The sequence below is a fragment of the Hemitrygon akajei genome, chromosome 31, assembly GCF_048418815.1.
Source record: "Hemitrygon akajei chromosome 31, sHemAka1.3, whole genome shotgun sequence".
Taxonomy (NCBI): domain Eukaryota; kingdom Metazoa; phylum Chordata; class Chondrichthyes; order Myliobatiformes; family Dasyatidae; genus Hemitrygon; species Hemitrygon akajei.
In genome coordinates this window covers 29,847,184-29,919,272 of record NC_133154.1, presented here as the reverse complement: position 1 = coordinate 29,919,272, position 72,089 = coordinate 29,847,184, and the positions used below count along the sequence as shown (strand labels likewise).

Here is a 72,089-nt window from a genome sequence, read left to right as displayed (position 1 = left end):
GACTGAGTCGACTAATTATGATGCTGTGAAGGAGGCTGTGCTTAAGGTCTATGAAATGGTGCCAGAAGCATATGGCAGAAGTTTCAGGGTTTGAGGAAGTCTGGGAACCAGACATATATAGAGTTTGCCCGTTAAAAGGAGAGGTACTTTGATTGGTGGTGTACCTCGAAAGAGGTAGACGGGGACTACAACAGAGTGAGACAGCTGATGCTGATCGAGGAATTTAAAGAGTGTGTCCCTAGTGAGATACGAACATACTTAGAAGAGAAAGAGGTTGAGACTCTTTCCGCAGCCACTAGGTTAGCGGATGAGATTTCCCTGACTCACAAGATTGTTTTTTCCCGAGCAAGGGTTATCAGAAGAGTTACCGGGATAATCAGCCGAGTAACACAGGAAACAAGGCAGGAGCTAGTGACAGAGGTAAAGAGGAGGGGAAACCGACCAAAGGTAAGTTTTCCAGTTTTACCTGTTACTACTGCAGGAAGCCTGGCCATGTGGCGTCTAACTGTCTTATTCGGAAGAAAGAAATAGGAAAGGAGAAGGGGAAGACCCCCGACGCATGTGTGCTGGTGGCTGAGACCACACAAAGGAAGGTGGGGTCTGACCGAGTTCAGGAAGGGATTGAGTGGTTTATTATCAAGGGTTTTGTGTCTGTGAAGGAGGGGTCACCCCTAGTTCCAATGAGAATCTGGCGCGATACTGGAGCCTTTCAGTCACTGATATTAAGTGATGTCTTAGAATTTGGTGATGAGACAAAAGTGGACCAAGTGAATACTCTGGAAGGTATTGGCAAGGGAACAGAGGTCGTGCTTTTGCACAAAATAGTTTTGAAATATGACTTAGTGTCTGGATAGTGATATGACCTAAATTACCGATAGCTAATGTGGACGTCTTGTTGGGAAATGACCTGGCAGGAAAAGATGTATACCCAGGGTTACAGCTAACAAGCCGGCCTGCTGTTAGTGAGACAAGCGCAGACAGTGATCTTTATCCCACATGCGCGGTCACAAGCCGGCCTGCTGTTAGTGAGACAAGCGCAGACAGTGATCTTTATCCCGCATGCGTGGTCACAAGAAGCATGACAAGAAAGGCTGCAGAAGTGAAGCGATCTGGACGGGAGGGGTCAAGTGCCCGTGATAGCAAAGACAGGAGTACGGATCCTACTGACTTATCTGAAACTTTTCTACCGTCCGTGTTCGACCAGGACTCAGGTAGTGAGGCGGATAAAAGGGGTTTGTCATTGTCCAGGCGGAAGCTTATGGAAGAGCAGGATAGGGATCCTGAGATTACAGTTTTAAAAGAGACAGCTCTTTCTGAGGATGAAATTCAGAGGGAGTCAATGGGTTACTATCTGAAGGATGGGGTATTAATGAGGAAATGGAGACCATCAACAGTACCTGACGATGAGGATTGGGCCGTGGTGCACCAAGTGGTGGTTCTGAAGGGTTACCATACAGAAATTTTAAAGATGGCTCATACAATGCCTTTAGGGGGACATCTTGGAGTTAAAAAGATAGGGCACAAGATTATGAAAGAATTTCATTGGCCGGGTATAAGAAAGGATGTGGCGGTTTTTTGTAAAAACTGTCACACATGTCAAGTGGTAGGGAAACTGAATCAGACTATCCCAAAGGTGCCACTTCGCCCCATACCAGCTTTTGACGAACCTTTCTCCAGGGTCATTGTGGATTGTGTTGGCCCACTGCCAAAGACTGCAGGTGGCCACCAATACTTGTTAACCATTATGTGTGCTGCCTCTAGGTTCCCAGAAGCAATACCCTTCAGGAACCTAAAGGCTAAAACAGTGGTGAAGACACTTATTAAGTTCTTCACATTAGTGGGTCTGCCCAAGGAGATACAATCGGATCAGGACAGTAATTTTACATCGGGTGTATTTCAACAGATAGTTACGGAACTGGGAGCAAAACAAATTTTGTCCACAGCATACCATCCCCAATCCCAGGGAGTGATAGAGAGGTTTCACTCTACCCTCAAAACCATGATTGGTTTTCCGTGCTGTATGGAAAACGAAAAACCTTGGGATGAGATTATGCCTTTACTCCTATTTGCAATAAGAGATTCAATCCAGGAATCGTTGGGGTTCAGTCCGTCTGAGCTCATGTTTAGTCATAGGCCTCGAGGACCCTTGACCTTACTGAGAGAGCAATGGTCTCAGAAGGAAGTGCGAATTGGGGTATTGGATTATGTCTTAGAGTTTTGAGACAGGCTTGTGACCTTGCAAAGCAAAATCTCCAAGACTCCCAGGCTGATATGAAACACTGGTTTGACAGACAGGCGAGGGAGCAAAGCTATGAGGTTGGAGATAAGGTTTTGGCTTTGTTTCACTTGGAGAATAACCCTCTCCAGGCTCAATTTAGTGGACCTTACGAAATAATGAGGAAAATTGATGAGCTGAACTATGTTATCAGGCCACGTGGTAGAAGGAAGGTCACTCAATTAATGCATATGAACCTAATCAAACCTTATTTTGACTCTAAGTTTGTATCAGTTGGGGTCACGACCAAACAAGACCCAGCTGCAAAGAATAGCCCAGAGATAATGGGGGAGTGTAATGAGCAGTGTCTGGTTTCAGCTCGACTCAAGAATGCTAGTGTTTTGGAGAACATAGACAGTAAAATTAACCACCTGGAACTGAAGCAACAACAATAGATAAAGGAGCTAATTGGCAAACATTCTGATCTATTCCCAGATACACCGAGGCTGTGTAGTATAGCTGCACATGATGTCATTGTGGGGCAGGCTGATCCAGTGAAACAGCACCCCTACAGGATGAATTTAGAACGTAGTAAAGTAGTGGAACAGGAAATCTAATATATGTTGGCCAATGGCATTATCAGGCCATCCACCTCTGCGTGTGCTTCCCCGTGCGTGATAGTTCCCAAGCCTGATGGTACAATGAGATTTTTCACAGTTTATAGAAAAGTCAATGCAATAACCAAAACAGATGCTTACCCTATTCCCAGAATAGATGACTGCATCGATAGGGTGGGGAAGGCTAAGTACCTAACAAAAATTGACCTGCTAAAGGGGTACTGGTGCATTCCCTTAACCAATAGGGCTCGAGAGATATCGGCATTCGTCACTCCCTCGGGGTTGTACGAGTATAATGTGGCGCCTTTCAGGATGAAAAATGCCCCTGGGACATTCCAACGTATAATAAACTCTGTGATTCAAGGCTTGAAGAATACTGGAGCATATATTGACGATTCAGTAGTATGGAACGACACGTGGGAGGAACATATTGTAACAGTAGAGAAATTATTTGACCGGCTTTCTAAAGCTAATCTGACAGTGAACCTTGCCAAGGGTGAGTTTGGTCATGCCAGGGTCACATATCTTGGTTACATGGTAGGCCAGGGTCAACTGGCTCCTGTGAAAGGGAAAGTTCAGGCTATCGCTGATGTTCCCATTCCAACGGGTAAGAGAGTCTTGAGAAGGTTTTTAGGTTTGGTTGGGTATTATTGAAAATTTTTCAAGAACTTTGCGGATATTGCCCTTCCACTGACAAAACTGTTGAGAAAGAGTGAACGATTTGTGTGGTATGAGCGTTGCCAAGAGGCTTTCGAACGGTTAAAGGGTATCTTGTGTCACCATCCAGTGCTAAAGGCACTGGACTTCACTAAGCCGTTCTCCCTAGCGACAGATGCTAGGGATGAAGCTGCAGGGGCAGTGCTATTACAGAGGGGAGATTATGGTATTGAACATCCGGTAGCATACTTTTCCAAAAAGTTTAATGTGCACCAGAAAAATTACTCAACAATAGAAAAAGAATCGCTGTCCCTCATTTTTGCATTACAACATTTTGAGGTTTACATCAGTGCCGCACAAAAGCCGTTAGTGGTGTACACTGACCATAACCCTTTGGTATTTTAGATAAGATTAAGGATCGAAATCGGCATTTATTAAACTGGAGCCTGTGTTTACAGCAGTTTGATATCGAGCTAAGACACTTAAGGGGTACGAACAATGCCATTGCAGATTGCCTATCCCGCTGTTAAAAAAATGCTGATGAACTGTGTAAATGCTAAATGTACACATTGTGAAGTAGAATGTAGTGCTTGGTGTGTAGAATCTGTGAATGAGCAAAATTTTACTCAGAGATCAAAATTTTCCCAAAAGGGGTAAGGTGTCACGCAGGTGAGAAACTGCTAGAAAATTCAGCAGTCTAATGAACAAGGAGGCAATTAAAAGAGAGAGAGGACTCTGACTTGGTTTTGATAACACTTTTAATTGTGACCTTGAGAGACAGAGTACAGCACCAGCTGAGACACGAGCTGGGAAGTCACCATGGTAACAGCTCAGAGCGGTTGAGCTAACGGACAGCTGGAATTTCAGATGGATTATAAAAGTTGAGGCTTTTGTCTGATAACGGCAGAGGAAACACGACACGGGAGAATTGCGGAAGCTACCCGAGAAACCACTGGTGGAGTTTAAGACCACCACGAGGGTAGAGGTCATGGAACGATTAACTTCGACCCATGATTACCAGTGCGGGCAAGAGCTTGCCTGTCGGGGTCTGCTGGTGGTGAACCCGTGCCGTGGGTTAGTAGACCGTTCCCTAGAAGAGGTTCTGTCCGGCTGTGTCTGTGTGGGGCTCACACGAAGTGACTCTAAAGACTTCGGAAGCAAGAACAGCTAAAGCTGCCAACTTAAACAACAATTCAATTAACTCTCTCTCTCTCTCTCTCTCTCTCTCTCCGCAGCAATTCAATTCGACGCAACACAAATTGAACTGAACTGCTTAAACTTACCTGACACTGTAAGACTGATACCTACCTCCGGAACTATTATCTTTGTATCCACACACACATTTGTGGATATATATATATATATAAATAGTTTATAAACTATATCGCATTATCCGGTTTTAATGATATTAATTCGTAGTAGTAATAAATATAGTCTGAATTTATATTAAACCAGACTCCAGGTGTGTTCCATTTCTGCTGGTCCCTTTCAGATTGTCTTGGGATTCGTGAAAGTACCTAATGACTTGGCCTCCACAGCTGCCTTGGCAACAAATTTTACAAATTCACCGTGCTCTGCTAAAGAGATTCCTCAACTCCAGACTAAATGGGCTTCCCTCTATCATGAGGCTGTGTCTTCTGGTGTTAGACTCCCCCATGACAGGAAACATCCCCTCCACAGGTAATATCCCCTCCACATCCACTCTATTAAGGCCATTTGAACATTCAATAAGTTTCAATGAGATCCCTTTCATTCTTCTGAATTCCAGTGAGTTCAGGCCTGGAACAATCAAATGATCTGACATCCTAGAATAGATGATATTTCTTTCAACATTTTGAGGCAAGTCATTGAAGAATTGGCAGCCTCACAATTCCTATTCAGAATGAAGCTCCAGACATCTCTCAATGTAGTCAGCTCCTTGTTTTTGTTTGTTCTGCGCATGCTGATGCCATCAAAGAAGAATTGGTATTTTGTCAGTCCGTTTTGGAAAATACAAAGACCATCAACATTGTGGAAATGGTAAAAAGTCATTTTACCAAACAAAACTTTGACTGTAAAGGTAAATTCCATGCTCTCTGCTCCTATGATGCTTGGTAATGCATCTGGATTTGCTTCTTTAGTGAGAAAGCAAAACTCCTCACATTGTTCTTCCTCATTACCTTTTACACAGATATGTACACGTTACAAAGATTCTTCCAACAACCCTGAAAGAATTTTTGTCAACAACCATAAAAGCCATCAACTTTATTAGAAGTAGATCCATGGGTTGGCTTACCTGGTAGGTATTCTTAACCGAATGAATCAAATAAATCTTTCACTCCAAGGTCCTGAAGCCACCATTATGATGTGATGGAAAATTTACAATCTTTCTTGGCTAAGCTGTCGATCTGGAAGAAGGAGTAGAGGCTGATGCTTTTGCAAACTTTCAAATACTGGGGAAACTGCTTTACCAAGATGGATTTGAGATTCAAATTCCTCTGTCAATTTCTTTGAAGAGAGACATCTGTAAAGACCTGGAAACACTTCAGAAATCTCTCAAAAGTTTTTCCTTCTTGACGGCATTAAAGTTGAACCATGGAACCACAATCATTTCCTTCCGATATAAGCTGTATCAAAGATATTGATCTAATCAAAGATGAACTCACTGACTTAGGGACAAAATAAATGATTGCAATTGGAGTTTACCTCAAAAGGCCTTGGAGAATTCTGGTGTTCCTTGACTGAAGCCTATCCTCAACTTGTAAAGCAAGCTATGAAGTGTAAATTCCATTTGCAAGAACATATATTTGTGATCCAGAATTTTCAATTTAATTCAATAAAAAGACAAAATTGATTGGATGTCCTATATGACCATCCCACAAGTTTATGTTCTCATTCAAGCTAAGCAGCAACAGCCTTCACACTGACATGCCTTTAAAAAATGAAATTTAATTTTAGCTGGCCTATATTTTAAATATAGATTCATGTTATTTAAAGCTTTAATAAAGAAATATATATATATTACTATAGCTCAAATTTCTTTCTTAAAAATGTGAATAATTGTATTTCAATATAATTGGATTCTTTTGTATCCTCTGAGCTGAATATTATTTATATATCTAAGTGCATGATTCTGAGAAGAGGTCCATAGGTTTCACTCAACTGCCAAAGACGTCCATGACATTTTTCAAAAATGGTTAAGAGCCCCTGATCTAGATTATATACTCATTTTCTCCTAGTCCACTCAAGTACAGGTCCTGCAAGTCTGGTAGGTTCTACAACAGCTATTCAAGAACCAATTATCTGTCCAGCATAAAGATCAATTTCCATGTAGCAGGCTTCATTCCTTGGGTTTGTTTTTTCTAATGACAACATACAAATGGACACTAATTAGACCCAGACTATGCAGAATTGGCTGCAACCCACCTCCGTGAAAGAACTCCAGTGGTTTCTAGATTTTGCGAATTTTTATGGGCAGTTCATCTGCAAATTCATTTCAGTGGTGGCGCCATTCACTAACCTCAATAAGAAATCTACTGGGCCCTTCTGCTGGACCTCAGATGCCGAGGCAGCTTTTGCAGAGTTAAAACAAAGGCTCACATCTGCTCCTATCCTCATTCCACCAGACACAGACTTTTGTGGTAGGGGTCAACACTTTGGACATGGGAGTAGGGACCATCTTGTCTCAACTACCTCCTCAGATCATGAACTGCATCCCTGGGCCTTCTATTGGAGACATCTTTCTCCTGCGAAGGCAAACTATGACATCTGGGATCAGTAATTGTTGGCTGTTAAACAGCCACAGAAGGCACTGGTCAGAGGGGTCCAAGCATCTATTTGTGATATGGACCAGCCACAAAAACATTGCCTACCTCCAGGATGCGAGGAGGCTGAATTCCAGGGAGGCACTTTAGTGCCTATTCTTTAATAGGTTTAACTTCTTTATTACATATCACCCAGGATCACAATATCAAAAACCAGAAACCCACTCTCGACGGTTCAAAGCACCTGTCAGGGAAGAGAACCATTCAAGTATAATTCCCAGCCCTTGAGTGGTGGTGCTCATCTGCTGCAATACAGACCCAAGAGCAACTTGGGGCAGACCCAGGTAGTGATTCTCACAGATGTATCTTTGTTACCAAAACTGTTTGCTCAGAGGTACTCAACCAGAGACACACTTTGAACCAGGCTGGGCATTCAGGGGTGACTCACATCCTAGAGTTTTTCAAGAGATGTAACTGTTTGCCAGCCTTGACTACAGACGTCTGAGAATGTGTGATGTCTGTGCGTGAAATAATCTCAAGCGCAGCCTCAAGTTCTGCTTCGGCCTCTCTCCATTCCGACTAGCCCTAGATCCCAAACTTCTATGCACATTGCCATTGGTCTTACATGATCTCAGGGTTATGCAGTAGTCACGGTGGTCATAGAACGATTCTCCAAGGCTGGCTGCTTCATACCCCTACCCAAACTATCATCAGCTTCAGAGACTGCCAAGCTCATGTTGCAGCATATCTTCAGAGTTCACAGTATGCCCTAGCATGTTGTCTCTGATCGTGGCCTCCAGTTTGCCTCTTGCTTTTGGAAGGCCTTTTGTGAGCTTATTGGGCCCTCAGCCTGTCTGTTATCCAGGCTCCATCTGCAGACCAATGGGAAAATGGAGAGGGTCAGCCAGGACCTAAAGAGAACACTCAGATATCTAGCCTTGGGGAACTCTACCACCTGGGGTGACAGCCTGATCTGGCCGAAGCTTGCATAACCCCAAGCAGCATGTGGATTCATACAATATTCCATGTATTCTTCCTCAAACGCTTGGGTGCCAACCCGTTGGCTCCAGTTCCCAAAACTCCACCATCTCCCCGAATTGCTGCAGGACAACTCACCTACACATTATAGTGACCTTTAGACACACACATAGTTTGAGCCAAAAGGCAGTACCTCACTGATTGGGAGGGATATGGCCCAGAATGAAGAAGCTTGGTTCCTTCATGGATATCCTGGAAACTATGCTGGCTGAGGACTTTCACCTGGACCATCATGATCGCTCTGGGTCATCAAGAGTTGGATTAGGAGGTGGTTCTGTCATGGTCCTGACTAAACAGTGGCAAGCATCCAAGTTTTGGCACTCCAATTCCCTGGAGTATGGTTAGCTGCCATTATCCCTTTAAGACTCAGACTACCAATTATTGTCTGCCTCATCCCTTCATGGAAAGTCTCTACTTACAGACCTCATGCTGAACACTCAGTGCTCAATCACTGGATTTCCATTTGTAGTACTACTGTTTGTGATTTTGCCTTTGGATTTTGTTGGTGTTGTTTTGTTTATTTCCAGTCTGAGTTAATTCTAGACCTTACTCTGAACTTGGGTTCACCACTCTCCATAGCTCTCTCATTACAGATATAATATGTAACCCTGTCACCGTGGGCTTGTAATGAAATAGCTATTGTGGTGAATACAAGCAAACAGCAACATAGCTCTACAATTCATGGGAATAATGATGAAAAGGCCACTTCCAATAAGTAAACACATCTAGATTAAATATGATTTGGGTAAATTCAACAAAAAAGTTTGACTGCCCCTTTAAGGGAAAGTAGGACTCTTATTTGTATGAATACTGACATTCCCATGGATAATTATTCACCAGGAAGCAATAATTTAACCAGTATAAGCTTATATTAAAATTGTATTGAGAAAATATTTTTGACTGTGGCGTAATCAATCCAGTTGGTTTCATTTTGTTTGCACACAGTATGAACCAGTTTTGCACTGAAACACCCATCCTAGAAACAAAGTATTCATGCAACGAGCAAGGAAATGCATAAAAGCTTCTCCAAAGTTGTATGGTAATAAGCTAACTAAAAATTATCTGCACATTTTCTGTGAAACCAAGATTTGCATAAGGATTTTCTGACAGCAGCATCTGTCCTTCCAAATGGATCCTGTGAGCAATTCAACATGTTCAATGATATTTGTTGTCCATTTTCATTTTTATTTTTTCTCTTTCTTCCATCCTATGCCCTCTCTAAAATGGCTACTCCACTCTTTTTCCCACACAAACTCTTGGGGAAAAAAATCAACAAGACATATCCTATTGGCTATCATAACAAGCCTAACTTAATTAACTGAACTTTTATTTTAAACAGCAAGAATGAGATATTCGATTGTAGAAAGTAATTACAAGAACACTAACTCAACAGCATAACCAGGTCTTAAACCAGGATATTACAAATACAATAACAACCCCCTCAAACCCCTGGGTTTGGACTCAGCCTTTTATTCACTCTCGCCTATCTGTTGTTCTATAATATAAACCACAACCACACCCCAGCCCATTTGATCCTCCTGTGCCTCAAACTCACGGTTATGAAGACCACTGCCCTCCCACTGAATTCCCGTACTCACCTAAATTCCTTTCACCGTGGAGGGCACTGAGCTTTCACCAGGATCCAGATTTATTTTCAATGTTGTTAGCATGTACACGTCACCTGACTGTAGTGACACACCTCTGTCCAGGAAGCAATTCCCTGAGAGGGAGTTGACACTTTATAGCGTGCCACCTTAAAACTAAATTGTTTGTAGAATTCAAGTTTTAGTCAGGTAGTAATGACAAACATGGAAAGTGCATCCTGAACGACATACTTAGATGACTACAAAAACACACCTTTGCTTTCTGCTGTGATCAGACATTTAAATGCCAGTTGGTAAATCATTGTGTGTATCCAATATCGTATATACAGTATATACCCTCAAAACTCATGATTAGAACCCATCATGTAATCCATTCCCAGAGATCTGTTCTACCCCAAAAACCTAGATTACACTTCAGTCTGTAATCCACTCACAGGGATAGCTTATTCTATATATAAACCCCTGAACCCTTAAATTGAATCCCAGCATGAACTTCCTTCTGGGGATCTGTTATTCCATATATAACCCCTTGAAGCCCTGTATTTTATCGCAGCCTATAACCCACTCCCGGTGATGTGTCTTTCTATTAGTGACCTCCTGAAACCCTGGATGAGGTCCCAGTCATTAACTCAGTCTTGTGTATCTCCAGTGTACATCTATAGAACTTTGTGAAAGTTTTTGGTGAAGGATATAATTACTAATATAATAATTATAATTAAAAGTTATAATGTATCTTGTATTAATTTGTGTAAATTGAGTGGAAAAGCAAATTGTGCAGAAGATATGGGCAGTCTGCAGAGAGATATACATAGGTTAAGTGAGTATGCAAGGGTCTGGCAGATGGAGTATAATGTTGGTAAATGTGAGAACATCCACTTTGGAATGAAAATGAAAGAGCAGGTTATTATTTAAATGGTAAAAAATTGCAGCATGCTACTATACAGAGGGACTTGGGAGTGCTTGTGCATGAATCACAAAAGATTCTTTTGCAGGTACAACAAGCTATCATGAAGGCAAATAGAATACTGGCCTTCATTGAACTTAAGAAAAGGGAGGTTATGCTGCCACTGTACCTTACACTTATCACCCAGGTTATTTCCCCCGGGTCCCCCTTTCCTTCTCTTTCTCCTAACTGTCCACTTTCCTCTCCTACCAGATTCTTTCTTCTCCATCCCATGACCCTTCTCACCATGGCCTTTCCCACCTCTCATCTCCCAGCAGCCCTTTCCACCTCTTCTCTATCCTGAAGAAGGGCCTTGGCCAAAAAAATTGAATATTTACACTTTTGCATAGTTGCTGCCTGAGTTCAACCAGCATTTTGTGTGTGTTGCTTTGGATTTCCAGCATCTGCAGACTTTCTTGTGTTTGTGATTTAATACACATGAGGGATCACTGCACCTACTGGCTCCCAAGTGATATGATGACAACCTCAAAGTATGCTGTACATTCTTGGTGCAATGCTGCTTGGCCTTTGAACTACAGCCATACAAGTTTCTGTCGGAAATCAGTAGGGTCGCTTGTATCATCTTGTTCCTTCCTGGAAGAACCATTGTCAGGTCCCCACACTCTGAGAGAGATGTTTCCCAACTATGCAGCCCTCTTTTCAGAGACTTTGAGAGGGGTGTTCTATTAACCCATTTGGAGGACATGGGTCTCTGATTCAGCTCCTCAGCTTGTGCCAGGAGAATTGGACTGTAGCTGATTATTTTATAGAATTTTGTACTGTTACAGATTCAGCAACAATGAATATATAAATGAGGCAGGGTTTTTTTTATAACAAATAAAACATTTATTAAACACTGAAAAACAAACCCCAAAAAGTAAACAAACAACTAACGTAACCGGAAATCAGCTGCTGTGCGGCAGCTTAAACAGTTCTTAAAGGAATAAAGCGAAAACAGTTCTTAAAGCGATGTTGCAAAAACAGTTCTTCAAAGTAGTACTGCAAAAGTTCAAAACGCTTACAGTCCATTAAAGGAGAGACTTTTTAGATGATTTAAATTCTCTTTCACGTCATGTTGTTGTGGTTCCCAGTCGAACTATACTTTTCCTGGAGAATTTATCAAGATGAAAATGAAACGGCTTTCAGGCACTGACCAAGGAGATGGTGGTGAACTTTAGGAGATCTAGGCCCCATATGGAGCCAGTGATCATTAATGGAGAACGTGTGGAGCAGGTTAAGACCTACAAGTATCTGGGAGTACAGTTAGACGAGAAGCTTGACTGGACTGCCAACACAGATGCCTTGTGCAGGAAGGCACAGAGTCGAATGTACTTCCTAAGAAGGTTGGCGTCATTCAATGTCTGCAGTGAGATGCTGAAGATGTTCTATAGGTCAGTTGTTGAGAGCGCCCTGTTCTTTGTGGTGGCGTGTTGGGGAGGAAGCATTAAGAAGAGGGACGCCTCACGTCTTAATAAGCTGATAAGGAAGGCGGGCTCTGTCGTGGGCAAAGTACTGGAGAGTTTAACATCGGTAGCTGAGCGAAGGGCGCTGAGTAGGCTACGGTCAATTATGGAAAACCCTGAACATCCTCTACATAGCACCATCCAGAGACAGAGAAGCAGTTTCAGCGACAGGTTACTATCGATGCAATGCTCCTCAGACAGGATGAAGAGGTCAATACTCCCCAATGCCGTTAGGCTTTACAATTCAACTGCCAGGACTTAAGAACTTTTTTTAAAGCTATTATTAATGCTTTTTGAGTTAGTGATTTAGATGCATTTCATATTATTACTGAGTTAAGTATTGTATGTAATTAGTTTTTGCTACAACTAGTGTATGGGACATTGGAAAAAATGTTGAATTTCCCCATGGGGATGAATAAAGTATCTATCTATCTATCTATCTATCTAACTTAATCAACAGAAACTTTATTTGAAACAGCAAAAACAAAATACTCTATTTCATCATGTAATTACAGAACACTTGCCCTTCAGCATAACTGGATCACAAACACAGCGGAGAGCTGAACTGGTGGATAAAAAAACAGGTGTGTGTATGTGAGAGAGACAATGGCGCCATTTGCGAAGGGTGGTTACTGACCGTTCGGGGCACCATTAAACCAGTTTGGGGAATTGTATAGAAGCAAAATCATTTGTGAATTCTTGTGTTTAAGAATAAGTTGGAGCCTCGGAGTTACAGTTAGATGCAAAGGAATATAACAGGCATTATGAGTTCAGACACACGTATGTGGCAGATTGCAGAGGTTTGCAGATGGCATACTCTGTGGTTTGAATTATGTATTGTTTAATCTTAATCAGTCATTTATATTTTGTATAATGTGGGAATTAATGTGGAGATATTTGGGGGAGAGGTTATACTCAGATATACCTGTTGGGATGACACCTTTTGATGTCAGGCAATGTCAGGTCAAGAACCTTGATGACCCGCCAGCCCTTGATCTTCATTACAACCATCCATTACCGCTTGACCCCTGGGGAGAAGCAGAGCATTTTGTCAGAGCTGCCCTTGCTTAAATTTGCCTGTGGGAATTCAGAATTGAAGAAACTCTTGAATAAAGCTTGAAAAAATGGTTGAAATTTGCGGGATGCACCCAAAGATATATGTGTGTTAGCAAAAGCACAGTCCCCAGGAATATGTGGGACAGTAGGGCCCAAGGAGTGCAGGATGGTTCATGGACAACTACAGGGAACACCAGCAATGAAGAGAGATATCGCTTCTTTAAAAGGAAAGTGAGGCAGTGATTGGTGGGGGAAGATGAGAATAATTGGGGAACAATAATGTCAGTGGCTCTGAGAGCTGACAAGCCAGCCATGGATTATGCAGAAAGTACATATCGAGTGTATGAGAAGTATTCAGGTTTGTGTTCTTTACACATACTGTGGGTTACTAAGAACAAGCCATATTCTGGAAGAATTAAAACTATAACTTTTATTTTACAGCAAACAGCAAGCACATTTTCGTCACACATCTTCTCAATCATTCTGTCATTTCTGCGTATGCTCCCGACTCTGTCCAATGACGTTCTTACATGTGACACACTATATCACTGCATCTTCCTTTCCTTAAAAAGAAAAACAATTAGCAACATTAATCAAAACAAATGCATAATTTAATATGTCTCTATCAGGCTCTCTGCAGGTTTACAAACAAGTAGACCTTCTAAATGGTTTAGACAGTTCTTGTGTTTCATTGTTATTTTCATGTTTTGTCTGGTCTGCATCAGTTAACTGAAACTCTGAAGTTACCTCTTTCTTGAGGTCTTTAAGAAGAAATCGCAATTCATTCATTAACTGTGTAACCTCCTTTTTATGCTGAGATTTCATCATTTCAATAAAACCTCTATTCCTTCACTTGGGCTTTCACTTCTTCAATTGGATCCTGATTCTTGTCACTCTTTGGCTTTAGATCAGTATTGTACTGTACCGGCAGGTTTGGCTTTTGTCCTGTTCTCTCTTGCTTTTTCATCAAATCACTGTATTCTGACTCTGTGTCACTGTCCAGGACTAAAATTCTTTTCACCAAATTCCGTCTCTCACAGGCAGATAAACCCAGTATTGACTGTGCATTTTTTGGCAAGACCACAAATGAAAGTGTGTGCTCAATATTTTTGTGTGATGCTTTTGCCACACATGTTCCTTTAACTGAATTGTCTGCACCTGAATACCCAGTCACTTTTATATTTGTCTTATGTAACTTTGGTCTTGGCTTTAATGCATTAAACTTAGATTCTGTAAGAACATTTACTTGTGCTCCAATATCCAGTTTAAACAGAATATTGTTTTGGTTCACTTGCAATGGAATAGTCCTGTCATTCTTACTTTGTTTGTTTTCACAAAGCACATCAATATAAAACTCCCCATGTTCATCTTCAAGCGCTGCATTTACTTGTTTTATTTTCTTTCTACTTCTGCAACAGCATGAAAAATGATTACTCTTACCACAGTTGCTGCACATTTCCTGATACTTTTTAGGTTGGTGCTTGCGACCACAGCAATCACAAATTTTTTTTCTTTCAGATGACGTCTTGTTCTTTTGCCATTAGATTGTTAGAACGGTTCTGTTGCTGTTAGATTGTTTTTTTCTAATATGTTTGCGCTTAGCGTGTACATTGCAGTTCTCAACAAAAAGCTCTTCAGCCTGCGAAATCACAGTCTCTGAAACTTTGCAGAGAGCCACAGCTTTTTCCAAATTCAAATGTTCTAACAGTCGTTCTCTCAGACCATTATCCAGAATGCCGCAAACAATTCTGTCTTTAACGAGCGAGTCTGTAAGCTCTGCAAACTCACATCTTTTACTGTGGTTTCTCAACTCCATAACAAATTGATCAATTGTTTGACCAGGTCTCTGCTGACATTTGAAAAAATTGTAATGTTCATACGTCACATTACACTTCGGTATACAAAATGCTTTAAACTTGTTGATTTTCACTTTTAGATTCAAATTTTCAAATATTTTCAAAAGTAAAATGGTTATACACCTCAACTGTGTCATCCCCTATTATGTGCAGTAGGATTGCAGCTTTCATTTTCTCCATTTTATTATCTGCTCCAATCAGCAACAAATACACTTCAAAACACTGTTTAAATCTTCTCTAGATTTCAGCTATGTTTCTAGTCAGCTGAAGTGTTGATGGGGGTTGCAAAACTTCCATTTTTAAAGCTGTTAGCAAACAACGAAAAAGTTTGCGATCCTTCTTTTCCTATTATCTTCACTTCTCCCATGTTAGCGAAATGAATTATTCTTCCAGACCGACTTCTGACATCATGTTGTGTTCTTTACATGTACCGTGGGTTACTAAGAACAAATCATATTCTGGAAGAATTTTAACTAGAACTTTTATTTGACAGCAAATAGCAGGCACGTTTTCATCATACAGCTTTTTGATCATTCTGTCATTTCTGTGCATGTTCCCGACTCTGTCTAATCACGTTCTTACACGTGACACAGGATATCACTATAGGATAGTCCAGGCTAGGATGATCCAGTCACCCTGAAAATCTGAAGGAAGGCCTGAGCTCAGCTCACCAAGAAGTTTTAGACTTGGGGATAACAGTGGTGTCGACCTACACCGCGATAGTATCATGGGCCAGTGAGATAGACCAGAGGAGGGGGAAGAGAAGACGTAAAGTAGCTGCAGTGGATGTAGCAGGTGTGATGTCACAGAGAAATTTCTTTGTGTGCCGGCAACTAGGGAACTGGACAAGAAATTGTGGAATAGACATGTGGAATAGGTAAAGGACAGGATTTGTTACAGCTGTTGCCTCTCTGACCACAGTTGGAGGCAATTATCCTGAAAAAAGAGGAAGTTGTGAGAATCACTCATCAAAGCAGACAGAATACACAGCAGGGCCCTTTCTTTCTGATTTGACTGCTGGCCAGATTATAGAGCAGGTGATGTCAGACAAACAGCTGATGGCAGGCTCCAATGCCAGCGCTGCTGACCCATGGATGAAAACAACAGCATTGTTAGGGGGCCAGCAGTGCAATATGTCAGTCAACACAGGGGCATCAGTATTGATAACTGACCCACCCTTACCAATGACTGGACAGGCTATTCATATTACAGGTGTAGGAGGAAAAACAATGAAGGAAGAAAGAAGTGAATTACAGATACTTGAAATTGGCAGAGTGCAGCTTCCAGTGTATTTCTGGGTCTTAATAAATGCACTACGTTTGGAATAGGCATCCTAAGGGAGGAGGGGCCATTATAGATTCCAGAAAGGAAGAAATAATATGGACAAGACAGGGAACATGTAGAACCAATAGCCAACATGGCTCTATCTTCTCTGATCATCAGGGACTGGAACCAGGATGGTGTCTATGAGTTACCTTGTTAGCAGTTTCCAGCAGTGTGGGCTAGACACAAGCAAGAGTGTGGTCGAGTGAAGATAAATCAGTTAAAATAGAGGGTGACCTGCATAAACCCCATTAGCAGTTTCCTATAATAGCTGATGCTCTGACAACTGTTCAGAGTATAGTGAAGCTACTAAAAGACCAGGTTATACTAAGAGAGACTGTGTCAACCACTAGCTCACCTATATGACTAGTAAAGAAGCCAGATGGATCATATCAGTTAATGATAGGCTATATCGCCTTTAATAAGAACACACAAAGATATAATCCCATTGTGGTGAGCCCTGTAACAATCCTGAATGAACTGTTTCCAGGTCATTAAATTTTCTCAGTCCTGGATATCGCTAAAGGATCTTGGAGGTTCCCTTTGGCACCCAAATCCCAAGACCAATTTGTTTTTATCCAGGGTGGGCAGCAGTATACACAGACGAGACTCCCCAAGGGATTCCACAAGAGCTTATCCATTCTTCATAAGGTCATGGCGCAGACTTTGGAAAAGTTCAATCTAACACTCTACTGGTTGACATCTTACAATATGTCGATCTACTAATTGCTCTGTAAGATGAAGCAGGTCATTTAGGGGTAAAAGCGAGTGTTTTTAGAGATATTGCAAGATGAGTGGTTTACAATCAGTCCACATAAGGCTCAGATTGGAAAGCAAGCCATACAGTACCTAGGTTACACAATTTCCCACAGGAGGAAGGACATGTCAGATGACGGACATTCTGCATTCAGCTTCATCCCTGAAGTGGCGTGGGATGTAATCAATTACTGCTGTAATTTCATACCAGAGTTCTCAGCGCTCATGATGCCAATATAGGCATTAATTCAAAAAGGGCCTCTCCTTCTGGAGGAAGTAAGATGGTTGCCGGATAATGAAAAGGATTTTACAAATATCACGAAAGCCTTGGTCTCTGCACCTGCACTTGTGTTACCAGATATGGTTCACCCCTTCCACCTTCACTGCAGTAATTACAAAGCAGCGGTGGTATAGGACAACGGAGACACAAGAAGACAAGTGACATCTTATTCAATGAATAGACTGTCGTTGTAGCAGAACATCCCTGCTGCATAGCACCTTTAGACTGTGCAAGGAGGGCTGTCCAATTAAGTGAACCTGTTGTGATGAGCTTCAGAACACAGGGAGACTGGGAGCAGAATGGCAGCTTGAGAGACAATTTTCATCCCCACAGACAAGTCAGTGAGAATAGTAATGGACACCGGAATGAACCCAGCAAGCACTATCCTAACAGAAGGGAGGGCATGTGTGTGTCAAATGGAAATAGAAAAGGACAAAGGTATTGTTGTAAGAGAAACACCACTGGAAGGGGAAACAGAGGAGTTTTTTATAAATGGGAAACCACAGACTGTATGGGCTAACATGAGGAAATCTGCAGATGCTGGAAATTCGAGCAACACACACAAAATGCTGGTGGAACACAGCAGGCCAGGCAGCATCTATAAGGAGAAGCACTGTCGACGTTTCGGGCCGAGACCCTTCGTCAGGACTAACTGAAAGGAAAGATAGTAAGAGATTTGAAAGTAGTGGGGGGAGGGGGAAATGCAAAATGATAGGAGAAGACTGGAGGGGGTGGGATGAAGCTAAGAGCTGGAAAGATGAGTGGTGAAAGTGATACAGAGCTGGAGAAGGGAAAGGATCATGGGACAGGATGCCTCGGGAGAAAGAAAGGGGAGGGGGGAAGCACCAGAGGGAGATGGAGAACAGGCAGAGTGATGGGCAGAGAGAGAGAGAAAAAAAACAAACAACCAAATATGTCAGGGATGGGGTAAGAAGGGGAGTAGGGGCATTAATGGAAGTTAGAGAAGTCAATGATCATGCCATCAGGTCGGAGGTTACCCAGCCGGTATATAAGGTGTTGTTCCTCCAACCTGAGTGTGCATTCATCTTGACAGTAGAGGAGGCCATGGATAGACATATCAGAATGGGAATGGGATGTGGAATTAAAATGTGTGGCCACTGGGAGATCCTGCTTTCTCCGGCAGACAGAGCGTAGGTGTTCCACGAAACGGTCTCCCAGTCTGCGTCGGGTCTCACCAATATATAAAAGACCACACCGGGAGCACCGGACGCAGTATACCACACCAGCCGACTCACAGGTGAAGTGTCGCCTCACCTGAAAGGACTGTCTGGGGCCCTGAATGGTGGTGAGGGAGGAAGTGTAAGGGCAGGTGTAGCACTTGTTCCGCTTACAAGGATAAGTGCCAGGAGGGAGATCGGTGGGAAGGGATGGGGGGGATGAGTGGACATTCATCCCACCCCCTCCGGTCTTGCCCTATCATTTTGTATTTCTCCCTCCTCCCACTACTTACAAATCTCTTAGTATCTTTCCTTTCAGTTAGACCTGACAAAGGGTCTTGGCCCAAAACGTCGACAGTTCTTCTCCTTATAGATGCTGCCTGGCCTGCTGCGTTTCACCAGCATTTACTGTATGGGCTGTGGTGAAGGAAATCTGCGGAATTAGGAGAATTGCCAGGAGGTTCCTCAGCTCATGTGATGGAACTGCTGGCCCTGATAGATTCACTACACTACTGTAAAGGGAGACAAGTAAATATATATACAGACAGCAGGTATTCCTTCAGGGTGGTGCATGATTATCTGATGGCTTGGGCACATCAAGGCTATGTAACCTCAACAGGATCAGTTACTCAGCATAGGTACAAGAAAGTTAGAAGCAGTGAGGCTGCCAGCAGAGTTTGACCTGATTAAAGTAAAGGGTCACCAGAAAGGGGATAGTAAGAAGCAGAAAGGAGATGAGTGGGCAGACATCAGTATGAAGGGGGCAGAAGACAAACAAGAGGCAATTGAAATTGCATGTGTGCAGGAAGAAAATACTAAGAGGTGGAAGCAGAGGAGAAACAGAAATGGAAGAGAAAGGGAGCAAAGAAGAGTCCAGATGGGAGCTGGACTCACGAGGAAGCAGGAGTCCTGTGATAGGTACTACTGAAGTTTTATCATGGGGTGATGCATCAGGGAAGGCAGAGCTGGATCATGACTCTGGCAGAATTTCTCAACATCCTCACTAGAACCTGTGCCCAGCATAATCCTGAGAAGGACATAAAATGAGTCTGGGAAACCAGCCAATGTCAAGAGGAGTAAGTGTATCTTGAAAATAAAGTGAGAGATTTTTCAAAGGTGCCATCTTTTCATTGAATCAACTGAATCTGTTTAATTTCTCTCGTCGCTCATGGGCCTTGTTATTTCGTCTGTATCATTCTTTAAATTTAATAAGGAATGATCGTGAAGAATCAATGAATCAAAGATTCTTGCTCATTCCTTGTGGTGAACTATATATACCTGTCTGGACACGCCCCCCCCCCCCCCCCCCACTGCTGACTGCTCCTGTGGCTCCTCCCACGGACCCCGGTATAAAGTCGATTGGAGACACCACCCTGGCCTCAGTCTCCAGGATGCAGTGTGGTGGTCAATTGCTGCTTGTTCTTTCTTCCAGCCAATAAAAGCCTCTATCTCGCCTCACATCTCCAAGAGTTATTGATGGTGCATCATTCCTGAACTCCTAAAAGAACCAGGAATTGAAAATTACAGTGATCCAACAACACTGATACCTATTCACCTGAGATAACACTAATAACGTTCGTAATTTTCTAAAGAGCCCACACACACAATTGTATTGTTAATAAAGTCTCTCTCACTCACACACATATATACTTCAAATTATATATTTTATATCAAATTACCCATGGCCGCTGCAGCAAAGAAAAACCATCAGCAATATTCCATTGAGCATCTTGCCTATGCTTTTATCACAGGACCAAGGGATACCATGTGGCTAATTTGTATGACTACACTGTCAAATGAAAGTATGTAACCATATAAGCTATTTGGAAGCACTGCAAAAGGACAAGAAGACAAGTCACTGGATTACTTCAAAAAACTATGTGATAATTTTCAATCAAGGCAGAGAGTAAACCAAATGTTTAGTGAAAAACTGTTTACTTGCATCCTAGGAAATTTCATACTTAATTGTAAAAGTTTTCAATCCACATATTATAGGTGAATCATTGATTCTGCCTGCAGTTTTTGTTGTAATTTCTACTGTTGTGAATTGGGGAACATATTAAATGATTCAAGCCATCCCCTTGAGCAACTCATCAGTATCGAACCATATTGATGATGTGGAAAAACAATTAATTGCACAACAGCAAGTGAAGAAGTTTGCCCTGCATATTGACAATAGCACATTAAATGATAATGAAGTTCTTCTGATGACGTTGGTTAGGTTTTCGAATGTTGATCAGGCCAGCGAGGAAATGATTTTTACCGGAAAGCTTAATACAGATATCAAAGCTGAAATTATCTTTGAAGATGTAAGGAACTATTTGTTTCAATACAATATTCCACTGGAAAATATAATGGCTTGTGCAATGGATGTTGCTGCTTCAGTGGTAGGAAGATACAGAGGATTCATGGCTCATTTAAAATTGCCGTGCCTGACCTTTTTTTTCATACACTGTGTCATCCACCACCAGCAACTGGTTCCAAGCTGATGATCTGATTTCCATCTTGAGCATTTGAAACAACTGCACACTGATATGGAGACTTGCTGGAGATGCCTATTCCAGATTGGGTTGTGGAACCATTTGGGGTGAATGTGAATGCTGTTGACACCACAACAACCACAACATCAATATCATAAGAATTATGCTGCAGAATAATATAACAGCCCAAGCAAAATTCAAATGCAACAAGTAAATTTCTGGATAATTAGTGATATTGAAAATAATTTTCCACATCTCTGGGAGCAAGCAAGGTTGTTTTTAATTGGATTTCCCACCTCTTTTCTTGTTGAATAATATACAATATGTGCTGCCGAAGCACAGATTGTGCTGAAGCGCAAATTGACGGCCGCAGGTGTAGTGGCATTAGCACTGCACTTCAAGGGCAGTGGTCCTGAGTTTGAGTCTGGCGGGGTGCTTGCGTGTTTTCTATCCGTGCTGGGTGGAGCTGACCAAGGAAAAAAAACTTTAGCACCTAACGAAGACTATGTTAGGGGAGTCACAGATGTAAATCAAAGTCACAAGTGGGTCACGGACAGTAAAAGTTTGAGAACCATTGGTGTAGGGTGTTGAGAGAGTTACAGAGACAGAGAGATGTGGCAGGACTGGAGGATTTTACAAAAATGTGAAGGTGCTTTAGTGCCTGAGGGTATTACGTTGCTAAGGAGGAGTGAAATAGCTGGTGGTAATTTCAGGAGAAAGACGGGTTGGGCTGGGTGGTTATAATGTTGGGGAGAAGCATAAGGGCCAGAGGGAGTTACAGAGAAAGGGGAATGATGGGGCTACAGTGAAAGTTTTAGTGCCCTTCCATATATTTTTACCAGTGGTGGACTGCATTGAAGCTTTACCACACTGGTTCATCAATAGTAAGTCTTGCACATGAGAATTGATTTCATTTTCAGGACCTTATAGACTCAAGTTCAGAAAGACAAATGGGGACTTTTAAATCTCAAAATATTCTGACTGGGTGTGACAGAGTTCAGTATTAATTTCCAGTAACTTGGCATTGATGGTAAGAAGATGGGCAGGGATGGGTCACTCCTTAATCTTCTGCCACTTTATTAGGTACTGCTCCCTGCACGGATAGAAAGCACGCAAGCAGCCCACCAGACTCAAACTCAGGACCACTGCCCTTAAAGTGCAGTGCTAATGCCACTACACTTGTGGCCGTCAATTTGCGCTTCAGCACAATTTGTGCTTCGGCAGCACATATTGTATATTTATTTGTTAATGCACATATTGTATATTTGTTTGTTAATGCAATTTAAGTTCAAATTTTCAAATATATATAATATTAGAAAATGTATATAGTGTGCTGCTGGAAATTCATCCTCTTCATAGAAGTCAATGAAATAAAGAAACCCCACAGAACGATAGAAACATCAACCCCATAGCTTTCCCTCCCCCCTCCATTTGCAAAAGTTGCAGCAAAAACATCAAACCCCACCCACCCCAATGACCACCCGTGCAGCAGAATCACTGACAAACCTCCAACACCCCCACCGTGCGAGCAGCAGCTAATGAGCCCAAAGAGTCCTTGATCCGGAGTCCAGCAAACTACAGATCACAAACCAGAACTTCAGTATCTCAGACAGGCTCTCACTCTCCAGTGAGAGAAAGAGGTCGCTCCTGCCAAGAGCAGAGACCAGCAACCTGCTGTTCCAATGTTAGGCTTCCACGTCACAACCTCTTTGACCCCTGTCTTAAAGACTGACAGGCTCTCCCTGAGGGAGACTGGGATTGCTCGAGTACAGGGGTCTTCCTCCGACAGCAGCCGGCGATTAGCACACACACTGACTGCTCTCTCGATGTTTCAGTCTCCCATGCCACTTCATTCAGCTAAATCATGAGGAACTGGGTCACCTGTTTCTGGAACTGGGGCTGTTTCCTGAAATCCAACCTCCCAGACCCAAGGGCTCACATCTTCCAGGCTGTTCAGGGAGATAGCAAAGCGCTAGGCCACATATTTGTTCCGGAAACCCACAGCATGTGAAGAATATCTAATCGAACTATTATGTGGTAGCAACTCAATGCATAAGAGCATGCAGATAGAAGTGATATAATGTGGTGAGTGTGGAGTGCATGGACTAATGCCACCCAGAGAAGTGGGAGTATTCCATCACAGCCCTTATCTGTAGATAGGAGTGATAGAATGTTGGAGATGTGGAGTGTTTCTGAGGACCGACGGGCTCTCTCTCTCCCTCTTTGTCTCTCAAAAGAGAGAGAACACTCGAGGACACGGGCCTTCCTCTGACAGCGGGTGATAGTTAGAAAACACACCGCCTGCTGTCTCAGTGTTATAGTCTCAATGTTTCAGTCTTCCACAACGTTTCAGTTGGTGAAATCATTGAGAACCTGGTCACCCATGGGGCTGCTCCCTGACTTCAAACCACCCAGCCCCAAGGGCTGTCTTCCAGGGCGTTCCTAGTGATAGCAAAATGCTAGGCTGCACAGTTGGTCCAGAAACCCACTGCTTGTGAAGAATATCTAATCAAGCAATTTTGTGGCAGCAACTCAATGCACAAAAGGATGCAGACATGGTCAAGTAGTTCAGTTGTTGTTCAGACCAAACGTCAGAAAAGTGATGTAAATGTCTTTGACCGCAGAATGATTGATGCACCATCAATAACTCTGAGACGTGAGTTAAGGTAGGCTTTTATTGGCTGGAAGAAAGCACAAGCAGCAAGTGACCACTACACAACATCCTGGAGACTGAGGAAGGGGCTGTGCCTCCAATCGCCTTTATACCGGGGTCTGTGGGAGGAGCCACAGGAGCAGTCACCGGGGGGCATGTCCAGACAGGTATATGTAGTTCACCACAATGATTTTTGGTGCTGGACAGGATTCCTCTTCTCTCAAAGTCAAGTTCTCAGGCTGAGCAGAAGATTCAAAGAAAATGTCCCTCACCCAGTCATACATTTGTGTTGAAAGGGAGGGAAAGTACTGTTCAATTTTGTTCTGCAGTTCTCCCAGATGGTTTTCAATAAGACTCAATACTTTCTGATATCCTTCCTCACTCTCAAGCCCAAGCAGCAGTGGAAGAATATCAGGATTTCAGTTGCAACGTGATTTTTTTCAAAGATTCAGTTTCCTTTTATTTCCAAGAATCTTGGCAATTGAAGTCAAAACATTTTCTGCACGCCCTTGCGGAAACTTGCTCAACTGGTTCCTTCGATGACAAATGTCTGTTACGTCGGATAGTGTCTGCAGTCATTCTTCATTTTAGAAAAGCATAGCAAAATCTGGCCAACTATTTTCTTGTAAGCACTGCAAATCATCTTCCAGTTCAATCACCCTGTTGAGAACTCTTCTTCTGCTCAGTTACCTGATTTATGTTTGTAGCAGGAGATTGATGTGCTCCTTGTCCAGGTTTTCACAGTTTAAAAAAAAATATTCTCGAGTGAACTGGGCTTAAAGCTACTAAATAACTTGATTCCTTAATCTTTTTTACTGACTGTGATTTAATTTTCAAAGGCATTAATCTGTTTTTTTTGAGAATTCAATAGTTGTTAAAAATAATCAGTACTTTTATGTGTCATGGCTTGATTTGCAGTGAAGTGTTTTTTTTCAGTTTTGCAGGAGCCATTGCTACATCTGTACGTTGCTTTCCACAGACTGGGCATAATAGAATGAGACAAATTCGATCACCAGTCCATGTAAAACCTATTGTTAAGTACATTTCATTTTAAACATGAACTTTTTTGTGTCCATTTTTGCACTAGTACAGTGAAATGACTCAAATAATTGTAATTCTTCATAGTTAACCGTAGCAGAGTTGTCCATAAGCCTAGGCTGAGAATTCTCCTTTTCCATCTCCAATCTCCTCTTCAAAAATTGCTGAACTGGACCGTCTTCAGAATGAAAATTTCCCTCCAATTTTGTTTGTTTGTATCCATAAGTTAGTCGGCGGCACCCAAGGGGATGTTGAAGGAGGTAATTGGGGAGGGAAACCAACATCACAACAAGTCCATTCAATATTCGGAAAACACACTTTACGCTTGTCTACAGTCTACCGCCTTCCCCTCCGTGCAATACAGCGCTCACCAATTATCAGCCTACCGTCCTCCCCTCTATGCCATACAACACTCACCAATTATGAATTGCCTCCCCTATCTTCTGTCAAAAACTGAGATTGGACTGAAACGAATAAACACAGTCCCACTGCACACTGCTATACTGGGCTGAGAGACCTCTAATGAGAATTCTAACAGAGCTGTTTGGCACTGTCCACCACGGCAAGTACAGGCATCGCCCGTTTCATGAACTTTAAAGTAATGTTTATTTTCTTAATCATGATCTCATGTGGAATCTCTAGTGACCTTTCATGGAAACCTAGTGTTCCGTGGATCCCCATTGAGAAACCCTGCTCCAGATAATCTACTGGACTGGGAATCATTGCCAAATAAGAATTTAGTTATGAGGTATTTGTTGTTAGATACAACATGTAAGTTTATGAAAATTGGGTTCTGTGTCTGCCCTGAATGATTCCAGCTGGTTACTGGCTTGGTAGCTGATTTAGAACAAAGAGCCATAAATTACCAGTTGTCACTTGTGGGAGAAGGGAAATGAATAGATATTCATCTAAAACATTACTATTAACACTTTTTCTAAAGTAAATTGTCGTGAAATATCCACAAAGAAGAAAGCAGAGGCGATGCAGATTCAAAGGATGGGCCGTGCACGTGCATTCAAAGCTGAAGTGCAGCTTGTTCAGGGTAAAGTTGCAGACAGAGTTCGTATCACCATTGGAGTTGAAGTGAGTGTCTGGACCAGAGGCAAAATAGTGATAACTTCTTTGATTAACCATCACAGAACAAGGGTAAGTGCCCTACATGGAACACATGGAGAATGGATCGGGACAATAAGGAGCAACTGGCCAGTGTGGACTCCTTTCCCTGGGTATTACCTTTTCTATTATTTCACTATTCTGGACGGTCAAGGAAACCGAGAGAGTATATGAATTCACGTGCTTGTTAGTTTAGATAATAGTTACTTGTTCATAATCACAGATTCTCTCTGTGCCTCTCTGACCATTGTTACAAGGGGGATCCTTGTAACAGTGCAGATGGATACATCCCAAAGATGAAGAAGCTTTTAAAAGTCAATAGAAGGGAAATTAAAAAGTCATAAAGAGAGAAAAGATGAAGTGTGCAGGTAAGCTAGCCAATAATACAAAAGAGGATATCCATTTTTTTTCAGATATATAAAGATTGAAAGAGAGCAGAGAGTGGATATCGGGCTGCTGGAAAATGACACTGAAGATGTAGTCATGGGGTCAAAGAAATGGTGAACCAACTTACTTTGTGTCAGTCTTCACTGTGTCATGGTCCTCGCTGGCATTTCCCACCTTTTCCCTTTCCTCCGTAATTGGTCCTTAATCCCCACACTTGATTCCCAATCTTTCCCAATTCCTCTCAATCACCAGCATGTGGTTTCCATTAGCCACCAGAGGATGAGACCCCGACAGCTCCGGTCAGCCCTAGCCAGATTGTTGGTCGACTCTCAGAAAGAGAGGAACCTTGCTCCAAGTCTTCAACCCCGTATCTCTTGGTGAATCAGGTCTCCCTAGTCCTGACTCAGCCTGGTCTCGATTCTGTGCTCGCTACGTAGATTCTGCCTCCTGATCCTGCCTCCATGTCAGAGTCCTGCACTTGTGTTCATTCTTCCTGCCATGTCCCTGTAACACACTGTTGCAGAAATTTGAGAGTGTCAGGGGACAGTAAAGAGTGTTGTCACTATTACTAAGGAGAAGTTGGTCGGGAAGCTGAAAGGTCTGAATGATGTGTCTTTGAGTCCATGCCTACAGCTTATGGTCATTCCATTGTTAGTACTCTATATTTAGTTAATTGACATGTGATTATATGTGTTGTCTAGTTTAGTGTATTCCAACTTGTTCCAATAATGATACAGACATTGATGCTCAAGCCAATGATACAATAATGATGCTGACCTAAGTATTGTATAAGAACATACCACACATGATGAACCAAATCCTGAGAAGTATTTATCAATGTTCTGTTTGCCCTGTAGCACCTGTGGGTGCTGGATGTAGGGGCAATGTATGAGAATTGACAGCAGTCCAAACAAGCTTTGGTTCCTACTTAAAGACCCAAAAAACTGATTATTCCTCTCACTAAACAAACCTATTCAGCTGATATTCCAACCTGTCAACTCCGCAACGTCGTCCAAGTTTGGCTCCCTGATTATTGTGCCTTCAATGGAGCCACTGGTCTGAATTTAATATAATAGCAGTTAGTATTTAATAAACATGAGGGATATAATTACCAATATAAGGATTATAATCAAAGGTTATAATGTCTCATGTTAATTCCTTTTAATAAATACAATATTTGTCCCTCTCTGATCCACCCCACAGTTCCTGCCCTTTACTGGTTTAAAATCCAAAATCCAGTTACATGCACTTGAGAACTTCACAATTTGAATACCATGCATGATTTTTTAGGGAAATCGAATTTTCTGAAACTATCACCTGAAGAACATTTAACATTAGAAACTTCTATTACCATATAACCATATAACCATATAACAATCACAGCACGGAAACAGGCCATTCCGGCCCTCCTAGTCCGTGCCGAACTCTTAATCTCACCTAGTCCCACCTACCCGCACTCAGCCCATAACCCTCCACTCCTTTCCTGTCCATATACCTATCCAATTTTACCTTAAATGACACAACTGAACTGGCCTCTACTACTTCTACAGGAAGCTCATTCCACACAGCTATCACTCTCTGAGTAAAGAAATACCCCCTCGTGTTTCCCTTAAACTTTTGCCCCCTAACTCTCAAATCATGTCCTCTCGTTTGAATCTCCCCTACTCTCAATGGAAACAGTCTATTCACGTCAACTCTATCTATCCCTCTCAACATTTTAAATACCTCGATCAAATCCCCCCTCAACCTTCTACGCTCCAATGAATAGAGACCTAACTTGTTCAACCTTTCTCTGTAACTTAAGTGCTGAAACCCAGGTAACATCCTAGTAAATCGTCTCTGCACTCTCTCTAATTTATTGATATCTTTCCTATAATTCGGTGACCAGAACTGTACACAATATTCCAAATTTGGCCTTACCAATGCCTTGTACAATTTTAACATTACATCCCAACTTCTGTACTCAATGCTCTGATTTATAAAGGCCAGCGTTCCAAAAGCCTTCTTCACCACCCTATCTACATGAGACTCCACCTTCAGGGAACAATGCACTGTTATTCCTAGATCTCTCTGTTCCACTGCATTCCTCAATGCCCTACCATTTACCCTGTATGTTCTATTTGGATTATTCCTGCCAAAATGTAGAACCTCACACTTCTCAGCATTAAACTCCATCTGCCAACATTCAGCCCATTCTTCTAACCAGCATAAATCTCCCTGAAAGCTTTGAAAACCCACCTCATTATCCACAACACCTCCTACCTTAGTATCATCAGCATACTTACTAATCCAATTTACCACCCCATCATCCAGATCATTTATGTATATTACAAACAACATTGGGCCCAAAACAGATCCCTGAGGCACCCCGCTAGTCACCGGCCTCCATCCCGATAAACAATTATCCACCACTACTCTCTGGCATCTCCCATCTAGCCACTGTTGAATCCATTTTATTACTCCAGCATTAATACCTAATGACTGAACCTTCTTAACTAACCTTACAGATGCAGAAATAAGAAATGTCATTTCTTCAAAGAATTCTGGTAAAGCTCCAAGTCCAGATGGGTATACAACAGAATTTTTCAAAATTTTTTATTCTCCTCTTTCTCCTTGGTTGTGTAGAGTTTTTGAAGAAGCTATTAGATTAGGTAAATTACCACAATCATTTTATAGAGCTTCTATTTCCTTATTTTTTTAAAAAGGACGAAGATCCTACTGATTGTACATCCTATAGACCAACATCCCTGTTGAATGTAGATTCTAAGATCTTTACCAAAATATTGGTGACTAGGTTAGAGAAGGTGTTACCTCAAATTATCTCTGGGGACCAAACTGGATTTATCAAAAACTGTTATTCATCTTTTAATATCAGGAAATTAAGGAAAATTGTTTATACTCCTTCATATACTACTCCAGAATGTGTCATTTCATTAGATGCTGAGAAAGCATTTGATAGAGTAGAATGGTCATATTTATTTAGTGTGCTTGAGAAATTTAATTTTAGTCCGACATTTATATCTTGTATTAAATTGATATATCATACCCCAGTTGCTTCGGTTCTTACCAATAATCAAAGATCTCCCTTTTTTCGCCTATTTCGGGGTACTAGGTAAGGTTGTCCTCTTAGTCCATTACTATTGGTTATTGCCCTGGAACATTTAGCAATAGCTATTTGAGAATCACCTAATATTCTTGGTATTACCCATGGGAATGGGATAAATAAGTTATCATTATATGCAGTCGAGTTGTTATTATATCTTACTGATCCTGAGAAATCCATTCCCTCAGTTTTATCTCTGTTGGCTCAGTTTAGTAACTTTCCTGGTTACAAACCAGACCTTAGGAGCAAATTGTTTCCCCTAAATATGCTGATTCCAATTTATGGAAGTTTACCTTTTAGATTGGTTACCGATCACCTTATATATTTAGGTGTTAAAATTACAAAAAAGCATAAGGATTTATTTAAGGCTAATTTCTTACTTTCAATCGACCAGATTAAACATTTGTTTACCAAATGGTCATCATTGTCTTTGTCACCAATCGGTCAGATCAATGCTATTAAGATGATTATTTTACCTAAATTTTTATTCCAAAATCTTTTTTTGATAAGGTTGAGTCTAAAATTTTTTCATATATATGGTAGAATAAAAATCCTAGGTTAGGTAAAAGATACTTCCAGAAACCTAAAAAGGAGGGTGGACTGGCTTTGCCGAATCATAGATTTTATTACTGGACAATTAATATCCAATATATGAAATTTTGGTTATGGGACCTGGATATAACTTCAAGTCCTCACTGGGTAAATTTGGAAATCAGATCTGTGCAAGGGTTTTCATTGGGTTCTATTGTAGGGACTTCACTTCCCTATGCTCTTTCTAAATTATATAAACAAATGGATAATCCGATTGTTAAGTGCACCTTACGAATATGGTTTAAATTTCAGAAATTTTTTGGGTTGAATCAATTTATTCTAGCAAATCCTAGTTTATATAATTTCTTTTTTCATCCCTCTATTATGGATCAAACCTATTTAGCTTGGAAAACTAAAGGTATATTACGATTTTCTGATTTATTTCTGAATAATTGTTTTACGTCTTTTGAACAATTATCTAATAAATATAATTTACCTAGATCCCATTTCTTTAGATATTTACAGATTTGAAACTTTTTAAATACTGTGCTTCCTACCTTCCCGAATCTGGATTCTATGAGTATTTTGGAAAAGATTTTGGATATAAATCCTTTTCAGAAAGGTGTAATAGCAACTGTTTACAATATAATTATGAAAATGCATCCAGATGTATCTAATAAAATTAAGAATGATTGGGAAAGGGAACTTCAGCTTACTTTACCTATTGAAAAATGGGGGAAAAATTCTTCAGTTACTTAATTCATCCTCTATATGTTCCAAACATTCGTTGATACAGTTTAAAGTAGTGCATTGGGCCCATATGCCTAAGGATAAATTAGTTCATTATTATTCCCATATAAATCTTTTATGTGATAGATGTCATTCTGAGATAGCCTCTCTAACTCACATGTTTTACTGGAAAGATATCTTCGATATTATTTCAACGCTATTGAGTATTGATTTACAACCTCATCCTATTACTGCAATTTTGGTTTACCAATGATAGAACCAAATTATTTAACTCCTTCAGCTCATCGGATGATTGCATTTCTTACATTAATAGCTAAAAGATCTAATTTTGAATTGGAAAGAGATCAATCCTCCGACCATATTTCATTGGTTCTCTCAAACTATGCTATGTTTAAACTTAGAAAAAATTAGAAGCGTTATATATGATCCTTCTATTAAATTTGAAAAGACTTGGCCATTTATTCAACATTTTCACATGATGTAATTTGACCTTTTCCAAACCTATTTCTTTTTTTTTTAAACTTTTTGTCCTACAAACATTTGTATATATGTAGAGAGGATCAGAGTTGATGACACTTATGGTTCTTTTTCTTTTTTTTTAAATGCTACAAACAGCCCACGTTTCTTTTTATTTTTCTTCTTTTTTTTAGTTTTTGGTTAGTTTTGGGTAGATTAGTGTTTTTGGGGTATATATTTTTTCTTTTTTCTTAATTGTTATTCCATTTTTTGCTCTGTGTACACTATATTTGTATTTTGTATGATTTTGGGAGGCTTAATTCCCTTGTATTATTGAATATATATTCATTTATGTTCGCTATTAACAATGTAATCCCAATAATTGTGTATTAATATTTGCTATTTTCTTAATATTAATAAAAAGATTGAAAAGGAAAAATGAACTATAGTGATCTCACCAGACTTGCTTATGAAGGTAAGTGCAAATATTGGCTCCCCTTTCCCACCTCAATTTTGAACGTTCACAAGCTGATATTTTGTTTCACACTTTCATTCCCAACCTACTTGAGCCACAATAATTTATTTGATATTCATTAATGTGAGACTATCTTAATAAATGTCACTGATTCCTATTGCAATGATAATTCCAGTCAAGATGGCACCTACGTACAACACTCCCTCAGTCAATATCTTCTGGATAGAATATGGAACTATTTATTTCACTCCTTTACATCTGTTTTCCATTTTGAATGTGTTTCTGGAACTGTTAGAAACTGTGATTTAAAGTTTGGAGATCAATGGAGTGATCCAGCACTTGGCTCTCTCTGAGAAGATTCCGGAAAGCAGCAAGCGCAACCAAACCTCAAGGCGAAGAAAATGTGATCCATTGTTTAAATCAATTCCAATGATAGAAGCTTCCACAGTTCGCCAATTAAAGCCCTTTGTGGCTCTCTTTTGATGATGTTGGAAGATGTTAACGAGGTTTCTGCAATTATGGATAAACTCTAAGGCCTATAAAATTTTCAGCCTTAGGGTTTTTATATTCTGTACTTTTGGGTTGGGTTGAGGGGGATTTGGGGGTTGATGATCTTGTTGCTTTTTTTGTGGGGGAGGGAGATTTTGGTCGATGTTCTCATTGTGTTTTTGTTTGTTTTTATGCGAGGGAGAGGGATTTAGTGGCCAACATTTTGTTGCATTCTATGTGGGGGGACAGGGGTTTGGGGAGTTGATGATTGTGCTGACAAATTTTTTTGTGTAGGGGGGATGGGCTAGCTGTTTCTCTCTGAACTATCTTCCATGTTTTTCTTTGTTTCATGGCTATCTGAGTTGCATATTGCATACATACATTGATAATAACTTAAACTTTGAATCAATAATCCCTACTCTTACCTACAAAGATATAGCCATCATTTTCTTCTACTCCCCGGAATGTTCTAAATGCAATAGAGAACAACTTTCTGCTTCATACCAGACCTTTATGAAAGTTTCACGGATTTACCAGCATATACAAACTACTAGTACTTGAATCCACACTTCCAGGTGGTGGGATGAGGATCCAAAATCTAAGTTCATCCACACATATATATCCTGATACTTATTATTGCAGTTACATTGATTTGGTTAATTTGAAAGATTACCGATTTGTTCATACAGTTACATTGCGGTGAAATGTAGCACCTATGTTACTTAACAAATCTATTAGCTAAAACTATTCAATCGACTTGTATAAAGCAATACCCTGCTGGAGGAACTCAGTGGATCAAACAGCATCTGTGGTAGGAAAGGAATTGTCAACATTTTGGGTCAAGACTCTGTGCTGAGGACACCTCTATCAGTTCTAATACATGATCTTGACCCAGCATCAACAATTTCTTTACCCACACCCCCACCAACAGATGCTGCTCGACCCACTGAAGATTCCTACATCTTCCTGTCTGTTGTTCCAGATTCCAGCACCTGCAGTCTTGCGTATCTCTGCTGAATGTTCATCTGTTCTCGCATTTCAGTTTTCAATTGTTCATTGCTGGTGATCAGATTCATTGCCTGGATAATTAGTGTGATCCAGTAATCACACTGATCGTGGATTGATGGTGGGAATGTAGCAGCCAGAGGGAGATGACAAGTTCCCCATCAGGCTCTGGGAGGAAACTCTGCTGGTGAGAGAGAGATCCACAAAACACAGAGCAGAGTGGAGGAAGATCACATTATCAACACAGGATCGGTATTGGATAGAGCTGACTGCTGACCCAGAACACTGAGCCAGCAGATAAGTAGGATGTGGGAGCTGACATTCTGTGCCAGGGAGAGTTTGATGAACTCTCCAAGGATAAACAGACCCTTTTATAATTAAAGAACTGATTGTTCAGGTAATTGTGGTACAGTATGGACAGGTATATGAGAGGATTGAAAAAACATGGATAAGAACTGGACACACACAAAATGCTGGTGGAACACAGCAGGCTAGGCAGCATCTATAAGGAGAAGCACTGTCGACGTTTCGGTCCTGACGAAGGGTCTCGGCCCGAAACGTCGACAGTGCTTCTCCTTATAGATGCTGCCTGGCCTGCTGTGTTCCACCAGCATTTTGTGTGTGTTGTTTGAATTTCCAGCATCTACAGAATTCCTCGTGTTTGCTTCTCAAATTCACTACTGCGAAGAACTGGACATGTAGCTTTATAATTAGCTACCAATAACTAGGCAGAGTCTGTAACCTTTATGCGGGAATGCATAAAATGTGTATGAGGAGATTTTTGGTGGTGGTAACTCTGGACTCCTACAACTACTGAAGAAATGTCCACAACCCTGTCTCGGAGATGGACTCTCTGCTTTGAAATCTGTACATGTTTACCTGGAGTAGGTAATGTATGTACACAAGTAGAGGTTGTGAGACTAAAAAGTAACAAGAATTGTATGAAACTACATGCCGAAGTTTTGATGTGCTTGAACTAATCATGATTAATCGAGAAAAATCAGGCAAAATTATTGTGTGTCGTGTTTCTCATGCACTGTCCTGAATACAAAATAGAGTATTCAGTGCGTGGTAGGGGAAGTGTTGGGGGACAATGTCCATGGACTGTGGGAGGCTACAGGAGAGGATTCAGTGGATTCAGTAGGTGGGAAATGCAGGTGATGGGAAAGAGTGTCAGTGGGTTATGGGAGGGGATTTACTGAGTGGAGAAAGTCCATGATTGTGGAGAGTGTCTGTGGGCTGTGTGAGGGGATTTAATGAGTGGGACATATTACACTAGGTCATGGGGAAATGATGATCTCATTCACATCCCTGTGGTTCTGAGATTTACCAGCAAGAGTCTGTGGATAAACTGGGGGAAAATTCCTGAACCCACTTTAAATGTACACATCTTTCTTGACTACTTTCTTCCAATGGATGCAATCAATATTGCCAGAGAGCCCACTACAGTTACCAGTGTAGCAAAAGTGTTAGCATTCTCCCTCATGAATTCCACAAAACTCCATTTTGTTGCCTCTTCATATTTCTTCTTCAGGTACTTGTAGCTCTGCTGAGACCTTTCCGCATCCTCCATCCTGCCTTCAACTTTGTATTTCTCCATCTCACTCCTCATATGCTCCATGGCTTCCTTCAGCTCTTCCATACTGCACTTTTTACCCTCCTCAAACCTTTTCATGATCTGCTTGATGATTTCCTTTTTCCTGTATTCCTCAAATGCCTTCCTCCTCTGCTCCATCATCTTCATCTCCTGTTTCACCCTTAAGAGCTCCTTTTGCAAAGCTGACAAAAAGGGCAAAGGATAAATTGGTTAGTCTGTGCAGAGAGTGTTGAATGGGTCACTTCCCTAGGTGTCTGTGACAGGATATTGAGAGGGAAGAACACTTACTGTTCAACTTAAGAAACACACATAAAATACTGGAAGACCTCAGCAAGTCAGACAGCATCTATGGAAATGATAGACAGTCAATGTTTCAGCTACGTCCTGGTTTCAGGACTGAAAGGGAAGGAGGAAGATGTCAGAATAAAAAGGTTAGGTGAGGGGTAAGATACTAGCTGGAAGGTTACAGGTGAATCCAGGTGGCTGGGAAAGTTCAAGGGCTGGAGAGGAAGCAATCTGATAGAAGAGGAGAGTAAACTATCTGAGAAATGGGAGGAGGAGGGAACTCAGGGGGTAGTAATAGACTGGTAAGAAGTAGTAAGAGATCTGAGTGGGGAATAGAGGAAGGAGTGGTGGGAACCTGGTTTACCAGAAGGAAAATCAATATTCATGCTATCAGGTTGGAGGCTTTCAAAACAGAATATAAAGTTGTGTTCAACTACCCTGAGCATGGCATCTTCTTGGCACAAGAGGAGGCCAGCAATCAATATGTCGGAACGGGAATGGGATTTGTAATTAAAATGTTTGGCCACTGGGAACTGCCGCTTGCGGAGGACGGTGCAGAGGTGCTTGACAAGGCAGTCGCCCAATTTACAAAGGGTCTCACCAATGTAGAGGCCACATCGGGAGCACCAGATGCAATAGACTCCCGCAGATTTGCAGGTGCAGTGTCGTTCCACCGGGAAGGACTGTTTAGGGCTCTGAATGGAGATGATGGAGGCAGTGTATGGGCAGGTGTAGCATTTAGCCTGCCCAGGAGGGAGATATTTGGGGGAGTGGAGACAAATGGATAAGGGAATCACGAAGGGAGCAATTTCTGTGGAAAGCAGAGGGAGGGTTACTAAAGATACATTTTGTGTAGAATCCCTTTGGAGATGGCAGATGTTCGAGAGGATGATGTGTTGTATGTAGAGTCTCGCAGGGTGGTGGGTAAGGACAAAGGAACACTAGCAATGTTAAGATTGCAGGAAAATGGGGCCAGTACGCATATTCCGGAAATGAAAGAGATGTGGGTGATGTTATCGTCAATAATGGAGAGAGGGAAATCCTATTCTTTAAAGAAGGACATCGCTGTTCAACCGGTTTTGTTTCCAAAAAGTCTCAGATTATTCTTCACAAATATGCATGCAATCAAAAACAACATACTTAATCTCAATCTCCTCCACTCCTTTGTCAGCCCCTAGAAATACTCCTGACAGAAGAGATAAATGTGACCTTTCTCCATGACCCTAAGGGATGGGAAACTCTCCTGCTCCCCCTCTGCATCTTTCATAACAGTCAGAACAAATCTTGGAAATGGGCTGTCCTACAGCCTATTAAAGTGCTAGTTCTTAATGTGCCAGTACGTGGACTCTGCCCACATTGTGATTGAATGAGCTCTGCCCACAACAGGTCCAAGCACAGCACCAGGTGTATTGGAGAATGGTACAGTATACCCCATGAACTGTATCATTTCCAACCTCGAAGTCAGTAGCCAGTGGTGTCTTTTTCCAGGGACTAGGATGAGAGGAATCATCTTACAGGATACATGGCAGTCCATCTTCTCACTGTCAATGGACACCAACACCCGAAACTACCACTAATACCTGAACCATCCAGGCAGTAGCCACTTATAGCTGACATGTGCATTCCACTCTCTGCAGCAAGTCTGCCAGACCCACCAGCTTGTTCCATTTCCTAACCCCAATATCAGTGATGGAGAAATCCTCAGACATCTCAGGGGAATCTGAGACTTTTGGTAAACACAGGGGAGAGACCCTCATTATCTCTCATTAGGTATCAGACTCAAGGATGGCCTCATTGTTCCTGGCTCTGGAAGTCCATCCATGCCATGTCCTGAAGTAGAGATGAGCAAGTCACCTTATCACAACCCTTTGCTCAGTCTCTGAACCCGAGTAAACAAGTCCAAGGAAAATATTCCTCATTACAAAATGGGCAAATCTTGGCCTACCCTGGAGTCTGAACATAAAACACAACCTTTATGGTCCAACACGAGGAAATCTGCAGATGCTGGAAATTCAAACGACACACACAAAATGCTGGTGGAACACAATAGGCCAGGCAGCATCTATAAGGTGAAGCACTGTCGACGTTTCGGGCCAAGACCCTTCGCCAGGACTAACTGAAAGGAATTTGAAAGTAGTGGGGGAGGGAGAAATGCGAAATGAAAGGAGAAGACCGGAGGGGTTGGGATGAAGCTAAGAGCTGGAAGGGTGATTGGTGAAAGTGATACAGAGCTGGAGAAGGGAAAGGATCATGGGACGGGAGGCCTCAGGAGAAAGAAAGGGGGAGGGGGAAGCACTAGAGGGAGATGGAGAACAAGCAAACAACTAAATATGTGAGGGATGGGGTAAGAAGGGGAGGAGGGGCATTAACGGAAGTTAGAGAAGTCAATGTTCGTGCCATCAGGTTGGAGGCTACTCAGCCGGTATATAAGGTGTTGTTCCTCCAACCCGAGGTTGGATTCATTTTGACAGTAAAGGAGGCCATGGATAGACATATCAGAATGGGAATGGGACGTGGAATTAAAATGTGTGGCCACTGGGAGATCCTGCTTTCTCTGGCGGACCAAGCGTTGGTGTTCAGCAAAACGGTCTCCCAGTTTGCGTCGGGTCTCGCCAATATATAAAAGGCCACACCGGGAGCACTGGATGCAGTATACCACACCAGCCGACTCACAGGTGAAGTGTCGCCTCACCTGGAAGGACTGTCTGGGGCCCTGAATGGTGGTGAGGGAGGAAGTGTAAGGGCAGGTGTAGCACTTGTTCCGCTTACAAGAATAAGTGCCAGGAGGGAGATTGGTGGGAAGGGATGAGCGGGACGATTGGTCAAGGGAGTTGCGTAGGGAGCCACCCTGTGGAAAGCAGAAAGGGGGGCGGGGGGAAAGCTGTGCTTGGTAGTGGGATCCTGTTGGAGGTGGCGGAACTTATGGAGAATTATACGTTATACCTGGAGGCTGGTTGGGTGGTAGGTGAGGACAAGGGAACCCTATCCCGAGTGGGGTGGCGGGCGGATGGGGTGAGGGCAGAGGTGCGGGAAATGGGACAGATGCGCTTGAGAGCAGAGTTGATGGTGGAAGAAGGGAAGCCCCCTTTGTTTAAAAACAGAAGACATCTCTTTCGTCCTGGAATGAAAAGCCTCATCCTGTGAGCAGATGCGGCTGAGACCAAGGAATTGTGAGAAGGGGATAACATTTTTGCAAGAGACAGGGTGGGAAGAGGAATACTCCAGGTAGCTGTGAGAGTCTGTAGGCTTATAGCAGATATCAGTAGATAAGCTGTCTCCAGAGAAGGAGACAGAAAGATCAAGAAAGGGGAAGGAGGTGTCAGAAATGGACCAGGTAAATTTGAGGGCAGGGTGAAAGTTGAAGGCAAAGTTAATGATGTCAACGAGCTCAGCATGCATGCAGGAGGCAGCACCATTGCAATCGTCGATGTAGCGAAGGAAAAGAGGGGGACGGATACCCGTATAGACTTGGAACATGGACTGTTTCACAAAGCCAACAAAAAAACAGGCATAACTGGGACCCATACGGGTGCCCATTGCTACACCCTTGGTTTGGAGGAAGTGGGAGGAGCCAAAGGAGAAATTATTGAGAGTAAGAACTAATTCTGCTAGACAGAGGAGAGTGGTGGTAGAGGGAAATTGGTTAGGTCTGGAATCCAAAAAGAAGCGAAGAGCTTTGAGACCATCCGGGTGGGGGATGGAGGTATATAGGGACTGGACGTCCATGGTGAAAATAAGGCGGTGGGGGCCAGGGAACAAAATCATTGAAAAAATTCAAAGCGTGAGAAGTGTCACAAACATAGGTGGGAAGAGATTGAACAAGGGGGGATAAGACAGTGTCAAGGTATCCAGAAATGAGTTCGGTGGGGCAGGAGCAAGCTGAGACAATGGGTCTACCTGGACAGGCAGGTTTGTGGATCTTGGGTAGGAGGTAGATACGGGAAGTGCGGGGTGTGGGAACTGTTAGTTTGGTGGCAGTGGATGGGAGATCCCCAGAGCTGATAAGGTTGGTGATGGTATAGGAGACAATGGCCTGGGGCTCCTTAGTGGGGTCATGATCAAGGGGTAAATAAGAGGAGATATCAGAGAGTTGTCGCTGTGCCTCGGACAGGTAGAGGTCAATACGCCAGACAACAACAGCTCCCCCCTTATCAGCAGGATTTATAGTGCGGTTGGGATTGGTGCGGAGGGAGAGGAGAGCAGAGCGTTTGGAAGGAGTTAGGTTGGAATTGGAACAGGGTTCCAATTATGGTCCACACCCTTCTTGTTACCCAGTTCACTGTCCCAGCAAAAATACTGGGGGTCCCCCAATCACTGGATACCATTACTCTGCCCACGAGAGGAGTCAGTGTCCCACGTATGTTTTCCATTCCCATCATCCACGGCCACCATCGGGGTAAATGCTGAGATCCCACTCCTGCAGCTATCATCCCACCATATAGCCTGTGTTCTAATCTACACTATCCAACTCCTCCCTCATCCCGTTGTATTCTCCCTTGTTTCAGCATAATACACTGGGGTTTGGATCATCCTACATTTGAATGAGAAATTCAATAATACTCTGATTACCCTTTCTAATATGATCTCCCACAAGAAGATTATTACTCTTTTTAATTACCCGGGATGACAAAAAGATACATTCCCTTGTAGGTTCAGTAGCACATTGTTTTAGAAAGCTATGAACTCCTCCTCAAGATTGCCTGGAACAATTTCATTTGTCCACACAATGTGAAAGTTCCCATCACACCCACCAATCGATTCTACCATGTATTGGATATTTTAGTTTATTGCCTCTGCCACTGTAATGCTATTATTTCATGACACCACTGTATCCTACTGCCTCCTCGTCTTCTACCATCTTTCCCTTCTCACTCCTGGTTTCCCATGCCTCCCAATATCTCCAGCCCCTTCACCCCTCTGAGACCTTCTCTTTTTATCACACCACTTCCTATAATCTCTCCGACCCTCTACCCACCCCTGACCCCAACGTCACCTCCTGCTCTGTCTTCAATACCTTGTCTGATCTTCCTCTCTCTGAAGTGGAGAGTTCTGTCCTCAGACAGGACCTTCCCTTATTCTCCATGTGCTGACATCTCAATGAGTTCAGAATTCAGAATCAGGTCTATTAACACCAACATATGATATGAAGTTGTTGTTGTGTGGCAGCAGTACAGTACAGGGCAAAGACAGATGGTCTATACATTTCAAAAATACATGAACAGTTCACAATAAAGGATTAATAAGTTTGTATTTATGTTACAGTTCGAATTACATCATATGCTAATCTCTTCTGTTGTCTCTGCACCTGTATCTCTTCAATAAGGATTACCAACTGACGACCACTACTCCTGCCTCAAATCCACCTCCTCCTCTTAAGCACCCCACCTTGGCCTTCTGTTTCTGTTTTTTGGGAGACCCAACACCAACTTCTTCTTAATAGGAACATGTCCAAGAACAACAGCACACCCCTCCCTGATCTCACTATGACTTTGGTCCTTCTGATAAACTCTGAGGTGAAGTACCCAGCATGAGTGTTTCACATTTTTAGTTTTCAGACTCAAAAAGTTAATTTTAAATCTACAGCTACACCCTGACCTCAATATTTTGAGCATTTTGTTTATTTTCTCACCAGAGGCACACATTCGTTTGGCTGTCAGCTTGCTGTCCATTTCCTGTACATGGTCTACACGAGGTTTTTCCTCTTCCAGGAAGTGGGTGAGGACAGCCCACCCCTACAGAGAACAGAAGATACAATTATTCACATCCAGCTCTCTCCCCTTACACCAGTCCATAGAGACCAGAGACGAGCTCTCACCATCAAACATCTAGTTCTGGGGATTGATGCACAATTAAGGAACTCCTCTCACTAATCTACAGGAAATTGGTAAAACCACAACTGGAGACTATGTACAATTTATATTGTGGCTTTGAATGAAGGCAGAATGTCTTTCTAATGTGGCACAAGGATAAATTTTAAAAATTACACAAAGAATAGAGAACTGGTTGTGTGAATGGATAAGGATCAGGCAAATCAAGCACAATGTAGGATAATGCAAAATACCCATTATGTCAGAAAAGTAAATAAAAGCATATTATCCAAATGGGAGAGTTTGTGAAGTTCTGAGATGTAGAGGGATCTGGGTGTCCTAGTGCATGATTCACAAAATGATTGTATGCAAGTAAGTGGGACAAATAAAGTGTAACAAAAGTAGAAGGGAAAAACTTCAGTTATATCAGGTTTTGATGAGATTACAATCTGGAATATAGTCTGTATAGGTCTTTTTTAAAACTAACACACTGGAAGCAATTCAGAGATGGGTTCCTGGACTGATACCTGGAAGGACAGATTACTTTCTTAGAGAAGGTAGGACAGTCTGGGACTAGACACTTATTTGGGAAAACCCAGAACTAGGAGTCACGGACTGAATAGTTAGTGTATGGAGGAAGGTCGTGAGTTGTAAAGCTGAGTTAGATAAACAGGTAGCTTGATCAACGGAGCTATTAAACAAGCATTTTTCTCCCAATGCTTGCTTGGTTTTTAGAACTCTGTCCATTGAAGCAGAGTGGAAGCAGTGAGTAAGGATTTTTAAGGGAGAGATTGGAAAGCTCTTAAAATTTAGCTTGAAAAGCTAATTCCCACAGCCCATGGATACTCTGCCCCATTACTGACTCTCCAACCACTGAATCCCCTTTCACATCCCACGAACATCCCTCCATCACAAGCTCTCCCTACCCACAGAATCCCCTCCCACAGCCCCACAGGCACATACCCCACCCACTGAAAAGCCTCCCACAGTCCACAACCCTTGTTCCTGATCATAGACTCAATCTACCCAGTTAATCCCATTCCAGATGTTACGGAGAGTGGAAATCAAATACGCTTTTGTTGGGTGAATGGAAGGAGACAGAGGGTGAATTTTCTGAATTCATATAAGGCAGAGGAAGGGAAAGCTGTGAGAATTGAAAAGTAAATGCCTTGCTGGAAAATATTGAACACACCTCCATCTCATTCTTAGTCCTTTCTTCATACTCCTTGATGGCCTTATCAAGATCTTTCATCAGCTCCTGGAAACCACCAGGTTTCAGGTAATGTCCGGATGTCAGGTTTTCTTTAATTGATGACATTACATTTTTTAGATGTGTCTCACATTCCTCTTCTAACTTTTCCTTGATCTTGACCATGAGAGACTTGTAATTAGAACTGATCTTTTCCTGGAAGTGAAGGAAAGATGCATAGTAAACTAGGAAACAAAGTATTATACACTGACCAGTGTCCTGCAGACCCTCCCTCTCAGTGCTGTGTCTGCATACCATCTATATCTCTGAGTCACTGTCTCTCAGGGAGAGATTTGTACACTAACATTATCTCTGAGTTGCTCTCTCTCAGGAACAGATCCATACACTGACCACTGTCTTTCAGTCTATCTCTCTCAGTGAGAGATCTGTACACTATATCACTGAGTCACTCTCTCTCAGGGGGAGATCTGTACACTGACCGGGAATGATCTGTATACAAACTGGAGTCTCTTGGCCTCTCTCATTCAGGGAGTGACGTGCACTATCTAGTGTCTTTCAGTCCCTCACTTTCAAGGTGATACGTATGCACTCTGTCTCTCACTCTCTGTCTGTATGGGCTGGGTCCAGGGACTGGTGTTCGGAGATGAGACAGTTGGTAATCACTGAACATGAGAAGCTCACCTCCAGCTGTTGGACGTATTTGTTGATGTTGTTATTCATTGATCTTTTGTGGAAGATATTGAATGCCTCTATGCTGATCATATTGTGATTCTCTATGAATTTGCTCATAGTAAGACAGCCAGGTTCTGAGAATTTTTTCATTTCATCATCATAGAATTTCAGGGCTTCATCTACTGCTGCTTGGTTTTCCACATCCGCTAATTTGGCGACATGGCTCTCCACACGTGGTAGGACCCCATCCACCATCATGCCAATGTACATCTCGGTGATTTCAACAAATCCTGTTGGGATGTTTCTGGAGGTCAGCGCCTGGAGATCCGATCACACCCTCAATTCTCACTCTCCACATCCCAATATACCCAACCCATTCTCATTCACATCCAATGGGATTCCACCTCCTCCAATTCCCTCCCATCATTCATACTTCCAATGGTATCCCACCCCTTTCCCATTCAATCCCACAGTCTATACTCCCAGTGGGTCCAAAACCCTTCCCATTGAATCCCACAGTCCATATTCCCAATGGGACCCCACCCCTTTCCCATTCAATCCAACAGTCCTATTCACAATGGAACCCTACACCTCCCCATTCACTTGTAGTGAACTCCATCTCTTTCCATTCATTCCTACCCTCTGCACACATGCTGGTATCCCACAACACTCCACTCATGCTCAATGGGATCCCAACCCCCTCATATTCACTTCCATCGTCCACACTTGCAATAGATCTCAGCCCCTTCCCATTCACTTCCCTTGTACGCATTTCTAATGGCTTCCAAATTCCTCCCCATTCAATCCCACTGTCTACATTGCCATGTACTCTGATAGTAAATTCCCATTCCAGGTGAGTGTTTTAGGCTGAGACCCTTCACCAGGACTGGAAATGAATGGGAGAAATCAGGATGGGAATGTGGGGGAAGGGAGGAAGAAGTCCAAGGTGGCAGGTGATAGGTGAAACTGGGAGGGGCGGAGAGGGTGAGGTAAAGAGATGAGAAGTTGATTTGTGAAAGAGACAATGGGTTGGAGTGGGAGAAATCTGATAGGAGTTGGTAGAAGATCATGGAAGAAAGGGAAGGGAAGGAGAAACAGAGGGATGTGATGGGCAGGTAAGAGGTTTGAAAAATTGATGTTCATGCCATCAGTTTGAAGACTACCTAGACAGAATATAAGCTGGCCTCATCGTGGAAAAAAAGAGGTCTTGGACTGACATGTTGGAATGGAATGGGAAGTAGAATTGAAATGGGTGTCCAGCAGGAAATCCCGCTTTTTGTGGCGGACAGAGTGAAGGCGCTCAACTTGAGTGCATGAACATCGATTTCTCGACCTCTGGTAATTCTCCTCCCTCCCCATTTCCTTCACCGACTCCCTGTTCTTGCTTTCCTCACACACCTTCTCTTCTCACCTGCCCATCACCTCCATCTGGTAATCAAACCCCTTCCCCTTTCTTCCATGTTCTTCAGTCCTCTCCTATCAGATTCACCCTCCTCCAGCCCTTTATCTCTTCCACCAATCAGCTTCCCACCTCTCCCTCTTCCAGTTTCACCTATCACCTCCCACCTTGTACTTCTTCCTCCTTCCCCCTCCTCCATCTTCTTATTCTGATATCTCCCCTTCCTTTTCCAGTCCTGATGAAGGGGCTTGGCACGGAACATCAACTGTTTACTCCTTTCCATAGATGCTACTTGGCGTGCTGAGTTCTTCGAGCATTTTGTGTGTGTTGCTTTAGATTTCCAGCATCTGCAGATTTTCTCATGCCAGGTTAGTGTGTTATACTGAAGAGAGGTGGTGAGATTATGACCGGTTACTCACTCCTGCCCGTGACCAGCTGACCCCCAAGAACTCTCTTGACTTTCTTGTGGGTGTGAAGGTAATTGATGAGTTTCTGCTGCTCCTTGATGAAATCCTCTTCCAGATCCTTGTTCTCCAATTCCTGGAGCTGCTTGAGTTTCTTCCAGTGTGTGGGAATGGGAAATGCAAAGCAGCAACGTGAGGGAAAGTTATCGCGGATACACCTACGGAGTTCATTATATTTCTTGTCCTGCTCACTGATCTCACCTGTAAAACAAAACCAGGAATCAGACAGGAATCACCCTTACTGAGTCTGTTCTCCCATTCCCAACATGGTGACTGTTACCCACAGGAGGACTGTGGGGAGGAATAGGGGAAGGACAGGAGGGAAACAGAAGGAAGGCACTTTGCAAGATGTGATGGTGAGGGACAAGATGTGTGGACGGGGCATCAAGTGCATCGTAGTTGGGGCATGGGTGACGTCATTGAGGGTAATGATACAGGGTAGTTGAGGGTCATATTAATTGAGAGGGGTGTGTGCATGGGAGACTGTCACCCAGCCAATCAGATGAAACTCTGATGGGAAGGAGGTGTCAGCTGGGTGGGAATGCTGCATTTACACCATCAAACCAGAGGACGGTGTATGCTGGCATCAGGTTATTGCAGGGAATTGTGAGGTAATATGAATGTGAACAGGGCAGGGGAATGCAGAGAAAGTGGGGAATGAGAAATGTGAAGGGGCTGGGAAACCCTGGAGAATGTGTGCACAGATCATCTGGTAAGATGTTGCCCCTTTCTTCATCAGCCCTCACACACTGAAGTCAACCCTACTCCCTCTATTTTCTGGCCGCTTTCCAAGTTCACCCTATCTCCTCAGAGACTGGCACTGCCACATACTCACCGTCCTTCAGTTTCAGGATGTGCTCCAGGTACTCATTTGGAGATGCATTTTTGCCATCAGCATTCAAATCCAGTGTCAAATCACGGATCACCCACACAAATTCAGGGAAGAAACGGACAAAATCCCAACTGTCACAGGCATCGGGCTGGGACTTCATCTGGATCCGCTTGGACAGTTCAGTCACAAAACTGGGAGCAACATCAAGAATAAAGGAATGAAGGGTTGGTCTGAAAAGAGTGAGGAATGTCAGTGGGAGAAGGGGAGAGGGACCAGTCAGTATACAGACCTCCCTCTCAGAAAGTGGGATGAGCCACAGTTAATGTACAGATCCCCCTCTCACTGACAGCGTGGCTAAGAGACACCAGCCATTGTGGAGCTATCTCCCTGAGATAGAGGGTCTTGATGAGCAAAAGGCAAAGGTGCTGGTAGTTGAGAATCCTGGATGTCAAGGATTATTGTAACTCTGGTCAAGAAAAGAGGAGGTGTCTTGATTCATATGCAGGCAGCTGGCATCAAGGGAATCATTGAATATATATAGAGAATGCCAGAGTAAATTCAAATTAGAAATTTGGAAGGCAGAAAAGAGCATGAGGTGACTTTAGCTATGAAAATTAAGGAGAATTCTAAGTGACATAACAAATATATTAATGAAAGAAGAGTAACATGCGGTGAAGAGGGCCCCTAAATGACCAAGATGGAAATATATTTGTGGAACTGCTGGAGATGGGCACAGTTCTGAAACATTAGCTCACAGCCACAGCAGACAGTGAAGAGGAGTACCAGCAAGTGCAGTGGGATCTCAGTCAGCTGGGCAGCTGGGCTCAGGAATGTCAAACAGAATTCAGATAAGTACATAGAGTTATATTGTGGAAGGACTATTCATTGTTGAATTTTTACATTAAACGTAAGGGCTTCAGGTAACTGCATGGCAGAAAGACCTGAGAGTAGAGGTGCATAGTTCCTTCAAATGGGAGTTACAAGTAGAGAGAACGGGGATGTGAGTAAAGTTTTTGACAGGCTGGCCTTCATCAGCTAGTGCACTGTTTGAAGTGGGTGGTTGTACTCCAATTGTACAAAGCATTGGTGATGTCACACTTTGAATACTGCATACAGTTCTGATCATGCAGTTATAGCAAGGATGTGATTAAAACAAAAAGAGACCAAAAAAGCATTTAGAAGGATGTTGCCAGGAGTCATGGAACTTAGAGGTTAGATACCGTGGCCTTTATCCTTTGGAGGATAGAAGATTGAGGGGTGATCTCACAGCAGTAATAACAAAATGATGAAGGGCATTGATAGGGTCAGTGGTCTTTGTTTGCAAGGTTGGGGAAATGGAAACTACAGGATATAGTATTACGGTTAGAGTGAAAGGATTAATCAGAACCTGAGATGTAATTATTTACACATAAGAGTGTGGTGATTATATTGAACCAGCCAGCAAAGGAAGTAGATGAGGCACATACAGTACATTAGACACATTTCCAAGTATGTGGACAGGAATGAAGATGACAAGAATTCAGAGGGATATGGGAACATGCTAGAAAATGGGATGAGCTTGAGAATACATTTTAGTCAGACTGGACAAGGATGGCTGAAGGGATGCTTTCCCTGCTGTATAACTCAATGACTCTGTGATTGAGAGACAATGGTCAGTGAACAGTTTATGCCAAAAGTAAGGGAGAGAGAATTGTAAGTCTGTGCACAGATATCCCACTGAGAGAGACAGGGGCTGAGAAAAACCTGTCAGTGTACAATCTCTTTCTAAGAGAGTAGGACTGAGAAATATCAGTCACAGCAGATATTCCCAATAGAGAGGAACTGAGAGACACTTGTCACTGTCAAGATATCACCCTGAATGAGAAGGACTGAGAGGCACCAGTGAAGGATACTGTAGGTCTTGCAGGGATTGCTGGTCTATTTGACTTTTCCCATTGTAAATGAGGATGCTGCTCAGCAGGATAGCCAGTAAATAGAGGGAATGATCATTGTTGGTGTCTCCCTGCAGGTAGGACAGACAACAAGTTAGTGAGAGCTCTCGCTCAGAGATCGGTCTGATAGATAACCATCCCATTTCTGGACGTTTCTTGCTCAGTGTTTACAGAGGTTGGTGGGTGAGGCTTCCCTCCACAGCATCCTTCCTGTCAATGCCACCAGTGGCAGGTGTATGGCCAAGGGAAGCCTCACAGACTGAATCTCCCCCAGTGTTCACCACCACAGTGCTGGGGGAGAGCACAATGTAAAGGTACCTTAACATCCGTTCATTTGGGAGGATGGGGATGGGAATTGGTGTGGGTGGGACAGGAACTTTGAAGTGGGTAATGGTCTTTGATCACATACAGTTCCAACAGAAAAGACGCCAGAATTCTTCCCTGATGCTCAGCATGAACCTGTGACAATGTTTGTTAATAAATTAACAACTTAATTATGTTTTACTATAGATCTACACTGTAAACGGCATTTAGCCATCTAAACTGCCGGTGGTAGGATTTGTACTCTGGTCTGTGGGTTACCCCTTTGGTAATAAACCCACTGTTCTGAGAAGACAGAAAGCTGTGAGGGAAGGACTGACCTTCTCAGGATCTCCCAGACCCTCGGTGTCCAACAACAGGAGGACCTCATTAGGACTCTGAGGGAGGCATCGACACCACATCCAGATTCCTTTGGTGTGAGCCTGCGTGGTTGAACCAATTGAGAATCCTGCAGAGGGAGAGTGATTGAGAGAGACGGACAGGTAAACTTTGCAAGAACGTAAGTGGATCTGTTCCATAGCCCAAAGACATGCAGGTTGTGAGTACCCTAACCCAAGTTTGTGAGTGAGGGATAGGGCTTCGGACGAATTGTTGGGAACAAGGGAAGAATAAAATGAAACACGCACAACACACTGGAGGAACTCAGAAAGTCGAGCAGCATCCATGGAAATGAACAGTCAACGTCAGGGCTGAAGAGAGAGGTGGCAGGAACCCTATAAAGAAGGTGGGGGGAGGGTGGGAAGGAGAAGGCTGGTAAGTGCCAGGTGAAAAACCAGTAAGAGGAAAGATCAAGGGGTGGGGGAGGGGAAGCAGGGAGGTGATAGGCAGGAAAGGTGAAGAAGGAATGTAAGGGGAAAAGCACTATGGGTAGTAGAAGGAGGTGGAACGATGAGGGAGCTGATAGGCAGCTGGTGGAGGGGGCAGAGTGAAACTGGGATGGGGGAAGGTGGGGTTCTGCATGTTGCTTTGACCCCAGCATCTTCCAAGTATTTTGTGTTTAAGAATAAAATGAGATTGTTATAGAATTCATGAAAAAGAACAATCGATGATCAGCACAGAGTTGGTTTTGTAGCAGGTGACTCTGGTTGCAATTATCGAGACCAGTGTGCTCTCTGCATCCAAGATATGAAGCAAGCATGCAGTTTAAATTCCCCAGATCTCTCTAGGTCCATTGTCCAAAACACTGATGTGATCACCAACGTGACACCAACAGATGTCTCCAGTACATCTCCCACTTCTGACAGCTTGACAATGCAAGTGTGCTCTATGTGTCCCAGGTCTCCGGATCATTTCTACAAGACAGATAAAAACAGAGGTGAAAGGTTAGAGATGGAAGTTTACAGACACTGCCCTTACCCTTCTGGTCTCCTGCAAGACAGTTCATGAGGTAGGACTTTCCTGTACGAGGAGCACCAACCACAGCCACAACAACCATTGGATCTTCAATGGACTGGAGGACCTTCAGAGCCTCTGGGTTAAGCTGTAGCTTCCCGTCCTTGTTACAAACCAGCTGCAAGGGTTTGTCCATCTTCTGTTTGGAGGCATCATGGACCCTGGTCCTCAACATCAGACAGTCCTTTCCCAAAATGTCTACAAAATCAGAGCAAGGGAATCTCACACTGCTTGAATCAGAGTAAATGGAACAGTCAAAACACAGACCACATCATTAAAATACCTGCATCTCAATCCTGAACACTTAGAATATATCCCAAACTTTAATTTACTCACTGGCATCTGTTACCTACAGGATATACCAATCGCTGATACTATGGATTGTAACCCAGCCTCTATGTCAATACCAGGATCTGTTATTTTATATATACTCCTTCTGAACACCTAGAGAGATTATGGCCTATAATTCACTCCTAGATATCTGTATTTCAACATATAATCTCCCCAAATCCCTCCCTCTAACGCACTCCCAGTGATCTGTCTATTTTCTTTCTAGAAATTTCCAAACCACTGAATTAGGTCTCAGTCTGTAGCTCACACCCAGAAGTCTACTGTTGTATAACATAACACCACAAAAAACCCTTCTTTTTTTCACTCCAAGGGACCTGTTGTGATATTGTCATGGTCCTGACTGAATATGTGGCAGGCATCCAAGATCCAGTGCTCCAATTCCCCAGAGTATGGTTAGCTGCCACTGTCCATCAGAGACTCAGACCGCCAATTATTGCCTACCGCATTCCTTCATGGAAAGTCTCTACTTAAAGGCCGTGTGCCGAGCACTCAGTGCTCAACCATAGGAGTTCCATTTCTAGTACGACTGTTTGTTGACTTTGGCTTTGGATTTTGTTTGTATCATCTTGATTATTTTGAGTTTGTATTAATTCTGGACCTTACTCCGCACTTGGGTTAACCACCATCCATAGGTCTCTCGTTACAGCACAAAAAAGCCATCATGAACCGGAGTGGCTGCCAGTTTCAGATATGTTCAAGCTGAAGACTCTGTCAACACTTGTCTATCCCTCATCAGGAAGGCCTCAAAGCTCTCTGCTTCTTCCGTGATAAAAAAAGACAACCAATTCCCTTGCACCACCACTCACTTCTGACTGACAGAACTAGTCCTCACCATGAATTTTTTTTTTGTCGGGTCCTCCCACTTTCTCTGAACCCAAGAGTAGCTTCAGGTCACTGGCATGGGCCCAAGGTATGTAGAATAGACTATGTTTGAAACCTTGTCCAGTTTTACTCTGCAATTCCTCCTTCATTACATTGATGACTGTGTTAGGGCTGCTTCATGCACTCATGCATGTCAGTAAGTGAAGGATCGGACCAGACAAAGGTATCAGGGAAAGTATTCAAATGCAAAATCGAAATAATAGGTATGATGGGTTGAATAGTTCAAAGTGTGTCTATTTTAATGCTTGGAGTATTATGGGTAAAGTTGATGAACTTACAACACAAATCAGTACATGCAAATATGATGTTGCAGCCATTACTGAAACTTGGTTCTGAGGGGGCTGTAATGGGTGGAGTTGTGTTACTACTCAGGGATATATCACAGCTGCACTCAGAACCGAAATAATGGAGAGGGTCAGACACTGAATCCAGAAAGGGTGCAATCACAGAGTAGGATTGTACTACAGACCCCTGATAGCCACTGGAACATTGAGTAACTGATAAATAATCAGATTAAGGAAATGTGTAAAAATTAAAGGGTGTTGTCAAGGGGAATTTCAAATTCCTTAATGAAAACTGGGGCCTTCATAGTGCAAAGGATTAAGATGGGGCAGAATTTGTTAAGTATAACCAGGTAGGTCCTTAAATCAACATGTGGACAGTCCAACAAGAGGAGGGGCCATACTGGACCTAGTGTTGGGTAGAGAGCCTGGCTAGGTGACTGACTTTTCAATCAGTGAACAGTAACTCAACTCCTTAACATTCGGGATAGATATACTGTAGGTAAGAATAGGCATGGTCCTTGCGGGAGAAATTTAAATTGGTACAGGGCAAATTACAAGGGCATTAGAGCAGCAGCTAATTGGAAATGCCTTTTTTTTCTGGCAAGTCCACATCAGACATGTGGAAGCTGTATAAAGATCAATTGCACAGAGAGGAGGAAAGATATGTTCCTGTTAGAAGGAAGAATGCGGATGGAAAGATAAGAAAACTTTGAATGTCCAAAGAGATGATGAATTTAGTCACGAAGAAAAAGGAAAGCTTCCAAAGTGAAGATCAAGTGAAGCACTTGAGGATTATAAAGAAGCCAGAAAAGAACTAAAGAATGGAATTAGAAAAGCCAGGAGCGGCCATGAAAAGTCCATGGCAAGAAGAACTAAGGTAAATCCCAAGGCATTCTATAAATACATCAAGAGCAAGAAGATAACAAGGGAGTGAGTGGGACCACTCAAGGTAAAGGGGGGAAATTTGCTTTGATGTGGAGAATGTGAGTGAGGTGCTGAAGGAGTACTTTGCTTCAGGATATACCAAGGAAAAGGATATGGAGGTCCAGGAGATTAGGGCTAAGTGTATAAATATGTTAGGGCATTTAGAGGTTAAGGAGAAGGAAGTGTTGGGTCTTTGAATCGGTATTATGGTGGTTATGTTCCTAAGGCCTGATGGGATTTGCTACAGGTTATTGAAGGAGGCAAGAGGCAAGATTGCCGGGGCCTTGACCAGTATTTTCATGTCCTCTATAGCCACAAATGATGTCCTGGAGGACTGGAAAGTGAATAATGTTGTACCTATATTTAAGAAGGGAAGAAGGGAAAATCCTGGGAACTACAGACCGGCATGTCTCATGTCAGTCGTAGGGTAATTGCTGTAGAAAATTCATAGAGACAGGATATATTAGCATTTGGAAATTTATGGCCTAATCAAAGAGAGTCAGCATGGGTTTATGTGGTGCAGATTGTGTCTTACTAACTGGATTGCATTTTTGACAAGGTGAGAGAGATTGATGAGATAATCCTTGTGTCTGAGTATCTAAAAGACATTAAAAGTGTTAAAACTTTGGATAAATTGTAAAGCTTGCCTTAGTTTACTCACTTGGCATACAAATTTCTTGAATATCTTACACTTTCCTTAATTAACATATAGATAACTTACTTCTTTGCAGATATATCAACTTACTTAAAACAAACAAAAATATTGAATTTTAAATATATCAGTTCAATCAAGTATTTGATTTTCCTATATTTACTTTATATTTTTATGGACCTAACTTAAATTTAAATGTGGAAAAAAAGAAAATGTTGGGACACTTCCAAAACTTGGATTTGCCATTTCATAAAACTCTTTTCTCGAAGCATCCGTTAAAGTAAGTGCATTTATGAAGAAAGCACGGCAGTTCCTCTACTTTGTTAGGAATGTGAAGATTCAGCAAGATATTTAAAACTGACCATCTTCTATAGATGTGTGGTGGAAAGTATATTTTCTGGCTGCATCACAGCCTGGTATGGAAACACCAATGCCCTAGACTGAAAAATCCTACACAAAGTAGTGGAGAAAGCCTAGTCTATCATGGGTTAAGTGCTCCCAACCTTTGAGTTCATCTATAGAAAACTCTGTCACAGAAATCAGCGTCCATTATCAGAGACCCCAGGGCATGCTCCCTTCTCACTGCTGCCAACAGGAAGAAGGTACAAAAATCTTAGGACTAGCTGAAAGAGGGTCAAGAACAGTTATTATCCCTCATCCTTGAAGCTCTGAAACCAAAGGGGTTAACTTCACTTGCCTCATCATTGAAAAATTCCCACAACCATTGGACTCACTTTGAAGCACTTGTCATCTCACCTTCTCAAGATTTATTTCTTATTTATTTATCATCATTGCTTCTTTTGGTATTTGTATAGTTTTTTTTTGTCTTCTGCAATATGCTTGAATGCCCTTGATGGGTAGTGTTTCATTGATTCTGTTATAGTTATTATTCCATATATATAGTTGAGTATGCCCACAAGGAAATTAATCTCAGGGTCATGTGTGGTGACAGATATGTTCTTTGGTATTAAAATTATTTTGAAATTACCAGATTACCAAACAAAATAAGCCCCACAGTACTGGAGAGACTTTAGTAAAATCATATGCATTGGAAATGGTTGAATTGGTTTGTGGACTGGAACTGACGGAAAAACTGGAACCATGTCACTTACAAGACCATAAGTTAAAGGAGCAGAATTAAGCCATTTGGCCTATCAAGTCTGCTCCACTATTCCATCATGGCTGATCGAGTTCCTTCTCAGGCCTAATGTCTTGCTTTCTATCTGTATCCCCTCATGCCCTGACTAATAAAGAATCTATTAACTGATGCCTTAAATGTCCCCAATGACTTGGCCTCCACAGCTGCCTTGGCAACAAATTCCACAGATTCACTATGCTCTGGCTAAAGATATTCATAATCTCAAGACTAAACTGGATTCCCTCTATTCTGAGGCGATGTCCTCTGTTGTTAGACTCCCACATCATAGGAATCATCCCCTCCACATCCACTCTAGTGATGCCATTTGAACATTCCATAGATTCCCCCTCATTGTTCTGAAGTACAGTGAACACAGGCCTAGAACAATCAAATGATTGGACACATTCTAGGACAGATGATATTTCTTTCAAAATTTTGAAGCAAGTCATTGGCAGCCTCACAATTCCCATTCAGAATGAAACTACAGACATCTACCAATGTAGTCAACTCCTTGATTTTGTTGGTTATGTTGATGCCATCTAAGAAGAATTCTTATTTTGTCAGTCTCTTTTGGAAAATACAAAGACCGCCAACATTGTGGAAATGGTAAAAAGTTATTTTGCCAAACAAAACTTTGACTGGAAAGGTAAACTCCATGCTCTTTGCACAGATGGAGCTCCTGTGATGCTTGTTAATACATCAGGATTTGCTACTTTAGCGAGAAAGGAAGCTCCTCACATTGTTGTCACTCATTACCATTTATATAGGTTTGCACTAGCAATAAAGACTCTTCTAACAGCCCTGAAAGAAGTTTTGTCAGCAGCCATAAAAGTTATTAACTTTATTAGAAGCAAATCTCTGAATAATTAAATTTTTAAAAAACTTCATCAAGAAATGGGCGTAAAATACGAAGTGCTTCTTTACCACACAGAAGTTTGTTAGCTTTCAAGAGGACCAGTCTTGAAGTGTGTTTCTGAACCAAGGACAGAAGTTTCACTTTTTCTGAAAGAAAAAGAAAACCCATTTTAGGACACTTTGAGAGAAAAAGACAAGACTGTATCCATGGCAGATATTTTTAACCAAATGAATCAAATAAATCTTTCAGGTCAAGGTCGTGAAGCCACCATTATGGATGCTACTGAAAAATTACAAGTTTTCTTGGCTAAGCTGTTGATATGGAAGAAGGGAGTAGAGGCTGACACCTTGGAGAACTCTGTTGTCTCTTGAGAGAAGCCTATCCTCACCTTGTAAAGTGAGCTATGGAAGTGTAAATTCCATTTGCAAGAACATATAATTGCAAACCAGGGTTTTCAATTAAAACAAAAAGTCAAAATCAATTGGGTGTCCAGTATGACCATCCCACAAGTTCATGTTTTCATTCAAGCTAAGCAGCAACAGCCTTCACATTGACATGTCTTTAGAAAGTAAAACTAAACTTTAGCTGGCCTACATATTAAATGCAAAGTCAAGTTATTTGAAACATTAATAAATAAATAAATATATATCTTAAATTTGTTTTTTAAAACTGCTAATAATTTATATTTCAATACAATTGGTTTCTCTTGTAATCCTCTGTATTGCATGTTATTTATATATCTAAATGCATTATTCTGAGAAGAGGTCCATTGGCTTCACCCAACTGCCAAAGAGGTCCATGACATTTAAAAAGAAATTGTTAAGAAGTCCTGATCTAGATGATAAACTCCCTTTCTCCCAGTCTACTCAGGAACAGGCCTAGCAACTCTGACAGGTTCTACAACAACTATTCAAGAATCAATTATTTGTCAAGCATGAAGATCAAATTCCATGTAACAACAGTTTCATTCCTTGTGTTTGTTATTTCTAATGGCGACATACAAACAGACCCCGATAAGACCCAGACAATGCAGAAATGGCCACAACCCTCCTCCATGAAAGAGCTCCAGGGGTTTCTAGATTTTGCTAGGTTTTATAGGCAGTTCATCTGCAATTTCATTTCAGTGGGTGGCGGCTTTTGCAAAGCTGAAACATAGGTTCACATCCAATCCTATCCTGGTTCCACCAGACCCAGAGTTAACTTTTGTGGTGAAGCTCAATGCGTTGGATATGGGAGTCGGTGCCATCTTGTCCCAGTGACCTCCTCAGATCACAAACTACAACCCTGGGCCTTCTATTTGAGACATCATTCTCCTGCAGAGATAAACTATGACATCTGGAATAGGTATCTGTAGGCTGTTAAACTGGCACTGGAGGAGTGGAGACACTGGTCAGAGGAGTCTAAACATCTATTTGTGATATGGACTGAATACAAAAACCAGCCTACAGGATGCGATGAGGCTGAATTCCAGGCAGGCACATTGGTCCCTATTCTTTAATAGGTTCAACTTCCTGATTACATATCACTCAGGATCACAAAATCAAAAACCAGACACCCTCTCTCGACAGTTTGAAGCACCAATCAGGGAAGAGACCCTTCAAGTAAAATTTGCAGCCCTTCAGTGGTGGGACTCATCTGCTGCAACACAGACTTGATAGCATGCTGAGCCCAAGAGCAACATGGGGCAGACCCTGGTAGTGATCCTCATGGATGTATCTTTTTTCCTGAACCTGTTCATTTCGAGGTGCTCAGCTGGGGACACGCTTCGAATCTGGCTGGGCATTCAGGTGTGGCTCACATCCTAGAGTTTGTCAAGAAACGTTACTGGTAATCAGGCTTGACTAAAGATGTCTGGGATTCTTTATAAAGAATCATGAGCATAGCCTCAAGGTTGCCTTCAGACTTTCCCTATTCGAACTAGTCTTAGATCCCACATTTCTATGGACTTTGTCATTGGTCTTCCAGGATCTCGGGGTAATACAGTAATCATGGTGCTCATAGAACAATTCTCCATGGCCTGCTGCTTCATACCCCTTCCCAAATTACCATCAGCTTCAGAGACCGGCAAGCTCATGTTGTATCACATCTTCAGGGTTCATAGTTTCTCCCAGCACATCGTCTCCTAGGGTGGCCTCCAGTTTGCCTCCAGCTTTTGAAAGGCCTTTTGCAAGCTCATTGGAACCTCTGCCAGGCTCCATCTGCGGACCACTGGGTAAATGGAGAGGGTCAGACAACACCTAAAGAGAACACTCAGATGTCTAGCCTTGGGGAACTCTACCACCTGAAGTGACAACCTGATCTGGGTGGAGCTTATGTACAGCACACTTAAGCATTGTCTGTTGGGAAATCCCCTTTCCAATGCCAATTTGGGTACCATCCTCCACTGTTCTCAGAACTGGAGTTTGGGGTTCCACCAGCAGATCAACTGATCCAGAGATGTCAACATTAATGGGTTAAGGTGAGAGAGATGTTCTTGTCCAATTAATGGCAACAACAAGATCAGGCCAACCACTGGAGAAGCCAGAGACACACACTTCTTTCTGGTCAGTGGGACTGGCTCTAAACTAGAGATCTCCCCATGAAGATTCAATCCAAAAATATCAGTCCCTTATTCCATTGGTCCATTCAAAATCCTGCAACACATCAATTGGTTACCTATTGTCTCCAACTCCTAAGAAATATGCAGAATTACTCCACATTCCATGTATCCTGCCTCTAATGTTTGGGTGCCAACCCCTTGGTTCCGGCTCACAAACCTCCTCCACCTCCCAGAATTGTTGAGGGACAACCCACCTACATAATATGGCAACTTTTTGGACACCGCATAGTTTGAGGTAAAAGGTAGTAACTCGTGGATTGGGAGGGTATGGCCCAGAAAGAAGAAGAACTTTATTTGTTCATTGGACATTCTGGACCTTATGCTGACTGAGGACTTTCACCTGCACCATCATAATCAGACTGGGCCATCAGGGGTTGGCCTAGGAGGTGGTTCTATCATGGTCCTGACTTAACAGTGGCAAGCATCCAAGTTTTTGCCACCAATTCCCCAGAGAATGATTAGCTGCAACTATCCCTTTAAGACTCAGACTGCTAATTATTGTCTGCCACATTCCTTCATGGAAAGTCTGTACTTATAGACCTCATGCTGAGCACTCAGTGCTCAATCATAGGAGTTCTGTTTCTAGTACTTCTGTTTGTGATTTTGTCTTTGGATTTTATTGGTGTTGTCTTGTTTATTTCCAGTCTGAGGCTGAGTTAAGTCTAGACCTTACTCTGCACTTGGGTTCCCCACTCTCCATAGCTGTCTCAGTACAGATAAAATATATAACCCTCTCACTGTGGGTTTGTAATGAGATAGCTATTGGTATGAATACAAGCAAACAGCAACATAACTCAACAATGCATTGGAATGACGATGAAAAAACCAATTCCAATAAATAAAAACGTTTTGGGTAAATATGATTCCGGTAAATTCAAACCTAAAAGTTCGAATGTCCCTTTAAGGTAAAGTAGGATTCTTATTTGTATGAATACTGACACACCCATGGATAACTATTCACCAGGAAGCACTAGTTTAACTCACACCAGTATAAACTTAAATTAGAATCGTATTGACATAATATTTTTGATATTGCTGTAACCAATCTAGTTTGTTTAATTTCATTTGCACACGGTACTGAACCGGTTTTGCACTGAAGAACGTGTCCAAGAAAAAATAATATTACACAACATCCAAGGTAAAGACGCTGAATTTTTTCAAGGCTGTGCGGTAACCAGCTAACTAAAAGTTATCTGCACATTCTCTGTGAAACCAAAATCTGCAAAAGAATTTTCCAACAGCAGTAATGTTCTTCCAAATGGATTCTCTGAGTATTACAAAATGTTCTTCAACAACGTTTGTTGTCCATTTCTATTTTCCTTCTTTCTGTTTCTTTGATCCTATGCTCTCTGTAAAGTGGCTATCCCTCTCCTTTCTCCTGCGCAAACTCTTGAAAAAAGTATTAACAAGACAAAGCTAATATAACAAGCCTAAATTAGTCAACTGAATTTTTATTTTAAACAGCAACAATGAAATACTCAATTGTATAATGTAATCTACAGGAACACTTACTCAGTAGCGTAACTGTATTAGTAAAGTAAATCATGGTCTTAAACTAGGATATTACTAATACAACTCCAACCACTTCAGACCCCTGGGTTAGGACTCAGCTTGTAATTCACTCTCACCTATCTGTTGTTCTATAATATAAACTACCAGCTCGCTTGATCACTCCTGCTCTTGGAACTCATTGTTATGAAGACCACTGCCCACGTACAATTTCATTCCTTCACAGAATTAAATAACTGATCGATTATATAACGTGAAATGTTCTGAATTCCTGTACTCACCAGAATTCCTTTCACTGTGGAGGGCACTGAGTTTTCTCCAGGATCCAGATTTATTTTCAATATTGTTAACATGTACACGTCTCTTGACTGCAATGACACACCTCTGTCCAGGAAACAACTCCCTGAGAGGGAATTTACACTTTATAACATGCCACCTTAAAACTACATTACTTTTAGTTTCAGTCAGGTAGAAATGACAAATATGAGAAATTAATCCAGAATGACATACCTTGATGACTACAAAAACACACCTCTGCTTTCTGCTATGATCAGACACTTAAATGCCAGTCAGTAAATCATTATGGGTATCTATTATTGAACATGCCAGATATCCAAACTACCACCCACCAAACTCGTGATTAGAACCCATCATGCAATCCATTCCCAGAGATCTGTTCTACCCCAAAAGCCTGGATAACATTTCAGCCTGCACCCACTCACATAGGTAGGTTATTCTATATATAAACCCTTGAACCCTTAAATTGAATCCCAACATGAACTTCCTTCTGGGGACCTGTTATTCCATATATAACCCCTCGAACTGCCGTGTGAAATCCCAGTCTGTAACCCACTCCCAGTGATATGACATTCTATTAATGACCCCTGAAACACTGCATGAGGTCATTAACTCAATTTTGTGTATCTCCAGTGTACATCTATAGAATGTTGTCAAAGTTTTTGATGAGGGATATAATCACTAATATAATAATTATAATCAAAGGTTATAATTTCTTCTGTGTTAATTCCTGTACATAATACGTTATTTACCCCTCTCTGGTTTATTCCACATTTCCTGCCCTTTCCGATTTAAAATCCAACATCCATTTGCCTGCACAAGAGATTTCCCAATTTGAACAATGGTGATCTCACCAGAGTTGCTTATGGAGGTAAGGGTGATCCATGGCCTCCTTTTCTGGCTGCCCTCAGGGTAGAGGAGCAACACTTTATATACCATCTGGGTACTCTCCACCCTGATGGCATGAACATAGATTTCTCCTTCTAGTGAACAAATTCCCCCCCCACTTCTATTTCCCACACTGACCTTTCACCTCTCACCGGGTTATTTTCCCCTGGGGCTCCCTTGTCCTTCTCTTTCTCCTATTGTCCACTCTCCTCTCCTATAAGATTTTTTTTCTCCAGCCTAAGGCCTTTACTACCTCTCATCTCCTAGCAGCTCCTTCCATCCCTCCAACACTTTCTTCAGACATGCTTCTCCCTTTCCTTCTCCATCCTGAAGAAGGGCCTTGGCCAAAAACATTGAATATTTACAGTTTTTCATAGATGCTGCCTGAGCTGCTGAGTTCCGCCAGCATTTTGTGTGTGTTGCTTTGGATTTCCAGCATCTGCAGACTTTCTTGTGTTTGTGATTTAATACACGTGAAGAATTGCTGCACCTGCCAGGTGGTATGACAGTAACCCCAAAGAGTGCTGTGGATTCTCGGTACAATGCTTCTTCAATTTACAGCCATTCCAGTTCCTGTCAGAACTCAGTAGGGTCACTTGTATCATCTGGCTCCTTCCTGGAAGAACCATTGCCAGGTTCCCACACTCCAGGGGAAGTGTTCCCCCAACTATACAGTGCAGACCTCTCTCCAGAGATTTAGAGGAGGGTGTTTATCACCCCATTGGAGGACATGTGTCTGTGATAAAGCTCAACTTGCACCAGGTGTATTGGTCAGCAGCTGATTATTCTATAGAATTTTGTTCCTTGGCCACAGAGAGCAGTTGGAATATGGAAGCACTAATTCCAAAAGGGATTGAGTGACGAGCTAAGGGATGCCCATGTGGCCTGAGGCCCAGTGGATGATTTAGTTCATTTTATGAACCTGGGGATTTGACTCGATAATCAATTAATGGAAAGAAGCGATAGTAAAAGGGGATTACATTGAACAGGCTCTCCCTTTGACTGACCTCTCTCTTATTCCTATACCCTGGATCAGGACTTCTCCTCAACCATTGTAGAATCCAGCCTCTGAGGAACCAATGCAAATAGGCTGGATGAGGCTCTCTCGAGCTGAAGGAGAAAGAAGGAGGGAGATTTGCTGCATTTATGTGGAGAGGCTCGACATTATCAGACCACTTGTCTCAAGCTGCTGGAAAACTCACGGGTCTACCTGGAGTAGGGAGGGCTGTGACGGTTGTTAGCCTTAGTCTCAGTTCAGCTCCTGCTGTAGTGGTGCTTCCCAGGTCACTGCCAAGGGGAGATCGAAATCATTCCCCAGACAGTTGAATGACTTCTGAGCAGTGGGAAATTTATTGGAGTACAGACTGATGAGAAGACTTAAAGTCCCCTTTCACATTTCAACCAGTAGCTCATTGCCATGATCTTTGGTGCTGGGACAGATCAACCACCAAGCTCAAGCTGAAGATTCATCAGCATGTACAATCAATCCAGCTCCATCTCATTCGCTCTACAAAAACCACTCATTCTGAGTCATCCCTGGCTGTGATCCCACAATCGGAGAGTCAATTGGACTACTGGCATCTATGTGGGCTGGTCAAATCAGTGGAAGAGATATGTCTCCAAAAGAGGTAGGACACCTTCCAAGAAACCTCCCAAATTATCTGTTGAACCTTCCACCTCTAACCCAAGTGAATCTGATTGGTGTAGATACATCCAGAATATTCAGATTTTAAGGACATCTGTTCCAAGAAAAAGGCCACAACTCAACCAGTTCACCAGGATTATGAATGTGCTATCTATCTGCTACCGGGTACTTGTCCACCTCAGGGACAGTGGTACAATCAGGCTCAGGCTCTACATCCAAGAAGTTGGGTTTATTGAACTGTCCACATCCCCTGCTGAAACCTGTTTTTTCTTTGTCACCAAGGAGAATGGTGGATGAAGACCCTGCGTAGACTACACGGGACTAAATAAGATCATTTTCTTATGATCATTTTTCAGACCATAAGATATCGGAGCAGAATTAGGCCATTTGACTCATCGAGATTAAAATTGTATTGACAAAATATTTTAAACAATACAAACAAAATAAAAAGGGCCCATCATGTATGCATATTATTCTATCATGTGATCTTAATCATTTGAGCTCATTGTTGTGTAATCAATCTCGTTTGCTTCATTTCCTTTACTTAGGGTACTGAAATGGTTTGTCCCTGTAGAAATCATCCTGGGAAAAAATATTCACACAACATCTAAGGAAAAGGCCTCAAACTTTCTTCAATGTTGTGTGTGAACTAATTAACTGTAAGTTATCTGCACATTCTCTGTGAAACTAAAATCTTCATGAGGATTTTCTGACAACAGTATCTGTCCTTCCAAATGGATTCTGTGAGCATTTAAACATGTTCTTCTGCGATGTTCGTTGTCCAATTCCATATATGTGTGTGTGTGTGTGTGTGTGTGTGTGTGTGTGTGTGTGTGTGTGTGTGTGTGTGCGTGCGTGTGCGTGCGTGTGTGTGCGTGTGTGTGTGTGTGTGCGTGCGTGTGTGTGTGTGTGTGTGTGTGTGTGTGTGCGTGTGTGTGCGTGTGTGTGTGTGTGTGTGTGTGTGCGTGTGTGTGCGTGCGTGCGCGTGTGTGTGTGCGTGCGTGTGCGTGCGTGTGCGTGCGTGTGCGTGTGTGTGTGTGTGTGTGTGTGTGTGTGCGTGTGTGTGCGTGCGTGCGCGTGTGTGTGCGTGTGTGTGTGTGCGTGTGTGTGCGTGCGTGTGTGTGCGTGCGTGTGTGTGCGTGTGTGTGTGCGTGTGTGTGTGTGCGTGTGTGTGTGTGTGTGTGTGTGTGTGTGTGTGTGTGTGTGTGCGTGCGTGTGCGTGCGTGCGCGTGCGTGTGCGTGTGTGTGTGTGTGTGTGTGTGTGTGTGTGTGTGTGTGTGTGCGTGTGTGTGTGTGTGTTTATGTAAGGGACTAGATGTTTTTGTGTAATATGGTGAGACAATGCCACCAGTTGCAAGGGTGGTTACTGACCATTCAGGATGCCATTAGACCAGTTTGAGGAACTGTATAGCAGCAGACTCATTTGTGAATCTTTGTGTTTTAAGAATATGTCTGTAACTTTGTTGTAATAATTTTAAATGCAAAGAATACAACAGGCATTATCAGTTCAGACACACATAAGTGGCGGATCACAGAGTACATACTCCGTGCCTTTAAGTATGTACTATTTAATTTTTACCCATCGTTTATATTTTGTATAATATGGAAATTAGTGTGGGGATATTTAAGGGAAAGATTATACTCAGATATGTCCCTTGAGATGGCACCTTTGGATGTCAGGCAGCATCAGGTCACAAATCCTGATGACCCGCCAGCACCTGGCCTTGATTACAACCATACATTACCCCTAGATGCCCGGGGAGAAGCAGAACATTTTGTTAGTGCTGCCCTTACATAAAGTCACCTGTAGGAGTTCAGAAATCTGGTGCAAGCTTGAAGAAATAGTGGAAATTTGCCAGATACACCCAAATATATATCTGTGTTAGCAAAAGCACAGTTCCCAAAGAAGATGTGGGACAGGATAGCCCAAGGAGTGCAGGATCGTACATGGACAGCTACAGGGAACACTAGCAATGAAGAGAAATATCGCTTCTTTAAAAGGGAAGTGAGACAGCGATTTGGGGAAACATAGAAACATAGAAAACCTACAGCACAATACAGGCCCTTTGACCCACAAAGCTGTGCCAAACATGTCCTTTCTGTAGAACTACCCAGGCTTACCCATAGCCCTATATTTTTCCAAGTACCACATATCCATCCAGGAGTCTCTCAAAAGGCCCTATCATTTCCACCTCCACCACCACTGCTGGCAGCCCATTCCATGCACTCACCACTCTTTCTTTTCAAATCTTTTTATTATTATTATTATTCAAAAATAACACAGGTACATTGAAGTAACAACACTTACAATGCCTCAAGAAAAGGAATTATCTTAAAGATTGAAAATGTTTGTGAATAAAAAGAAACCCTACTAAGCAAGAAAAGTGAGAAAAAAAGAACCAATTGGGGGTACAACCCTGGTGCCATGCATCATACAGAAAGCTTCTAAAAATAAACATCAAGCACTCACCACTCTCTGCGTAAAAAACTTAACCCTGACATCTCCTCTGTACCAACTTCCAAGCACCTTAAAACAATGCCCACTTGTGCTCGCCATTTCAGCCCTGAGAAAAAGCCTCTGACTATCCACACGATCAATGCCTCTCATTATCTTGTACACGGACACCTCTCATCCTCCGTTGCTCCAAGGAGAAAAGGCCGAGTTCACTCAAACTATTCTCATAAGGCATGCTCCCCAATCCAGGCAACATCCTTGTAAATCTCCTCTGCACCCTTTCTATGGTTTCCACGTCCTTCTGTAGTGAGCCATCTAGAATTGAGCACTGTCCTCCAAGTGGGATCTGACCAGGGTCCTATATAGCTGCAACATTACCTCTCAGCTTTAAACTCAGTCCCATGATTGATGAAGGCCAACGCACCGTTTGCCTTCTTAACCACAGTGTCAACCTGTGTAGCAGCACTGAATGTCCTATGAACTTGGACCCCATGATCCCTCTGATCCGCCACACTGCCAAGAGTCTTTCCATTAGTGCTATATTCTGTCGTCATTTTTGACCTACTAAAATGAACTACCTCACGCTTAACTGGGTTAAACTACATCTGCCACTTCTCAGCCCAGTTTTGCATCCTATCAATGTCCTGCTGTAATATCTGACAGCCCTCCACACCATCCACAACACCCCCAACCTTTGTGTCATGAGCAAATTTACTAACCCATTCCTCCACTTCCTCATCCAGGTCATTTATAAATATCACAAAGAGTAAGGGTCCCAGAATGGATCCATCAGGCACTGCACTTGTCACCGACCTCCATGCAGAATATGACCCATTTACAACCTTTCTGTGGGCAAGCCAGTTCTGGAGTCACAAAGCAATGTACCCCTGGATCCCATGCCTCCTTACTTTCTCAATAAGCCTTGCATGGGTTACCTTATCAAATACCTTGCTGAAATCCATATACACTACATCTGCGGCTCTAGCTTCATCAACGTGTTTAGTCACGTCCTGAAAAACTTCAATCAGGCCCATAAGGCATGACCTGCCTTTGACAAAGCCTAATCATATTATGCCTCTCAGGAACTTCTCCATCACTTAACAACCACTGAAGTAAGACTCAATGATCTATAATTTCCTGGGCTATCCCTACTCCCTTTCTTGAATAAGCGAACAACATCTGCAACCCTCCAATCCTTCAGAACCTCTCATCCTCATTGATGATGCAAAGATCATCAACAGAGGCTCAGCAATCTCTTCCCTCGCTTCCCACAGTAGCCTGAGGTACATCCTGTCCATTCCCGGAGACTTATCCAACTTGATGCTATCCAAATCTTCAGCACATCTTCCTTAATATCTACATGCTCAAGCTTTTCAGTCACTGCAGGTCATCCCTACAATTGCCAAGATCCTTTTCCATAGTGAATACTGAAACAAAGTATTCATTAAGCACCTCTGCCATCTCCTCCGGTTCCATACACACATTTCCATTGTCACATGTGAGAGTAACGGGGGAACAATAATGTCAGTGGTTCAGAGAGCTGACAAGCCAGCCCTGGATTTTGCAGAACATATATATCAAGTGTTTGAGGAGCATTCAGGGTTGGATAATCCAGGGAAGGACAAGAGTACAGTGAAGGTACTGAAACACTAGGAGATACTAAGAAAGACTGTGTCAACCACTATCTCACCGATATGACCAGTAAAAAAGCCAGATGGACCATATTAGTTAATGATAGACTATATCGCCTTTAATAAGACCACACCAAGGTTGTATCCTATTGTGGCAAGCCCTGTAACAATCCTGAATGGACTGTCTCCAGGACATTAAATCTTTTCAGTCCTGGATATTGCTAATGAATTTTGGGGGCTCCTTTTAGCACCCAAGTCCCAAGACTGATTTGCTTTCACCTAGGGTGGGCAGCAGTATACATAGACTAGACCCCCCCAGGGATTTCACAATACCCCATCCATCTTTCATTGACTTTGGAAAAAGCTCAATCTAACACCCTACCGGTCGATCATCTCACAAAATGTGGATGATCTACAAATTGCTTTGGATGATGAAACAGATCATTTCTGGGCGAAAGCCAATGTTTTAAAGATATTGCAAGTAGAAGTGTTTAAAATCAGTCTATACGAGGCTCAGATAGGAAACCAAGCCCTACAATACCAGGCTACATGATTTCACACAGGAGGAAGGAAATGTCAGCTGACAGACATTCTGCAAACAGCTTTGTGCCCTGCCCAGTAAACGTAATGTGATTAAGGAACATGGGATCTATTCAATTAATACTGTATTTTTTTACCAGAGCTCTCAGCACTAGTGGCACTGATAGAGGCCTTAATTCAAGGAGGGCATCTCCCTCTGCATGAAGAGAGAAGAGTGCAAGAGAGGAAAAGGTTTTGAGGAAGTTAGATATGTCCCTTGTGGCTCAAGGGATCGGAGGTATGGAGAGAAAGCGGGTACAGGGTTCTGAGTTGGATGATCAGCCATGATCATACTGAGTGGCGGTGCAGGCTCAAAGGGCCGAATGGCCTACTCCTGCACCTATTTTCTATGTTTCTATGACCAACATCATGAAAGCCCTGGTCTCTGCAGCTGCACTAGTGTTACCAGATGTTGCTTGTCCTGTTCACCTATACTATAAGACCATAAGATATAGGAGCAGAAGTAGGCCATTCAGCCCATCGAGTCTGCTCCGCCATTCGATCATGAGCTGATCCAATGATTCCAGTTATCCCCACTCCCCTGCCTTCTCACCATCCCCTTTGATACCCTGGCTAATCAAAAACCTATCTATCTCTGTCTTAAATGCACCTAGTAACTTGGCCTCCACAGCCTCTCCTGCAACAAATTCCACAGATTTACTACCTGCTGACTAAAGTAATTTCTCCGCATCTATATTCTAAATGGACGTTTTTCAATTCTGAAGTTGTGCCCTCTTGTCTTAGACTCCCCTGCCATGGGAAATAACTTTGTCATATCTGATATGTTCAGATATTTTAACATTCAGAATGTTTCTATGAGATCCCCCTCATTCTCCTGAACTCCAGGGAATGCAGCCCAAGACCTACCAGACGGTCCTGATATGGCAACCCTTTCATTTCTGGAATCATTGTCGTGAATTTTCTCTGAACCCTCTCCAATGTCAGTATATCCTTTCTGAAATAAGAAGCCCAAAACTGCACATTGTACTCCAAGTTTGATCTCATAAGTGCCTTATGGAGCCTCAATGTCACATCCCTGCTCTATTTCATTCAATACAATATTCCACTGGAAAATATAATGGCTTGTGCAACAAATGTTGCTGCTTTGATGGTAGAAAGTTACCGGGGATTCAAGGCTTATTTAATATTGCTGTGCCTGTTAGTTTTTCCATACACTGTGTCATCCACTGTCAGCAACTGGTGTGACAGGGCTGGAGGATTTTACAAAAATATGAAGCTGTTTTAGTGCCTGAGGGCATTACGTTGCTAAGGAGGAGTGAAAGAGCTGGTGGTAATTTCAGGAGAAAGACTGGTTGGGCAGGGTGGTTATAATGTTAGGGGGAAGAACAAGGGCCAGAGGGAGTTACAGAGAAAGGGGACTGATGGGGTTACAGTGAAAGTTTTAGTGCCCTTCCATATATTCTCACCAGTGGTGGACTGCATTGAAGCTTTACCACACTGGTTCATCAATAGTAAGTCTCGCACATGAGAATTGATTTCATTTCCAGGACCTTATAGACTCAAGTTCAGATAAACAAATGGGGACTTTTAAATCTTAAAAAATTCTGACTGGGTGTGACAGAGTTCAGTATCTTGGCTTTGATGGTGAGAAGATGGGTGGGGCTGGGTCACTCCTTTTCTTCTGCCACTTTATTAGGTACACCTGTACACCTGTTTGTTAATGCAAATAAAGTTCAAAATTTCAAAGTATATTTAATATCAGAAAATGTATACAGTGTATTACTAGAAGTTCATCATCTTCACAGAAGTCAATGAAACAAAGAAACCCCATAGAACAATAGAAACATCGAACCCCATAGCTTCCCCTCCCCTCTGTATTTGCACTAGCCGCACAAAAACATCGAGCCCCACCCACCCCAATGACCACCCGCGCAGCAGAATCACTGACAAACCCGCAACACCCCCACCGTGCGAGCAGCAGCTGCAGAGCCCAAAGTGTCCTTGATCCAGAGTCCAGCCAACTACAGATCACAAACCAATACTTCGGTATCTCAGACAGGCTCTCACTCTCCAGTGAGAGAAAGAGGTCGCTCTTGCCAAGAGCAGAGACCAGCAACCCACTGTTCTGATGTTAGTCTTCCACGTCACAACCTCTTTGACCCCTGTCTTAAGGACTGACAGGCTCTCTGTCAGAGAAAGTGGGATCACTTGAGTACAGGGGCCTTCCTCCGACAGCAGCCAGCAATTAGCATACACACTGCCTGCTCTCTCGATGCCTTAGTCTCCCCATGGCACTTCATTTGGCAAAATCACGAGGAATTGGGTCACCTATGGGGCTTTTCCCTGAAATCTGGGGGTGGGGTTCATTACTGAAAGTTTGAAAAATCGATGTTCATGCCATGAGGTTGGAGGCTTCCCAAATGGAATACAAGGTGTTGTTTCTGCAACACAAGTGTTTCCTCATGACAAGGATGGACATATCAGAATGGGAATGGGATGTGGAATTAACATGGGTGGCTACCAGGAGATCCCAATTCTTCTGGCGGACAGTGTAGGTGCTCAGTCAAATGGTCTCCACATCTACATCGGTCTACCCATTTTAATTCCACTACCCATTCCCATTTCTATATGTCAATCCATGGCCTCCTCTATTGTTACAGTGAGGTCACACTCAGGTTGGTGGAACAACACCCAGTATTCCATCTGGTTAGCCTCTAACTTGATGATGTGAACATTAATTTCTCAAACTTCCGGTAATGCCCCCACCCCCGCCCACTCCTTCACCAGAGCCCAACCTCCTTTTCCTCTCTCACTTTATTTCCTTGCCTGCCCATTACTTCCCTCTGGTGGTCCTCCCACTTTTCTTTCTTCCATGGCCTTCTATCCTCACCTATCATAATGGTCATACTCCAGCCCAATAACTCTTTCACCAATCAACTTCCCAACTCTTTCTTTTATCCTTCCTGCTCCTAGTTTCACCTATCACCTTGTGTTTCCCTCTCCCCTCCCCCACCTTTCAAATCTATTCCTCATCTTTTTTTCTTCAATCCTGCAGAAAGGTCTTGGCCTGAAATATCAACTGTACTTTTTTTCCATAGATGCCTGGCCTGCTGAGTTCCTTCAGCATTTTGTGTGTGTGTTGCCTGGCTCTCTCTAATTATGCCATGAGTTTCCAAATGCTCTTATATCCTACCACAAAGAATTTTCTGTAGCAATTTCCCTTCAACTGACATGAGACTCACCCAGTTCCTAGGATTTTCCTTTGTTCCTTTCTTAAATAGAGGTACAGCATTAGCCACTCACCAGTCCTCCGGGATCTCACCTGTGGTTAGAGAGGACATCAAGATACTGATAAAGGCCCCAGCAATCTCGCCTCTTGCCTCCTTCAATAACCTGTGATAAATCCCATCAGATCCTGGGGATTTACCACTTTAATGCTTATTAGCAGACCCAACACCTCCTTCCCCTTGACCTCTAAACGCCCTAACATATTTATGTACTTAGCTCTGATCTCCTGGTCCTCTGTGTGCTTTTCCTTGGTAAACACTGAAATAAAGTATTCATTAAGTACCCCGCTCACATTCTCTACATTCAAGCATGATACTGGTTCCCCTCCAGTTCAGGTGCAACCCACTCCTCTCGTACAGGTCACTCCTTCCCTAGAAAATATTCTAATGATCCAAGAACTTGAAACCCTGTCCCCTGCATCACCTCCTCAGCCACTCAATAATCCATTCTATCACCTCATTCCTAACTGCTCTAGGCATGACACCGCAGGTAAGCTGGAGATTAGTACCTTGGATATCCTTCTCTTCAGCCTCTTTCCTAACTAGATATACTTATTAAGTAGGATCTCTTTCCATTTTCTGCCTGTTAATGATGTGAATACGCAGCACAAGTTCTGGCTGTTCACCCTCCCCCATGAGAATATTCTGCTGCCGTTGCAATACATCCTGGACCCTAGCAGCCTAGGGTACACACAAATCTGGTGTCTCTTTTGTGGCCAAAGGATCTCCTTTCTGACCCTTAACTAATGAGTCCCCGAACACTCCCACATGGCCTGGCTTTAATGTCAGCTGTTTACTCTTTTCCATAGATGCTGCTGGCCTGCTGAATTCCTCCAGCATTTTATGTGTGTTGCTTTGGTTATCAGCATCTGCAGATTTTTTTCTTGCCTGTAAAGCTAAAGCATTCCCACTGTATCTCTGGCACACTCCAATATTAGCTACTCTGCTTGACCCTATCTTCATTTATTTGCATCTGAGTTTAGGCCTCTGATGCCGACATTTACCATGCCTGTGAAGCCAAAAAAGATTTTCCTTACCCAAATCTGCTCCTTCTATACTCTCTCTCCCAACTTCCGTAGGGCTCTGACAGTAACACTCACTGTGCCTGAGCCACTGAAAAAGTAAAGTCAAGATTCAGTAGGTTTACAAAAGATGTTGGTTGTCAGTTTCTCTCCAGAGATGAAGACAGAGAGAGCAAGAAAGTGAAGGGAGTTGTCAGAGATGGACCAAGTTAAGTGCAAGGTGGAAGTTAGAGGCAATATTGATAAAATTGCTGAGCTCAGCATGGATGCATGAAGCAGCACCAACACAGTTATCAATGTAACGGAGAATGAGTTGGAGAGTAAAACTGGGCAAGGTTTTTAACATAAACTGTTCTACATAGCCGACAAAGAGGTAGGCATAGCTTGGGCTTTAAGTACAGACTTTCCATGAAGGAATGTGGCAGGCAATATTTGTCAGTCCGAGTCATATATTATTGGATTCCTTATTGTGTTCTTTTTGGGTTGCATCAGATCCAGAGTAAAAAATATTCCGTTCTCTTGCACTTGCGGGAGAGGAGAATGAGGGCAGATCATGATATCCCTTTACACCAGTGTACTGGAAATAACATTAAGCAATCTCAAATTTTGAGAAATACAAAATTATGAGAGGTATAGATAGGATGAATGCTTGCAGGCTTTCCCCCCTTTGGTTAGATCAGATTAGAACTAAAGGTTACAGGTTTAGTGTGAAAGGTGAAATATTTAAAGGGAATGTGATGGGGATCTCCCTCACTCAGAGGGTGGTGTGAGTGTGCAATGAGCAGTCAGTATATGCAGGTTCAACTCTAAAAGTTAAGAGAGGTTTGGTTAGGTACGTGGAAGTTTCAGAGAGGCTGCAGAGGAAATGCTGCCTGGATTAGAGAACATCTCTCAAGAGGAAAGGTTGAGTGAGGTAGGGCTTTTCGCTTTGGAGAGAAGGAGAATGAGAGGCAACTTGATAGAGGTGTATAATGTTTTACACAGAGTGTTGTCACTGACTGGAACACATTGCTGGTGTCAGTGGTAGAGCCTGATGCAATATGGATATTTCAGAGGCTCTTAGGCAAATCAATGTAAGAAAAATGAAGGGTTACAGACTCTGTGGGAGGAAGGATTAGAATGATTGTGGAATAGGTTTCTATAGGTCGGCATAACACCGAGGGAGACATACTGTGCTGTGCTTTCCTATATTCTAAGACCTTAACCGGTGGATTCATCCTATCTTTCTCCATAACTATTGAATACTGGTGCTCCTCCCCCCCCTTACAAAAGTAGAGCATTCCTATGAAACCTTTCTTAAGCAGAACTGGCGTAAAGCAAAGAACCATTAATTTATATGGGAAACTGTTTTGTGAGAGCAAAAATCCTCTTGTAATGCAAAAACAGGTTACTAATGTAGGTCTTTTGTAAAATCGAAATGGCATAAAGTGAACATTTGTAAAGCAGGGGACACCTGTAATGGCTGATTAAATACTGGTCTCCAGTCCCAAACTGATCCCAACTGACACTTCAGTTACTTATCCCATCTCATTCCTTAAGAGGGGGTCTAGTATTGGACCCTCTCCAGTAGGGCACTCTATAGTATCTATTAGGTTTTTTAGATACATTTCACAAATTCCACCTCATCCAATTTCTTTGCACTTTGAGTGTTCCATTCAATGTGGCACCTGGCTTATTAACTCTTTCTTATACTCACGTGACAAATTTTTGTGAATTATCTAATACTCGCCTGTCCTTTGACACACCTGCAGCTGAAAAATCCATCAATTTCAACATTAAAATAATTCATTTTGGACTCAGAACTCTAAAAGAGTTAATATATGAGATAGATGTCTCTGCGCCTGTACTCAAAGGGCTGGAGAGTGTGGGGTGTCTCGTTAAGACATACAAAATACTGAAAGGCATGGGTACAGTGGATACCAAGAGGATATTTTCATATCTGGATGATGGGGTGGTAAATTGGATTAGTAAGTATGCAGATGATGCTAAAATAGGTGGTGATGTGGATAA

The 72,089-nt window shown here is 42.5% G+C and overlaps 1 protein-coding gene across 1 annotated transcript; it reads right to left on the bottom strand.

Moving 5' to 3' along the window:
- Positions 1–44,590: 44,590 nt before the first annotated feature.
- On the bottom strand, positions 44,591–58,631 carry LOC140719206 (guanylate-binding protein 1-like). Its single transcript, XM_073033644.1, has 7 exons — positions 58,596–58,631; positions 54,275–54,352; positions 49,084–49,317; positions 48,048–48,175; positions 47,368–47,477; positions 45,479–45,666; positions 44,591–44,844 (listed from the first exon to the last, which is right to left on the bottom strand). Exons 3-7 carry the CDS (start codon positions 49,292–49,294, stop codon positions 44,591–44,593), a joined length of 891 nt encoding a protein of 296 aa, XP_072889745.1. The 5' UTR covers positions 49,295–49,317; positions 54,275–54,352; positions 58,596–58,631.
- Between the last annotated feature and the right edge of the window lie 13,458 nt (positions 58,632–72,089).

Excerpts from the sequence above, each read along its gene's own strand:
- LOC140719206 (XM_073033644.1), bottom strand. The coding sequence starts at position 49,294 with ATGTTGAGGACCAGGGTCCATGATGCCTCCAAACAGAAGATGGACAAA. Across the intron at positions 48,176-49,083 it reads TCTTGCAGGAGACCAGAAGG|GATTCTCAATTGGTTCAACC; the intron begins GTAAGGGCAGTG and ends CTCCCTCTGCAG. Across the intron at positions 47,478-48,047 it reads GTCTGGGAGATCCTGAGAAG|GGAGACACCAACAATGATCA; the intron begins GTCAGTCCTTCC and ends TCCTACCTGCAG.